The 72,089-nt window shown below is 43.8% G+C and overlaps 4 protein-coding genes across 10 annotated transcripts in view; 2 read left to right on the top strand and 2 right to left on the bottom strand.

Annotated features, from left to right (window-relative positions):
• Positions 1–5,773, top strand: part of LOC110519290 (anaphase-promoting complex subunit 16) — an 8,161-nt gene extending 2,388 nt beyond the window's left edge. For 2 of the 3 annotated variants that reach the window (XM_036988442.1, XM_036988448.1), the window contains exons 3-5: positions 4,853–4,927; positions 5,219–5,332; positions 5,371–5,773. In XM_036988442.1, coding sequence (XP_036844337.1) covers positions 4,853–4,927; positions 5,219–5,328 — 185 coding nt within the window. In that variant the 3' untranslated portion in view covers positions 5,329–5,332; positions 5,371–5,773. Of the gene's footprint in view, positions 1–4,852; positions 4,928–5,218 lie in introns of all 3 variants that reach the window. The other variant, XM_036988457.1, reaches the window with a different exon arrangement.
• A 9,779-nt stretch (positions 5,774–15,552) lies between these two features.
• Positions 15,553–17,733, top strand: LOC118966075 (DNA damage-inducible transcript 4 protein-like). 2 transcript variants are annotated; one of them, XM_036988401.1, is made up of 3 exons: positions 15,553–15,715; positions 15,981–16,252; positions 16,435–17,733. In XM_036988401.1, exons 2-3 carry the CDS (start codon positions 16,045–16,047, stop codon positions 16,938–16,940), a joined length of 714 nt encoding a protein of 237 aa, XP_036844296.1. In that variant the 5' UTR covers positions 15,553–15,715; positions 15,981–16,044; the 3' UTR covers positions 16,941–17,733. The 2 variants fall into 2 exon arrangements, with proteins under 2 accessions (XP_036844296.1, XP_036844302.1); XM_036988407.1 differs by having other exon boundaries at positions 15,567–15,834.
• Positions 17,734–18,620: 887 nt separating this feature from the next.
• On the bottom strand, positions 18,621–35,032 carry LOC110510825 (dnaJ homolog subfamily B member 12). 2 transcript variants are annotated; one of them, XM_036988386.1, is made up of 9 exons: positions 34,708–35,032; positions 34,051–34,225; positions 32,863–33,008; positions 32,469–32,642; positions 32,267–32,331; positions 29,987–30,096; positions 25,417–25,589; positions 21,835–21,991; positions 18,621–19,542 (listed from the first exon to the last, which is right to left on the bottom strand). In XM_036988386.1, the coding sequence occupies exons 1-8, from the start codon at positions 34,838–34,840 to the stop codon at positions 21,870–21,872; spliced, it is 1,098 nt and encodes a 365-aa protein (XP_036844281.1). In that variant the 5' UTR covers positions 34,841–35,032; the 3' UTR covers positions 18,621–19,542; positions 21,835–21,869. The 2 variants fall into 2 exon arrangements, with proteins under 2 accessions (XP_036844281.1, XP_036844285.1); XM_036988390.1 differs by lacking the exon at positions 18,621–19,542 and adding an exon at positions 23,231–23,312 and having other exon boundaries at positions 21,942–21,991.
• A 9,052-nt stretch (positions 35,033–44,084) lies between these two features.
• On the bottom strand, positions 44,085–70,445 carry LOC110531805 (acyl-CoA desaturase). 3 transcript variants are annotated; one of them, XM_036988362.1, is made up of 6 exons: positions 70,360–70,445; positions 57,310–57,570; positions 56,532–56,662; positions 53,248–53,453; positions 45,226–45,458; positions 44,085–44,314 (listed from the first exon to the last, which is right to left on the bottom strand). In XM_036988362.1, the coding sequence occupies exons 2-6, from the start codon at positions 57,539–57,541 to the stop codon at positions 44,109–44,111; spliced, it is 1,008 nt and encodes a 335-aa protein (XP_036844257.1). In that variant the 5' UTR covers positions 57,542–57,570; positions 70,360–70,445; the 3' UTR covers positions 44,085–44,108. The 3 variants fall into 3 exon arrangements, with proteins under 3 accessions (XP_036844257.1, XP_036844251.1, XP_036844266.1); XM_036988356.1 differs by lacking the exon at positions 70,360–70,445 and adding an exon at positions 57,848–58,036; XM_036988371.1 differs by lacking the exon at positions 70,360–70,445 and adding an exon at positions 57,848–58,013 and having other exon boundaries at positions 57,310–57,598.
• Between the last annotated feature and the right edge of the window lie 1,644 nt (positions 70,446–72,089).

Below are 72,089 nucleotides of genomic sequence, written 5' to 3'. Positions count from 1 at the left end.
GTAGTCCATTGTCTAGGGCCATGGTCAACAGTAGTGCACTGTCTAGGGCCATGGTCAATAGTAGTGCACTTTCTAGGCCCATGGTCAACATGTCTAGGGCCATGGTCAACAGTAGTACACTGTCTAGGGCCATGGTCAACAGTAGTGCACTGTCTAGGGCCATGGTCAACAGTAGTGCACTGTCTAGGGCCATGGTCAACAGTAGTGCACTGTCTAGGGCCATGGTCAACAGTAGTGCACTGTCTAGGGCCATGGTCAACAGTAGTCCATTGTCTAGGGCCATGGTTAACAGTAGTGCACTGTCTAGGGCTATGGTCAACAGTAGTGCACTGTCTAGGGCTATGGTCAACAGTAGTGCACTGTCTAGGGCCATGGTCAACAGTAGTGCACTGTCTAGGGCCATGGTCAACAGTAGTGCACTGTCTAGGGCCATGGTCACCAATAGTGCACTGTCTAGGGCCATGGTCAACGGTAGTGCACTGTCTAGGGCCATGGTCAACGGTAGTGCACTGTCTAGGGCCATGGTCAATAGTAGTGCACTGTCTAGGGCCATGGTCAACATGTCTAGGCCCATGGTCAACAGTAGTACACTGTCTAGGGCCATGGTCAACAGTAGTGCACTGTCTAGGGCCATGGTCAACAGTAGTGCACTGTCTAGGGCCATGGTCAACAGTAGTGCACTGTCTAGGGCCATGGTCAATAGTAGTGCACTGTCTAGGGCCATGGTCAACAGTAGTGCACTGTCTAGGGCCATGGTCAACAGTAGTGCACTGTCTAGGGCCATGGTCAACAGTAGTGCACTGTCTAGGGCCATGGTCAACAGTAGTGCACTGTCTAGGGCCATGATCAACAGTAGTCCATTGTCTAGGGCCATGGTCAACAGTAGTGCACTGTCTAGGGCCATGGTCATTAGTAGTGCACTGTCTAGGGCCATAGTCAACAGTAGTGCACTGTCTAGGGCCATGGTCAACAGTAGTGCACTGTCTAGGGCCATAGTCAACAGTAGTGCACTGTCTAGGGCCATGGTCAACAGTAGTGCACTGTCTAGGGCCATAGTCAACAGTAGTGCACTGTCTAGGGCCATGGTCAACATGTCTAGGCCCATGGTCAACAGTAGTGCACTGTCTAGGGCCATGGTCAACAGTAGTGCACTGTCTAGGGCCATGGTCAACAGTAGTGCACTGTCTAGGGCCATAGTCAACAGTAGTGCACTGTCTAGGGCCATGGTCAACATGTCTAGGCCCATGGTCAACAGTAGTGCACTGTCTAGGGCCATGGTCAACAGTAGTGCACTGTCTAGGGCCATGGTCAACAGTAGTGCACTGTCTAGGGCCATGGTCAACATGTCTGGGCCCATGGTCAACGGTAGTGCACTGTCTAGGGCCATGGTCAACAGTAGTGCACTGTCTAGGGCCATGGTCAACAGTAGTGCACTGTCTAGGGCCATGGTCAACAGTAGTGCACTGTCTAGGGCCATGGTCAACATGTCTGGGCCCATGGTCAACGGTAGTGCACTGTCTAGGGCCATGGTCAACAGTAGTGCACTGTCTAGGGCCATGGTCAACAGTAGTGCACTGTCTAGGGCCATGGTCAACATGTCTAGGCCCATGGTCAACAGTAGTACACTGTCTAGGGCCATGGTCAACAGTAGTGCACTGTCTAAGGACATGGTCAACAGTAGTGCACTGTCTAGGGCCATGGTCAACAGTAGTGCACTGTCTAGGGCCATGGTCAACATGTCTAGGGCCATGGTCAACAGTAGTCCATTGTCTAGGGCCATGGTTAACAGTAGTGCACTGTCTAGGGCCATGGTCAACAGTAGTGCACTGTCTAGGGCCATGGTCAATAGTAGTGCACTGTCTAGGGCCATGGTCAACAGTAGTGCACTGTCTAGGGCCATGGTCAACAGTAGTGCACTGTCTAGGGCCATGGTCAACAGTAGTGCACTGTCTAGGGCCATGGTCAATAGTAGTGCACTGTCTAGGGCCATGGTCAACAGTAGTGCACTGTCTAGGGCCATGGTCAACAGTAGTCCACTGTCTAGGGCCATGGTCAACAGTAGTGCACTGTCTAGGGCCATGGTCAACAGTAGTGCACTGTCTAGGGCCATGGTCAATAGTAGTGCACTGTCTAGGGCCATGGTCAACATGTCTAGGGCCATGGTCAACAGTAGTCCACTGTCCAAGGCCATGGTCAACAGTAGTGCACTGTCTAGGCCCATGGTCAACAGTAGTGCACTGTCTAGGGCCATGGTCAACATGTCTAGGGCCATGGTCAACAGTAGTGCACTGTCTAGGGCCATGGTCAACAGTAGTGCACTGTCTAGGGCCATGGTCAACAGTAGTGCACTGTCTAGGGCCATGGTCAACAGTAGTGCACTGTCTAGGGCCATGGTCAACAGTAGTGCACTGTCTAGGGCCATGGTCAACAGTAGTGCACTGTCTAGGGCCATGGTCAATAGTAGTGCACTGTCTAGGGCCATGGTCACCAATAGTGCACTGTCTAGGGCCATGGTCAACGGTAGTGCACTGTCTAGGGCCATGGTCAACGGTAGTGCACTGTCTAGGGCCATGGTCAATAGTAGTGCACTGTCTAGGGCCATGGTCAACATGTCTAGGCCCATGGTCAACAGTAGTACACTGTCTAGGGCCATGGTCAACAGTAGTGCACTGTCTAGGGCCATGGTCAACAGTAGTGCACTGTCTAGGGCCATGGTCAACAGTAGTGCACTGTCTAGGGCCATGGTCAATAGTAGTGCACTGTCTAGGGCCATGGTCAACAGTAGTGCACTGTCTAGGGCCATGGTCAACAGTAGTGCACTGTCTAGGGCCATGGTCAACAGTAGTGCACTGTCTAGGGCCATGGTCAACAGTAGTGCACTGTCTAGGGCCATGATCAACAGTAGTCCATTGTCTAGGGCCATGGTCAACAGTAGTGCACTGTCTAGGGCCATGGTCAATAGTAGTGCACTGTCTAGGGCCATAGTCAACAGTAGTGCACTGTCTAGGGCCATGGTCAACATGTCTAGGCCCATGGTCAACAGTAGTGCACTGTCTAGGGCCATGGTCAACAGTAGTGCACTGTCTAGGGCCATGGTCAACAGTAGTGCACTGTCTAGGGCCATAGTCAACAGTAGTGCACTGTCTAGGGCCATGGTCAACATGTCTAGGCCCATGGTCAACAGTAGTGCACTGTCTAGGGCCATGGTCAACAGTAGTGCACTGTCTAGGGCCATGGTCAACAGTAGTGCACTGTCTAGGGCCATGGTCAACAGTAGTGCACTGTCTAGGGCCATGGTCAACATGTCTGGGCCCATGGTCAACGGTAGTGCACTGTCTAGGGCCATGGTCAACAGTAGTGCACTGTCTAGGGCCATGGTCAACAGTAGTGCACTGTCTAGGGCCATGGTCAACATGTCTAGGCCCATGGTCAACAGTAGTACACTGTCTAGGGCCATGGTCAACAGTAGTGCACTGTCTAAGGACATGGTCAACAGTAGTGCACTGTCTAGGGCCATGGTCAACAGTAGTGCACTGTCTAGGGCCATGGTCAACATGTCTAGGGCCATGGTCAACAGTAGTCCATTGTCTAGGGCCATGGTTAACAGTAGTGCACTGTCTAGGGCCATGGTCAACAGTAGTGCACTGTCTAGGGCCATGGTCAATAGTAGTGCACTGTCTAGGGCCATGGTCAACAGTAGTGCACTGTCTAGGGCCATGGTCAACAGTAGTGCACTGTCTAGGGCCATGGTCAACAGTAGTGCACTGTCTAGGGCCATGGTCAATAGTAGTGCACTGTCTAGGGCCATGGTCAACAGTAGTGCACTGTCTAGGGCCATGGTCAACAGTAGTCCACTGTCTAGGGCCATGGTCAACAGTAGTGCACTGTCTAGGGCCATGGTCAATAGTAGTGCACTGTCTAGGGCCATGGTCAATAGTAGTGCACTGTCTAGGGCCATGGTCAACATGTCTAGGGCCATGGTCAACAGTAGTCCACTGTCCAAGGCCATGGTCAACAGTAGTGCACTGTCTAGGCCCATGGTCAACAGTAGTGCACTGTCTAGGGCCATGGTCAACATGTCTAGGGCCATGGTCAACAGTAGTGCACTGTCTAGGGCATGGTCAACAGTAGTGCACTGTCTAGGGCCATGGTCAACAGTAGTGCACTGTCTAGGGCCATGGTCAACAGTAGTGCACTGTCTAGGGCCATGGTCAACAGTAGTGCACTGTCTAGGGCCATGGTCAACAGTAGTGCACTGTCTAGGGCCATGGTCAATAGTAGTGCACTGTCTAGGGCCATGGTCAACATGTCTAGGCCCATGGTCAACAGTAGTGCACTGTCTAGGGCCATGGTCAACAGTAGTGCACTATCTAGGGAACAGAGTGCCATTTGTGACACATTGTGTGCTAGTTGATTATTTTGGCTAGTCTTTTTATTCTCCAGCAAACTGAACGGTGGCACATGTTGGCATAATGTGAGGAGTTATGTCATGTTTTAGCCAACTCCTCTACTTACTTACTCGGTAATTACTGAGGATTGTGCTCGCCCGGAGGATTGGGTATTAAATAGTTTGTACCACAAAACCATATACTATAATACGTTATGTTATATAATAGATCTATAGCCTAATAGTTTAGTGTGAGTGCGTGTGTGCGTGCGTGCGTGAGTGTGTGCGTGCGTGCGTGTGCTGGTTTGGGTTGTGATCCAGAAGGCACGTTTCCATTCTTGTTGTTTAAACTATTTCAGGGCTAAACTAACTTGTCTACCACTACAGTATTTTGTAACATGTGCTAGTTGAGGAAAGCGTAACAGTTATTGATGTGATAGTGAACATGAACTCTTGTGTCTTCAGACGGCTCAGACAGATTTCTGTGTGAGTCTGTGTTCAGCTACCAGGTGGCGTCAACACTGAAACAAGTGAAGCACGGTAAGTCCATCAGTCTCTTCATTCAGTTATTTTATTGCTGTTGTCTTTTAAAAAATACAAAAAAAATAATGCCTAAGAGTGCATCTCAAATGGCACCCTATTCCCTATATATAGTGGACTACCTTCAACCAGAGCCCTATGGCGCTGGTCAAAAGTAGCCCACTATATAGGGAATAGGGTGCTATTTAGGACACATTTGTTGTTTAGGGAAAAATAACTCTGGTAAGGGATACAAAGGAATGCAATGCTTTGATCTAACAGCACATTTCACTGATCTGTTTTTTTTTTTAGATCAACAGGTATCTAGAATGGAGAAACTGGCCAGTTTGGTTGAAGAGCTGGAAGCAGATGAGTGGCGTTACAAACCAATCGAACAGCTTTTGGGATTTACTCCGTCTTAGAGGTTCAAATAAAGACCTGCCCAGTAGCCCGCTAGCTGGTCACCACTGGAGGAACACGTTGACCACAGAACACGACTTTATTTCCAACACGTTTGCTTTATTGTCATTTGTTGTGTCATTCCCACAGGGAAGGATGTTCCTGCCTGTTATTGGCCAATGATTAGCTGTGGTCACTAACTGGAGGAAGGAACACCCTGATACGAGAGAGCTATTGTTGTGACCTAAAAAAAAAAAAAAACTTTATCACTGCAATGAATTATGAATTGAGTAATTAATCATGTTATAGTGGGGAAATTGATGCATTCGTGTTTTACTAGTGTTTTTTTTTTAAATAAACTAAATTATATTAAGGAATAAGGAATCCTCTTCCTATGTATTAAAATGAAAACATGACGTACTTGGATTATCATTTATTAAATATTGAAATAAAAATATACAGAATCAATTGTATTCGAGTTATTTACTGTTTTATAACATTATTACAATGGATTATTTGTTATCACACAGTTGAAAACAATTAGAACCAGGCTAATTGTATTACTGTAAATACCAAGGTCAAGGAGAATGTAGGGCAACACAATAACATCTGCAGCAACAGCCAGGCCTGTTATTCCCCACACATTCTGAAGGGAGGGGACTGAACAGGCTGATGTTCTGGATGACGGTGCTAGTACGTCCATGTGTCGATGCCCTCGGAGCTGCTCTCAATATGCAGATACACACACACACACAATAACATCAGGCAGTCAGTCATTAAAGGACAAGGGGAGAGAGAAGTAGGTTTTGTTAATAAATAACCACCATTCTGTCTACACTACCAGGGCTGTAGGTGTTCTGTCTACACTACCAGGGCTGTAGGTGTTCTGTCTACACTACCAGGCTGTAGGTGTTCTGTCTACACTACCAGGGCTGTAGGTGTTCTGTCTACACTACCAGGGCTGTATGTGTTCTGTCTACACTACCAGGGCTGTAGGTGTTCTGTCTACACTACCAGGCTGTAGGTGTTCTGTCTACACTACCAGGGCTGTAGGTGTTCTGTCTACACTACCAGGGCTGTAGGTGTTCTGTCTACACTACCAGGGCTGTAGGTGTTCTGTCTACACTACCAGGGCTGTAGGTGTTCTGTCTACACTACCAGGGCTGTAGGTGTTCTGTCTACACTACCAGGGCTGTATGTGTTCTGTCTACACTACCAGGGCTGTAGGTGTTCTGTCTACACTACCAGGGCTGTAGGTGTTCTGTCTACACTACCAGGGCTGTAGGTGTTCTGTCTACACTACCAGGGCTGTAGGTGTTCTGTCTACACTACCAGGGCTGTAGGTGTTCTGTCTACACTACCAGGGCTGTAGGTGTTCTGTCTACACTACCAGGACTGTAGGTGTTCTGTCTACACTACCAGGGCTGTAGGTGTTCTGTCTACACTACCAGGCTGTAGGTCTTCTGTCTACACTACCAGGGCTGTAGGTGTTCTGTCTACACTACCAGGGCTGTAGGTGTTCTGTCTACACTACCAGGGCTGTAGGTGTTCTGTCTACACTACCAGGGCTGTAGGTGTTCTGTCTACACTACCAGGGCTGTAGGTGTTCTGTCTACACTACCAGGGCTGTAGGTGTTCTGTCTACACTACCAGGGCTGTAGGTCTTCTGTCTACACTACCAGGGCTGTATGTGTTCTGTCTACACTACCAGGGCTGTAGGTGTTCTGTCTACACTACCAGGGCTGTAGGTGTTCTGTCTACACTACCAGGGCTGTAGGTGTTCTGTCTACACTACCAGGGCTGTAGGTGTTCTGTCTACACTACCAGGGCTGTAGGTGTTCTGTCTACACTACCAGGGCTGTAGGTGTTCTGTCTACACTACCAGGGCTGTAGGTGTTCTGTCTACACTACCAGGGCTGTATGTGTTCTGTCTACACTACCAGGGCTGTAGGTGTTCTGTCTACACTACCAGGCTGTAGGTGTTCTGTCTACACTACCAGGGCTGTAGGTGTTCTGTCTACACTACCAGGGCTGTAGGTGTTCTGTCTACACTACCAGGGCTGTAGGTGTTCTGTCTATACTACCAGGGCTGTAGGTGTTCTGTCTACACTACCAGGGCTGTAGGTGTTCTGTCTACACTACCAGGGCTGTAGGTGTTCTGTCTACACTACCAGGGCTGTAGGTGTTCTGTCTATACTACCAGGGCTGTAGGTGTTCTGTCTACACTATCATGTTCTGTCTACACTACCAGGGCTGTAGGTGTTCTGTCTACACTACCAGGGCTATAGGTGTTCTGTCTACACTACCAGGGCTGTAGGTGTTCTGCTAACACTACCAGGGCTGTAGGTGTTCTGTCTACACTACCAGGCTGTAGGTGTTCTGTCTACACTACCAGGGCTGTAGGTGTTCTGTCTACACTACCAGGGCTGTAGGTGTTGTCTACACTACCAGGGCTGTAGGTGTTCTGTCTACACTACCAGGGATGTAGGTGTTCTGTCTACACTACCAGGGCTGTAGGTGTTGTCTACACTACCAGGCTGTAGGTGTTCTGTCTACACTACCAGGGCTGTAGGTGTTCTGTCTACACTACCAGGCTGTAGGTGTTCTGTCTACACTACCAGGGCTGTAGGTGTTCTGTCTACACTACCAGGACTGTAGGTGTTCTGTCTACACTACCAGGGCTGTAGGTGTTGTCTACACTACCAGGGCTGTAGGTGTTCTGTCTACACTACCAGGCTGTAGGTGTTCTGTCTACACTACCAGGGCTGTAGGTGTTCTGTCTACACTACCAGGGCTGTAGGTGTTCTGTCTACACTACCAGGACTGTAGGTGTTCTGTCTACACTACCAGGGCTGTAGGTGTTCTGTCTACACTACCAGGGCTGTAGGTGTTGTCTACACTACCAGGGCTGTAGGTGTTCTGTCTACACTACCAGGCTGTAGGTGTTCTGTCTACACTACCAGGGCTGTAGGTGTTCTGTCTACACTACCAGGGCTGTAGGTGTTCTGTCTACACTACCAGGACTGTAGGTGTTCTGTCTACACTACCAGGGCTGTAGGTGTTCTGTCTACACTACCAAGCTGTAGGTGTTCTGTCTACACTACCAGGGCTGTAGGTGTTCTGTCTACACTACCAGGGCTGTAGTTGTTCTGTCTACACTACCAAGGACAGACTGTTTACCAGGAGTCTGATCAGTACAGTCCAGGGACAGACTGTTGTTTACCAGGAGTCTGATCAGTACAGTCCAGGTACAGACTGTTGTTTACCAGGAGTCTGATCAGCAGGGTGCAATGTTACAGGATATTGGGATAGAACTGTATTGTGGAACTTATATGTTGTCTGTAATGTCCAGTAGAATAGAGCATTTTAAAATGTCAGCTCTATTCTTATGGCATTTCTATCTGCGGTGTTCCTCCACAGTGTTTGTCTACTGAGCGTGGCCCTGGCAGAGATCCAGTCTCTTTCACCCTGGTGTTTGGTGGGTCTTATTGAATCAGAAGTCAGGAAATGTGCTGTACTTGGTGATCACACCAGTGAATGAATGTTTTTCAGTTGAATGAGCAGTGGGGAAGCTCAGTGGTTGGTTGACTGTACAGAATGTACTGTACTAGTTTACAAACTTTTTTTTTTTCAATAAAAGGGTGTGACTAACCGAGAGGAACACTTCTGGGTCCTAAAGTTAGTCCAGTTAAAACTTGTTTTTAACCAAGCTCCTGTTTCTCTACACTTTGTGTCTCTTGTTGTGTCCGTTGGTAGATTTGTATTTTTACAAAGTACACATAATAAAAGTTATTTCAAACAATCAACTTGCCTCTACTGATTTCGGTAACCTATCTATTTTCCTTGATCAGATAGAGACAAAGGTTGTTGAAGGTAAAAGTCATTTTATGACAGCACATTGTTTGTCTTGCTGCAGTTCACATTGTGTGCATTGTGCCTTGTCTAGCAGTTCAATCTCCTTGACTAGTACAGTCCGTCCATCTCTCGTCATGTGTTGTTTCACTGCATATGTGATACCTGGCTGCCATCCAAAAACTGTTATTTTCTTCCTCTGGCAGACCACAAAAGCCTGGTTGAGAATGTGTTCTCCTACTAGCAGCAAGGCCTGATACAGAACACACTAGTTTACCAGCCGATCACTTTATTCTGCCAATTTTGGGACAGTAAAAAGTGACTTTACTGAGCCGATGCAACACAACTTAAGTTAGTTCCTAATCAGTAGGTATTTTTGTGAGTCCGATATTTTATGATTACTCATATTTTCTTTTTCAAGTAGCATGTTTAGTGTACATGTGGAGGGTGTCAGAAGTATTTTAAACATATGACTAAGGCATACTGGGGTTTAGATAGCACCACTATGGCTACCATGCTGGTTGCAGTTGTCTTAGATGATAGAAGGAATAGTACTGCCATGTCTGTAGACTTGTCAAAAGCTTTTTATACTGTAGACCATGTTATTCTGTTGAATAAGCTGTCCTGATAGGGTAATATAGACCATGTTATTCTGTCCTGATAGGGTAATATAGACCATGTTATTCTGTCCTGATAGGGTAATATAGACCATGTTATTCTGTCCTGATAGGGTAATATAGACCATGTTATTCTGTCCTGATAGGGTAATATAGAACATGTTATTCTGTCCTGATAGGGTAATATAGACCATGTTATTCTGTCCTGATAGGGTAATATAGACCATGTTATTCTGTCCTGATAGGGTAATATAGACCATGTTATTCTGTCCTGATAGGGTAATATAGACCATGTTATTCTGTCCTGATAGGGTAATATAGACCATGTCATTCTGTTGAATAAGCTGTCCTGATAGGCTTGGGTACTGATGCTTGCTGATGATTTCGTAATTATCTCAATGACAGAACTCAGGCCATCAAGGTAGATGAGGTCAAATCCGAGATCCTTGAGTTACATACCTCGGCCTGCTAACGTTTACAATCTATATAGAAATGAAGAAGCATTAGTAATGCTGTAAACAACTGTAATATTCATTTTGTGTGCAGACGATAGTGTTGTATTCCATTACTGCTGTCACGTCCTGACCTTAGTTCCTTTTGATGTCTCTATTTTAGGTTGGGCAGGGCGTGAGTTGGGGTGGTACATTCTATGTTGTTTTTCTAGGTTTGCTTTTCTATGTGTTTGGCCTGGTAAGGTTCCCAATCAGAGGCAGCTGTCTATCGTTGTCTCTGATTGAGAACCATACTTAGGTTGCCTGTTTTCCCCGCTATGATTTGTGGGTAGTTGTTTTCACCATACAGAACTGTTTTGATTTTCATTTCTTTCCTTCACGTTGTTATTTGGTATTTTTTCGTGTTCTGATGTAATAAATTATCATGGACACTTACAACGCTGCATTTTGGTCCGATCCTTCCTACTCCTCATCAGACGAAGAAGTTCGTTACAACTGCATCAGTTGGCCAAGTCTTTTCACGTTTAAAATCTGATTTGCTAGCACTGCAGAGGTAGGTCACTGTTGGATCTACAGTTGGTGGTAATTACAAACAAAACCAAACGCATGCTTTTGTTCTAGGTCCTATAATCCAGATTTAAATGAATTTGTAATGACTAGTTTTAATGCTGCACAAATTGAGCGAGTTCCTTCCTACAAATATCTTGGTATCTGGCTTGATGACAAAATGTAATTTAAAAAAGAAGATAAGTTCAAGTTTGGTTTCTTTTACAGAAACAAAGCAAAACAAAGCATGTCTGACTTTCGATATCAGGAAGGATATTGTCCAGGCCACTTATGTCTGTTTTAAGATTCTGGGGATATTCTCTAAATGCCTGCAGCAGCAACTATACTTAAACCAGTAGATGCTGTTTTCCATTGGGCCCTTAGGTTTATTACTGGTTATGGTTCTAGAACTCAACGTTGTGCCATTAGGTTTATTACTGGTTATGGTTCTAGAACTCAACGTTGTGCCATTAGGTTTATTACTGGGGATGGTTCTAGAACTCAACGTTGTGCCATTAGGTTTATTACTGAGGATGGTTCTAGAACTCAACGTTGTGCCATTAGGTTTATTACTGAGGATGGTTCTAGAACTCAACGTTGTGCCATTAGGTTTATTACTGGTTATGGTTCTAGAACTCAACGTTGTGCCATTAGGTTTATTACTGAGGATGGTTCTAGAATTCAACGTTGCGCCATTAGGTTTATTAATGGTTATGGTTCTAGAACTCAACGTTGTGCTTTGTTTCAAAAAAGTGGGTAGGGCTTCTTTGTAGGTAAGGAGAGAGTAGCATTATCTTGTGTGAATTTACAAAGCACTCGTGCAGAAACCTCCTATGTATCTGTCGTCATTAATTACACTTAGACTTACAAATGACCAAACCCGGTTACAGGCTTGGATAACACTGGAGGCCCCTTCGGTCTCCACAGAGTTGGAGAAAGATGCTTTTGTTTTTTTTTCTGTGCCCTTTATGTGGAACAACTCAGAGCTCTCTGAAATGAGATGTTCTGGTCCCCCATTGGTCAGTTCAGAGTCATGATCAGAGCTCTCTGAAATGAGATGTTCTGGTCCCCCATTGGTCAGTTCAGAGTCATGATCAGAGCTCTCTGAAATGAGATGTTCTGGTCCCCCTTTGGTCAGTTCTCCTCTATGTTGATAAATGTGATACATTTTTCTTAATATATTTTGTATATTGTATATTGTGTATATACACTGCTCAAAAAAATAAAGGGAACACTTAAACAACACAATGTAACTCCAAGTCAATCACACTTCTGTGAAATCAAACTGTCCACTTAGGAAGCAACACTGATTGACAATAAATTTCACATGCTGTTGTGCAAATGGAATAGACAACAGGTGGAAATTATAGGCAATTAGCAAGACACCCCCAATAAAGGAGTGGTTCTGCAGGTGGTGACCACAGACCACTTCTCAGTTCCTATGCTTCCTGGCTGATGTTTTGGTCACTTTTTAATGCTGGCGGTGCTTTCACTCTAGCGGTAGCATGAGACGGACTCTACAACCCACAGAACTGGCTCAGGTAGTGCAGCTCATCCAGGACGGCACGTCAATGCGAGCTGTGGCAAGAAGGTTTGCTGTGTCTGTCAGCGTAGTGTCCAGAGCATGGAGGCGCTACCAGGAGACAGGCCAGTACACCAGGACACTTGGAGGAGGCCGTAGGAGGGCAACAACCCAGCAGCAGGACCGTTACCTCCGTCTTTGTGCAAGGAGGAGCAGGAGGAGCACTGCCAGAGCCCTGCAAAATGATCTCCAGCAGGCCACAAATGTGCATGTGTCTGCTCAAACAGTCAGAAACAGACTCCATGAGGGTGGTATGAGGGCCCGACGTCCACAGGTGGGGGTTGTGCTTACAGCCCAACACTGTGCAGGACGTTTGGCATTTGCCAGAGAACACCAAGATTGGCAAATTTGCCACTGGCGCCCTGTGCTCTTCACAGATGAAAGCAGGTTCACACTGAGCACATGTGACAGATGTGACAGTCAGGAGACGCCGTGGAGAACGTTCTGCTGCCTGCAACATCATCCAGCATGACCGGTTTGGCGGTGGGTCAGTCATGGTGTGGGGTGGCATTTCTTTGGGGGGGCCGCACAGCCCTCCATGTGCTCGCCAGAGGTAGCCTGACTGCCATTAGGTACCGAGATGAGATCCTCAGACCCCTTGTGAGACCATATGCTGGTGCGGTTGGCCCTGGGTTCCTCCTAATGCAAGACAATGCTAGACCTTATGTGGCTGGAGTGTATCAGCAGTTCCTGCAAGAGGAAGGCATTGATGCTATGGCCCGTTCCCCAGACCTGAATCAAATTGAGCAGATCTGGGACATCATGTCTCGCTCCATCCACCAACGCCACGTTGCACCACAGACTGTCCAGGAGTTGGCGGATGCTTTAGTCCAGGTCTGGGAGGAGATCCCTCAGGAGACCATCCGCCACCTCATCAGGAGCATGCCCAGGCGTTGTAGGGAGGTCATACAGGCACGTGGAGACCACACACACTACTGAGCCTCATGTTGACTTGTTTTAAGGACATTACATCAAAGTTGGATCAGCCTGTAGTGTGGTTTTCCACTTTCATTTTTGAGTGTGACTCCAAATCCAGACCTCCATGGGTTGATAAATTTGATTTCCATTGATAATTTTTGTGTGATTTTGTTGTCAGCACATTCAACTATGTAAATAAAAAAGTATTTAATAAGAATATTTCATTCATTCAGATCTAGGATGTGTTATTTTAGTGTTCCCTTTATTTGTTTGAGCAGTGTATGTTTGCTGTATTTATGCAGGGCTCATCTGAAAAAGAGGCCCTAGTCTCAGCATGACTTCCCTGACATAATAACTGTAATAATACTATGCAACATGACATGTAGCCTAGCGGTTAGAGCGTTGGTCCAGTAACCGAGAGGTTGCTGGTTCAAATACCCGAGCAGACAAGGTGCAAAATATGTCGATGTGCCCTTGAGCAAGGCACTTAACCCTAATTTGCATCAGGGGTGCTGTACTACTATGGCTGACCCTGTAAAACAACACCTATCATACTACTATGACTGACCCTGTAAAACAACACCTATCATACTACTATGACTGACCCTGTAAAACAACACCTATCATACTACTATGACTGACCCTGTAAAACAACACCTATCATACTACTATGACTGACCCTGTAAAACAACACCTATCATACTACAATGACTGACCCTGTAAAACAACACCTATCATACTACTATGACTGACCCTGCAAAACAACACCTATCATACTACTATGACTGACCCGGTAAAACAACACCTATCATACTACTATGGCTGACCCTGTAAAACAACACCTATCATACTACTATGACTGACCCTGTAAAACAACACCTATCATACTACTATGACTGACCCTGTAAAACAACACCTATCATACTACTATGGCTGACCCTGTAAAACAACACCTATCATACTACTATGACTGACAATGTAAAACAACACATTTCACTGCACCTAATCCGGTGTATGTGACAATGATTTTTTTTTTAAACCACAGAACAATGCAAAACGTGTCCCTGCATCCTCCAAACACAAAACCAACTAATTTGTTTATCTGCATTAAGAACATGATGTTCACGACATGAAGATAATGTTCCAACCCACTTCCTGAAAACAGTTCCTCACACTCAATAGTCACCATGTTATCCTTTTTATAGTGACATCAGCAACATGATCAACAGATAAGGTATTACAGACAGTTCAGCAATACGTCTGAGACTAATATAATGTCGTTTGTTGATAAAGGATCAGTATACCTGTAAATGCTCTCTGCCTTGCTGTACAAATGGTAACAGAGAATATTCTATCCTGTGGGGAGTGGAAGATGCAAAGTTACAATATACAGTATGTACTACAACAGCAGCTGAGCATAACATAGTAACATACCTGGACTGAATAACACAAAGAGCTGTTACTGTAACCAACTGATGAATTGACATAATGTAAAGACAACATGAAAACGTATAAAGTCGAGCTGTATTATAACCAGAAGTGTGTCCATTGTCTGCGGTTCTCTTGTTTATCTGCAGTGGACAGTTTCTATGCCTATTGCCTGTGGTTTGGGGGGTGGGGGGTACATGGGATGACAAAACAACATTTTCGACAGTTATTCTCGCAAGTAAAATCATAGCTATGCACCACCAAATGATGACAAAACATTTTCGACAGTTATTCTTGCAAGTAAAATCATAACTACGCACCACCAAATTGATGACACTGCTGTTGTAAGTTATTTTTAGGGTATCAGGTAAAATGCATGTTGTATCTAGAACTATGTGTAGTGTAGTAAGCAGTGGACTATGCCTACTCAGCTGGTACAATGTAATACGCTCAGTTTAAATCAGATACATGGTTCCAAACCCATGACGTAATGTTACACTTTCTGCTTAGTCAATGTATTGCGTCCTATTATTTTGGAAATGAACAAGTGCACGGAGTTTTAAGATGTCCTGGCTATGTCCGGGCTAGTACTACGTGCAACAAAGACTGTAGCTGGTGTTTTTCCTGATCAGAAAATACATTTTGAGGGTCCCACCCCCCCTTCACCATGTCTGTGTCCTTCCTTCTGCCCCCTCTGTGATTAACCGCATGTTACCAGGCAAGATAGAACACCGATGACGTGCCCCTGCTTCTGATTGGCTGAAGAGTGAGAGCTGGGCGCGCTGTCCTGCCTCTGATTGGCTGAAAAGTGAGAACTGGGCGTGCTGTTCTCCCGTCTGCATATTTAAACAGTTTCGTCGTTGCAGAATATCTGCAGAGCTGAGTAGCTGTGCGACGGGAGAGTTACATGTAAAGTCGGCTTGACTGGGAAGCCTTTGTCCTCAATCGCAGCAACAAAAATAAATAAACTGGATTAGCAACAGAAAGAACATTTCCACGTTAGCAACATATCTTTGTAAGTATCATTACTGTCGCTGGCTATTGTTTCAACCTATTGTCTCGACCGTCAACTTTGAACAAGGGAATGAAAGGACTAACGTTAGCTAGCTTAGTCAACTGCCTTTCCTCCACTCGGTAAACGTTTATTACAATAGATAACTAGCTGTATTGTTAGATTGTCTGATGTATAAATTCTAGCTAGTCAACGTTACTGTACCTAGCGAGCTACTCTTCATTTCAAATTCAGTGGTCTCATCTTTTGCCCTTATTTCTCTCCACAGAACCTGATCTATGATCCCTGAGACTTGGAAAGTTACAAGAAGTTGAACACTTGACCAGTTGGAAATGATGCATGCACTTCCTACAACCATGATGGTCCATGATTTAGATATCTTCAGCTCATCTCCTTCTCCAATGGACGCCACTGCCAAAAGGTCTTCATGGGGGAAACTGGTGCAGAAGTTAACGGACTTCAGTGGAGACGGCCAGAGCAGCCGTCACAGTTTAGACTCCGACTCAGACAATGGCAGCAGGACTGATCTCTCAGACTCCGGTAAATATTTAATAACTCGACCTAGCCTGGTGCCCGGACCTGTTTGTGCTGTCTTATTGAGGATAGGAGTTGGCTATTAATACAGAAACAAACAGATCTGAGACCAGGTTATTGCTAGTTTGACAAAAACAAAAGATCTACCTGATGTTCTGTATGACTAAAACTGCCCTCTGTCTTTTCAGGGTTTGACTTTCCCTCTATCTCCTCATCTGATGACTTCAGCAACGTGCTATATGAGGATCTCCTCTCAATGGAGGAGACCCTTCTGAAAGAACTTGTGCACCTAATTGCCAGTAGCTTAAGGGAAGCCAAAGACGGTGCCCTTAGATGTTCGAAACTACTCATCCCTGAGAAGCTTCTAGAACACATAGGCCAAGAGCTCCTTCACCTGGCGGCCAGCGAGCCCTGTGGCCTGAGGGGGGCTCTCATAGACCTCTGTGTGGAACAGGGGGAGGTGTGTCAGAGTATGGAACAGATCGCGGTGGATCCATATCTCGTCCCTACCTTCCAGCTCACACTGGTGCTGAGGCTCGATTCTGGAGGACTGTGGCCCAAAATCCAAGGGCTTTTCTCCACGAAGTCTCCATCCAGTCCCGTAAAGAGACAGGCGATTAGACTGAGCACGGGCTTCAGAGTGATCAAGAAGAAACTGTACAGCTCTGAAGAGTTGCTCATTGAAGAATGCTGAAAGAAACCAAAGAGACTTTCTTTAGATATTTTTCTAATAAACCTTGTACCAAGTGTCCTACCTACAACGCTCATCAGAGCCCTAGTGATCAACGTTTGGGATTCTAGTCAAATGTATGATTTTTCTAGGACATTTTCTTAACTGTTAAGATGAATCGCCGATTACTTTGCTATGTTCATTATTTGCCGATTGGCGTTCCTGTGTAGGGGAGCCACCGTAAATGGTACGTGGAAAGTTAATAAGAACAACTATTGTGCTTAAGAGAATGGAACAGGGAGCCACACAGTAAATGGTACGTGAGTAGTTTAGTGTGCTTAAGAGAATGGTGTTAACTCAAACACTGAAAAATGAAGTTTCTGGCACTTTTGCAAACCACTAATATCTATTTTTATACAAGATGGGTGGTTTGGTTTTCCATTTATTATTAAAAATGTTTACCTGTTTCTATTGAAACCAGACAATGGCAGCTAGCTGTGTGGTAATGTTTGTATGTAGCCATTTAGAAACTGTGGTAATATAATTTTTTTCTTCATGGCATTTCATTGTACACTATGGTGAGGGGACCAGATTGACATGTTTGGTTAGAGACCAACATTACTTAGCAGTACTGGCTTCTCCGTCCATTCTGTGAACCACAGGTCAGTTTACTTGATTCTTTATTTCCGGTTTCGACTGGATTGTCCTCCTGCATACTCATCTGTGCATCGTTTTATTTGATATTCAAATATCTGTACTGTCTTGATACTTTCCATTTTATGAACCTCGGACAATAAAATATTTTTTTTTTACAAAACTCATTGTTGCTTTGACCAAACCTTTCAGATTGTCTAATGAGACTCCACTTTTACCTCATTGACTCAAGAACCCCATATGTAGGTTGCACACAGTGGCTGCATTTTACACAGGCAACAAAATTCTGTCCCCCCCACCCCCCCCACTGATTGGGCTTGACTTTTGATCAGTTAGATCAGATCTTTATTCTTCTTTAGATCTTATATCTAATTGGGACAAATGATCCACATTTATCTGCCTGTGTATTGTGTAAAAGCAGCCAGAGTAGGAAAGGCTCATCATTAGATGAACTGGAACATGAATAGTTCTGAAGGATCATGAAGCAACACAGCATTAGATACTAGGATTCTTTGCAACACAGGCGCATTTTTTTTGTTTTTCTCCATTCATTGAAGGGCCTTTGTCTCCACTTGTTTTTCTCCTTGCGTTAGCGCCCTCTAGCGATACAGAGAGTGAACTACAGGTGTTGACCATAAACTGAGAAATATATTGCAGTATCCCAAGAACTGGCCTGTGTATATGAGACACATTTCCTTGGAAGACGTCTGTTCTAAAAAGGGCAGTCGAGTACTGAGAAGTATATAAAAACCGACCGGCCCCAGGGTAGATGTTCATTGTTATTACTTCTAGTTCCTCACCATTGATTTGCTTGTGGTTTTAAATACATATTGTAGATACTGAAGCGTTGTGGAATGAAGCCGTCCCTGGGAAACGTGCACAACAGCGGCCACCTGGTTTGGTAGAAAACGTGCACATCTTCACGTCTTTGCTACAGCTAGTCACTGTTGTACAAGCCAATTTTTTTGATGAGTAATGCACTCACTGGTCTGGGCACTTGTCCAGCTCCCAGCTCTCCCACACACACACACACAGAGAGGAAGAATGACAGATGGGGCACGTAGAATATTTATTTTCCCTGTTTGAGTAAAAACATAATATGGACGTGTCATCGTGAGCAAGACCTACTTTATTAGATAGCCGTTGTGTTCTAATGAAGAAAATCTTGATTAAAAACATTTTTTATATTTTAGAATTCCAACAATAAATAAAATTACTTTCTCAGTCACTGGGTTCACTCATTGTAAATACATAGGTCTGCAAAATTAAAATGGCTCAGTACATGTCTCCGAGAGGTGTATGTTTACCTTACTGACTCTGATAGGAGAATATATATAATCCCTGCATAGTGAAAATCATAATTTACGTATAAAGTATAAAATCAGGAAACCAACTGTCTTCGATGTTTTCACCAGATCGAAATAAAAGATGAATATCTCGGAAGTATCACTAGCTAAAAGGAGGACATCTATAACGAACCACTTCTGATCGGAGTATTTCCTGATTATAACACCGCCCTTACATCATCTGACTCGAGGGTGCATCCTAAATTAGCACCCTATTCTCTATATGCTGCACTACTTGTGACCAGAGCCCTATGGGCCCGGATTTAAAAAAAAAAAAAAAAGTAGTGCACTATATAGTAAATAGTGTGGCATTTAGGACGTAAGAGGGTAAAAGCAGGAGTCCCTAACAGTGCATTTGTAAAACAGTCAGCTTGTAACAGAGCACAGTCACTTCATGACACATCACCATGATCATCAACACAGAGGGCTTTCATTCTTCCTCAACAAGACTTTAGGTCATTCTCCTCTTCTTTTTCTTCTTCGCCATACGAGATCTCCAACTCAAGGAGAGAGAGAGTCTGTCCGAGTTTTGGTGTGCAGTGAAGTCACAGTCCCGAATGTTGAAAAGCGTACGTATTTACAGGCAATAAAATTGTTTTGTTTTTTTGCGGTTTCGATATAACTACCTAAAAAAGAGAGAGCAAAAAACAATTCAGTTTCGACATGTGCACTCTGTTCATGGGACTCATAAGTTACATAGTTAGGTAGACCTTCATAACATAGTTAGGTAGACCTTCATAACATAGTTAGGTAGACCTTCATAACATAGTTAGGTAGACCTTCATAACATACCGTGGTAAGAAGAAGTGTGTGAACCCTTTGAAATTACCTGGAATTTCTCAAACATTGGTCATCAAATTTGATCTGATCTTCATCTAAGTCACAACAATAGACAAACAGTCGGCTTAAACTAATAACACACATGGTATTTTTCTTGTCTATATTGAATACATCATTTAAATAATCACAGTGTAGGTTGGATAAAGTATTTGAACCCCCGTAGGCTAATGACTTTTCCAAAAGCTAAAACAGGAGTCAGCTAACCTGGAGTCCAATCAATGAGATGAGATTGGAGATGTTGGTTAGAGCTACCCTGCCCTATAAAAAAACACTCACAAAATGTGAGTTTGCTGTTCACAAGAAGCATTGCCTGATGTGAACCATGTCTCGAACAGAAGAGACCTCAGAAAACCTAAGATGAAGAATTGTTGACTTGCATAAAGCTGGAAAGTGTTACAAAAGTATCTCTAAAAGCCTTGATGATCATCAGTCCACAGTAAAACAAAATGTCTATAAATGGAGAAAGTTCAGCACTGTTGCTACTCTCCCTAGGAGTGGCCGTCCTGCAAAGATGACTGCAAGAGCACAGCGCAGAATGAGCAATGAGGTTAAGAAGAATCCTAGAGTGTCAGCTAAAGACTTACAGAAATCTCGAACATCTCTGTTCATGAGTCTACGTACGACACGTAAAACACTAAACAAGAACGGTGTTCATGGGAGGACACCACGGAAGAAGCCACTGCTGTCCAATAAAAACATTACTGCACATCTGAAATTTGCATAATTGCACCTGGATGTTCCACAGCGGTACTGGAAATATATTCTGTGGACAGATGAAACTACAGTTGAGTTGTTTGGAAGGAACACACAACACTATGTGTGGAGAAAAAAAAGGCACAGCACACCAACATCAAAACCTCATCCCAACTGTAAAGTCTGGTGGAGGGAGCATCATGGTTTGGAGCTGCTTTGCTGCCTCAGGCCCTGGACAGCTTGCTATCATCAGTGGAAAAATGAATTCCCAAGTTTATCAAGACATTTTGCAGGAGAATGTAAGGCTATCTGTCCGCCATTTGAAGCTCAACAGAAGTTGGGTGATGCAACAGGACAACGACCCAAAACACAGAAGTAAATCAACAGAATGGCTTCAACAGAAGAAAATACACCTTCTGGAGTGGCCCAGTCAGAGTCCTGACCTTCTGGAGTGGCCCAGTCAGAGTCCTGACCTTCTGGAGTGGCCCAGTCAGAGTCCTGACCTTCTGGAGTGGCCCAGTCAGAGTCCTGACCTTCTGGAGTGGCCCAGTCAGAGTCCTGACCTTCTGGAGTGGCCCAGTCAGAGTCCTGACCTTCTGGAGTGGCCCAGTCAGAGTCCTGACCTTCTGGAGTGGCCCAGTCAGAGTCCTGACCTTCTGGAGTGGCCCAGTCAGAGTCCTGACCTTCTGGAGTGGCCCAGTCAGAGTCCTGACCTTCTGGAGTGGCCCAGTCAGAGTCCTGACCTTCTGGAGTGGCCCAGTCAGAGTCCTGACCTCAACCCATTTGAGATGCTGTGGCATGACCTCAAGAGAGCAGTTCACACCAGACATCCCAAGAATATTGCTGAACTGAAACAATTTTGTAAAGAGGAATGGTCCAAAATTCCTCCTGACCGTTGTGCAGGTCTGATCCACAACTACAGAAAACGTTTGGTTGAGGTCATTGCTGCCAAAGGAGGGTCAACCAGTTATTAAATCCAAGGGTTCACATACTTTTCCCACCCTGCACTGTGAATGTTTACACGGTGTGTTCAATAAAGACATGAAAAAGTATAATTGTTTGTGTGTTATTACTTTCAGCAGACTGTGTTTGTCTGTTGTTGTGACCTAGAAGATCAGATCAAATTGTATGACTAATTTATGCAGAAATCCAGGTAATTCCAAAGGGTTCATATACTTCTTCTTGCCATTGTACATAGTTCAGTAGGACTTCATAACTAACCCAATGGGGACACTACAACAACAGAGCCTTATATAGAGACAGACTGTGCCTGAGTCCATAATGGCATCCTATTCCCTATAGTGTCCTATGGGCCCTGGTCAAAAGTAGTGCACTAGAAAGGGAATAGGGTGCCATTTTGGGTTGTTTTAGTGGTGAGCTCTTACCTATCAGTGTGGCGATCAACAGCCTTCCTTTATATTTAACCACCCAAGGAAACGGAGATGTCAGACAGCCTGGAGCAGCTCGGTGTACCCATCTTCTGAGCCCTCTGGTACAACTCATTGTCTCCAAAATAGCGAGCTCGATACAGCAGGCCCTCCTCTGGAACACAACAACAAAAGTACAACGGCTCAGTCCCCAATATTTCCCAGAAGTCTGCGCTCCCTGTCGTGGATTTAAAAGCATATGATTGTTGTAAGCATTGTCTGGAGTGAGTTTCCACTATCGTTAAATCCATGCAAGAAAGTGAGCAAGTGGACACCTTGGGAAAAGGGAGCAGAACTGTGATGTAGTCTAAGACAAACGCCTACTTGGGCGTCCAGTACAATACAAGTTAAATAAGATAACAGGAAGTACAATACAAGTTAAATAAGATAACAGGAAGTACAATACACGTTAAATAAGATAACAGGAAGTACAATACAAGTTAAATAAGATAACAGGAAGTACAATACACGTTAAATAAGATAACAGGAAGTACAATACAAGTTAAATAAGATAACAGGAAGTACAATACAAGTTAAATAAGATAACAGGAAGTACAATACACGTAAAATAAGATAACAGGAAGTACAATACAAGTTAAATAAGATAACAGGAAGTACAATACAAGTTAAATAAGATAACAGGAAGTACAATACACGTTAAATAAGATAACAGGAAGTACAATACAAGTTAAATAAGATAACAGGAAGTACAATAGAGAGGCTGAAAAGAGGATCCTAATTCCTTTGCATTTTACCCAGAAAACCAATAATCTGAATGATGTGTTGTAATGTAAAACTGCTGTGTGCCTTTCCCCCTGCCATGGAAACAGCGGTGGCTGGCACTTTAAAATAGGAGGACAGGCTCATAGTAATGTCTGGAACAGAATAAATGGAATTGTACCATTCCTAGGGTCCGAGAAAATCCGCAATGTTGAGAATGAGGACGGAATCACGGAATCCAGACATTAAAACGGAATCCAACAATGTACTGAACTTAGTAGGGAATCAAGTAAATTAATTGAAAATTAAGTTTATCATAAGACGTGAACAGAATGAATCAGTGATGGCTCTTCAGAAAGTTGCAGGAAATACCCAATGAGAATTCCCCGTCTGTATGTGTGGTGTGTCGCCGCTAGCGATGATCTTTCTGGACATGGGAAATCCTTTCCTTATCCAAAATCCTTCTCACATTAAATGTCATCTAGGAAGTAGGCTGTGCTGACCTGGCAGAACCATATGAGGATGATTATTGTGGCTATTTCGTTTTACAAAAACACCTCTAAAACAAACAGCCTCAGTACACTGGAATTAAAATGGTAACTAGACCCAAACATTTATCAACATAATCCCAGACCTTAAGTGTTCTCCTGATGTGGTTTAAGCAGTGTTGTGGACTTGATTGAGAGCAAAAACATGAAACTGTAGGAAATTGAAACCTGGGAAAACAACACGGAAAAAACAGAATCAGGCAACAAAAATATATATATGTTTTTTTTAGGTCCCTACATGCCAGTCACTGTATTTCAGCCATTATTATGAGCCGTCCTCCCATCACCAGCCTCCTCTGCATGTGAAGTAGTGCTATTTCTTCACAGAGGATATCACTTTCTGGTACTGTGTTATCCATCTTACGTTATAGCAAACGGGACACAACCGGTTAAGGTCGGATCAGAACACCTGAAGCCTCCAAACTAAATTATTAAAACACTCCTCCAGTACACATTAATTTTAAAAGTAGCCAGCCACGTGGAATTGACCGCAGGGCTCTCCAGAGGGTGGTGAGGTCTGCACAACACACCACGGGGGGCAAACTAAATGCCCTCCAGGACACCTACACCGCCCGATGTCACAGGAAGGCCATAAAGATCATCCAGGACAATAACCACCCGAGCCACTGCCTGTTCACCCCGCTACCATCCAGAAGGCGAGGTCAGTACAGGTGCATCATCACCACCCGAGCCACTGCCTGTTCACCCCGCTACCATCCAGAAGGCGAGGTCAGTACAGGTGCATCAAAGCAGGGACCGAGAGACTGAAAAACAGCTTCTATCTCAAGGCCATCAGACTGTTAAACAGCCACCACTAACACAGAGAGACTGAAAAACAGCTTCTATCTCAAGGCCATCAGACTGTTAAACAGCCACCACTAACACAGAGAGACTGAAAAACAGCTTCTATCTCAAGGCCATCAGACTGTTAAACAGCCACCACTAACACAGAGAGACTGAAAAACAGCTTCTATCTCAAGGCCATCAGACTGTTAAACAGCCACCACTAACACAGAGAGACTGAAAAACAGCTTCTATCTCAAGGCCATCAGACTGTTAAACAGCCACCACTAACACAGAGAGACTGAAAAACAGCTTCTATCTCAAGGCCATCAGACTGTTAAACAGCCGTCACTAACACAGAGAGGCTGCTGCCCTACTGTACATAGACTTGAAATCACTGGCCACTTTAATATTGGAACACTAGTCACTTTATGTTGACACATCTTGCATTACTCATCTCATATGTTTACACTATTCTATCCTATTCTAATGTATCTTAGTTTATGTCGCTCTGACATTGATCGTCTAAATATTTATATATTCTTAATTCCCTTCCTTTACTTTAGATGTGTGTGTATTGTTAGATATTACTGCACTGTTGGAGCTAGAAACACAAGCATTTCACTAAATCCGCAATAACATCTGCTAAACACGTGTACGTGACCAATAACATCTGCTAACCCTGTGTACGTGACCAATAACATCTGTTAACCATGTGTATGTGACCAATAACATCTGTTAACCATGTGTACGTGACCAATAACATCTGTTAACCATGTGTACGTGACCAATAACATCTGCTAACCATGTGTATGTGACCAATAACATCTGCTAACCATGTGTACGTGACCAATAACATCTGTTAACCATGTGTACGTGACCAATAACATCTGCTAACCATGTGTATGTGACCAATAACATCTGCTAACCATGTGAATGTGACCAATAACATCTGCTAAACACGTGTATGTGACCAATAACATCTGCTAACCATGTGAATGTGACCAATAACATCTGCTAAACACGTGTATGTGACCAATAACATCTGCTAACCATGTGTATGTGACCAATAACATCTGCTAACCATGTGTATGTGACCAATAACATCTGCTAAACACGTGTACGTGACCAATAACATCTGCTAAACACGTGTACATGACCAATAACATCTGTTAAACACGTGTACATGACCAATAACATCTGTTAAACACGTGTACATGACCAATAACATCTGATTTGGAGAATATTGATTCATCAATAGTACAACTTCATCATCCCAAAGACAGACAAAAAAGGTCAACGGAGAAGAAGCTTGTTAGAAAAATCAACCTACTTCTGCTTCCAGCAGCTGTAGTTCTAAGAGTATGGGGTTGTGGGTTCGATTCCCACACGGATCAACATACTGAATTAGGTGTCACTGTCCACGCTGACCGTTCTGGAAGTGTCTGCTAAATGACCATGTTATTCTCACACTACAATGTGAACGTACTCTGTTGTTTCTCCTTCCAGCAGTTGTTTCTGAGGTTGGAGATGTAGTCATCCTCCACACTCCTCTCCACAGTCTTCAGGTTCAGTCCGTTGTACTCCCTGGAGAAGTGGTCTCCCACATAGTACGGCACCCTCAAGGTCTCCGTGTACCTCTTGTGGGTGTGTCCAATAGACCTGAATTTGATGGAGATATAGACAGAGACAGCGAGACAGAGATACAGAGACAGCGAGACAGAGAGAGAGAGATACAGAGACAGCGAGACAGAGAGAGAGAGATACAGAGACAGCGAGACAGAGAGACAGAGACAGCGAGACAGAGAGAGACAGAAAGACAGAGAGAGAGATAGAGAGACAGAAAGACAGAGAAAGACAGAGAGAGAGATACAGAGACAGCGAGACAGAGAGAGATACAGAGACAGCGAGACAGAGAGAGACAGAAAGACAGAGAGAGATAGAGAGACAAAGACAGAGAGAAAGACAGAGAGAGAGATACAGAGAGACAGAGACAGAAAGACAGAGAGAGTAGTGAGTGAATTTTATAAATAATTTTTATTGAACTAGGCAAGTCAGTTAAGAACAAATTCTTATTTACAATGACGGCCTACCAGGGAACAGTGGGTTAACTGTCTTGTTCAGGGGCCGAACAACAGATTTTTTTTTTTTACCTTGTCAGCTCGGGGAATCGATCTTGCAACCTTTCAGTTACTGGACCAATGCTCTAACTACTAAGCTACCTGCTGGTTACTGGCCCAATGCTCTAACCACTAGGCTACCTGCTGGTTACTGGCCCAACGCTCTAACCACTAGGTTACCTGCTGGTTACTGGCCCAACTCTCTAACCACTAGGCTACCTGCTGGTTACTGGTCCAACACTCTAACCACTAGGCTACCTGCTGGTTACTGGCCCAACTCTCTAACCACTAGGCTACCTGCTGGTTACTGGCCCAATGCTCTAACCACTAGGCTACCTGCTGGTTACTGGCCCAATGCTCTAACCACTAGGCTACCTGCTAGTTACTGGCCCAACGCTCTAACCACTAGGCTACCTGCCATCCCAGTGAAGCAGCTTCACATGATCCAACCCACCAACACCAATCCCTTCAACTACTCTCTGACACAATCACTATAGTCTCCCACACGACAGTAACAGTGGTGATAACAGACAGACAGAGGAGTAGGGTATTGGTGGTGATAGCTTGTTGGTTAGGTGCGTAGGGCCAGTAACCAAAAGTTTGCTGGATCGAATCCCGGAGTTGACAGGGTAAAAATCTGTCGTCCTGCCCCTGAGCAAGACAGTTAACCCACTGTTCCCCTGAACAAGACAGTTAACCCACTGTTCCCCTGAACAAGGCAGTTAACCCACTGTTCCCCTGAGCAAGACAGTTAACCCACTGTTCCCCTGAGCAAGACAGTTAACCCACTGTTCCCCTGAGCAAGACAGTTAACCCACTGTTCCCCTGAACAAGACAGTTAACCCACTGTTCCCCTGAACAAGACAGTTAACCCACTGTTCCCCTGAACAAGACAGTTAACCCACTGTTCCCCTGAACAAGACAGTTAACCCACTGTTCCCCTGAACAAGACAGTTAACCCACTGTTCCCCTGAACAAGACAGTTAACCCACTGTTCCCCTGAACAAGACAGTTAACCCACTGTTCCCCTGAACAAGACAGTTAACCCACTGTTCCTAGACCAGTTAACCCACTGTTCCTAGACCAGTTAACCCACTGTTCCTAGACCAGTTAACCCACTGTTCCTAGACCAGTTAACACACTGTTCCTAGGCCAGTTAACCCACTGTTCCTAGACCAGTTAACCCACTGTTCCTAGACCAGTTAACCCACTGTTCCCCTGAACAAGGCAGTTAACCCACTGTTCCTAGACCAGTTAACCCACTGTTCCCCGGGCACCGATGACGTGGATGTTGATTAAGGTAGCTTCCCGCACCTCTCTGATTCAGAGGGGTTGGGTTAAATAAGGAAGACACATTTCAGTTGAAGGCATTCAGTTGTACAACTGACTAGGTATCACACTTTCCCTTATTGCACAAGTTGACTGCGGGTATTAATTTAAAAAGTAGCTACACATATTCACATTTATTGAGAAATTACAAATAAATCGTTTTAACGGTATTGAAAAACCATACCGTGGCTTTTTCCAAATACCCTGGTATACTGCTCAAGCCTACCAGCCATCACTGAGCCTTCACCACGGGCCAGCCTTCACCACGGGCCAGCCTTCACCACGGGCCAGCCTTCACCACGGGCCAGCCTTCACCACGGGCCAGCCTTCACCATGGGCCAGCCTTCACCATGGGCCAGCCTTAACCACGGGCCATTCATCACCGGGCCTTAAACACGGGCCATTCATCACCGCGCCTTAAACACGGGCCATTCATCACCGGGCCTTAAACACGGGCCATTCATCACCGCGCCTTAAACACGGGCCATTCATCACCGGGCCTTAAACACGGGCCATTCATCACCGGGCCTTAAACACGGGCCATTCATCACCGGGCCTTAAACACGGGACAAAGAGTCCATGCTGACGACTACTTTCCCCTAAAGTCAATCTATGACCTGTGACCTCCCTAAAGACTACCAGGCGGTGTTCCAAATGGCACCCTAGTCCCTATTTAGTGTCCTACCATTGAACAGAGCCCATAGGGATAATGCACTATATAGGGAATAGGGTGCCATCTCACCACCCAAGTCAAACTAATACAGCTAGCAAACACAAAAAAAAACTGCTGAAAACCAACCTTTCCAAAAAATTTCCAAATTGTGAAATCCATTGTCATAGCAGGATAACATAGCAACTGGAGGATAATCAAAGACAGTTCAGCATTTTGTAATACAAGGAAAGAAGACTCATCAAATGATTGCATTATTCTGGGGGAAGTTGTGTAATAATACAGCATAGTCAGATATCTGACTATAGGAGTTTAAGACAGCACAGCTAGGGTTGCAAAACTCCGGTAAATTTTCCAAAATTCCAGATGTCCATTAATCCTGGTTGGAACATTCCCAAAACCTCTCTCATCGTCACTCAATACCTAGGTTTACCTCCACTGTACTCACATCCTACCATGCCCTTGTCTGTACATTATGCCTTGAATCTATTCTTCCACGCCCAGAAATCTGCTCCTTTTACTCTGTTCCGAACGCACTAAACGACCAGTTCTAATAGCTTTTAGCCGTACCCTTATCCTACTCTGTTCCTCTGGGGATGTAGAGGTTAACCCAGGACCTGCAGCCCCCAGCACCACTCCCATTCCCCAGGCGCTCTCATTTGTTGACTTCTGTAACCGTAAAAGCCTTGGTTTCATGCATGTTAACATCAGAAGCCTCCTCCCTAAGTTTGTTTTATTCACTGCTTTAGCACAATCTGCCAATCCGGATGTCCTAGCCGTGTCTGAATCCTGGCTTAGGAAGACCACCAAAACCCCTGAAATTTCCATCCCTAACTATAACGCTTTCCGACAAGATAGAACTGCCAAAGGGGGCGGTGTTGCAATCTACTGCAGAGGTAGCCTGCAGAGTTCTGTCTTACTATCCAGGTCTGTGCCCAAACGAATCGAGCTTCTAAAAATCCACCTTTCCAGAAACAAGTCTCTCACCGTTGCCGCTTGTTATAGACCCCCCTCAGCCCCCAGCTGTGCCCTGGACACCATATGTGAATTGATTGCCCCCGTCTATCTTCTGAGTTCGTACTGTTAGGTGACCTAAACTGGGATATGCTTAACACCCCGGCCATCCTATAATCTAAACTAGATGCCCTCAATCTCACACAAATTATCAAGGAACCTACCAGGTACAACCCTAAATCCGTAATCATGGGCACCCTCTTAGATATCATCCTGACCAGCAGGTAACCTATGATGAAAATTACAGGCCTCTCTCATCTTTTTAAGTGGGAGAACTTGCACAATTGTTGGCCGACTAAATACTTTTTTGCCCCACTGTATATCTCACTGGTCACCCCCAAAAGCCAACACTTCCTTTGGCCACCTTTCCTTCCAGTTCTCTGCTACCAATGACTGGAACGAATTGCAAAAATGACTGAAGCTGGAGACTCTTACCTCCCTCACTAACTTTAAGCATCAGCTGTCAGAGCAGCTTACCGATCACTGCACCTGTACATAGCCCATCTGTAAATAGCACCCGCAACTACCTCACCCCCATATTGTTATTTATCTTCTTGCTCTTTTGCACCCCAGTATCTCTACTTGAACGTCATCTGCAAATCGATCACTCCAGTGTTGATGCTAAATTGTAATTATTTTGCCTCTATGGCCTACTTATTGCCTTACCTCTCTAATCTTCTACATTTGCACACACTGTATATAGATTTTTCTATTGTGTTGTTGACTGTACGTTTGTTTATCTCATGTGTAACTCTGTTGTTGTTTTTGTCGCACTGCTTTGCTTTATCTTGGGCAGGTCGCAGTTGTAAATGAGAACTTGTTATCAACTGACCTACCTGGTTATATAAAAGGTGAAATAAATAAAGACCAGGCTACTCCATGAGGTGATTATCCAGGTGTGGGGGGGGGTCAGGGGTTAGACTCACGGCCTGAAGCTGAGGCTGTAGGGGGCGGCGGAGACCATCATCTGACTGAGAGCTGACACAACCACTAGGATGACGATGGGCAGCAGCTGGACAAAGAGCGCAAAGCCTCCCTGAAAGTCACAACACACAGGTTAGTTAGACAACAACAACCTGACATGGTAAACTATACAGGTTAGTTAGACGACACAATGACAAACTGACATGGTAAACTATACAGGTTAGTTAGACAACAACAACAACAACAACCTGACATGGTAAACTATACAGGTTAGTTAGACGACAACAACAACAATGACAAACTGACATGGTAAACTATACAGGTTAGTTAGACAACAACAACCTGACATGGTAAACTATACAGGTTAGTTAGACAACAACAACAATCTGACATGGTAAACTATACAGGTTAGTTAGACAACAACAACAACAACGACAAACTGACATGGTAAACTATACAGGTTAGTTAGACAACAACAACAATCTGACATGGTAAACTATACAGGTTAGTTAGACAACAACAACAATGACAAACTGACATGGTAAACTATACAGGTTAGTTAGAGTTAACTGGTAACACTGCAAAACCAACTACTGACCTTAAGCCTAGCAATCCACTTTGCACAGGCTAATTTCACACACACTATATGTACAAAAGTACATGGACACACTTTCAAATTAGTGAATTCGGCTATTTCAGCCACACCCGTTGCTGACAGGTATACAAAACTGAGCACGCTGCCATGCAATCTCCACAGACAAACATTTGTAGTAGAACGGCCTTACTGAAGAGCTCAGTGACTTTCAACATGGCACTGTCATAAGATGCCACCTCTCCAACAAGTCAGTTCATCAAATGTCTACCCTGCTAGAGCCGCCCCGGGCAACTAAGTGTTGTTATATTGAAGTGGAAACGTCTAGGAGCAACAACGGCTCAGCCGTGAAGTAGTAGGACACACAAGCTCCCAGAACAGGACTGCCGAGCGATGTAGCCCATAGAGCATAACAATAGTCTGTCCTCGGTTGCAACACTCACTACAGAGTTCAAAACTGCCTCTGGAAGCAACGTCAGCACAAGAACTGTTTGTCAGGAGCTTCATGAAATAGACTTCCATGGCCGAGCAGCTACACACAAGCCTATGATCACCATGTGCAATGCCAAGTGTCGGCTGGAGTGGTGTAAAGCTCACCGCCATTGGGCTCTGGAGCAGTGGAAACACGTTCTCTGAAGTGATGAATCACACTTCACCTTCTGGCAGTCCGTCAGACGAATCTGGTGTTGGCAGATGCCAGGAGAACGCTACCTGCCCCAATGCATAGTTCCAACTGTAAAGTTTGGTGGAGGAGGAATAATGGTCTGGGGCTGTTTTTCATTGTTCGGGTTAGGCCCCTTAGTTCCAGTGAAGGGAAATCTTAACGCTACAGCATACAATGACATTTAAGACGATTCTGTGCTTCCAACTTTGTGGCAACAGTTTGGGGAAGGCCCTTTTCTGTTTCAGCATGACAATGACCCTGTGCACAAAGCGAGGTCCATACAGAAATTGTTTGTCGAGATCGGTGCGAAAGTGGAACTTGACTGGCCTGCACTGAGCCCTGACCTCAACTCCATCAAAAACCATTGGGATGAATTGGAACGCCGACTGCGAGCCAGACCTAATCACCCAACATCAGTGTCAGACCTCACTAATGCTGTTGTGGCTGAATGGAAGCATGCCCCCACAACAATGTTCCAACATCTAGTGGAAAGCCTTCCCAGAAGAGTGGAGGCTGTTATAGCAGCAGCGTTCCAACATCTAGTGGAAAGCCTTCCCAGAAGAGTGGAGGCTGTTATAGCAGCAATGTTCCAACATCTAGTGGAAAGCCTTCCCAGAAGAGTGGAGGCTGTTATAGCAGCAATGTTCCAACATCTAGTGGAAAGCCTTCCCAGAAGAGTGGAGGCTGTTATAGCAGCAATGTTCCAACATCTAGTGGAAAGCCTTCCCAGAAGAGTGGAGGCTGTTATAGCAGCAAAGGGGGGGGGGACCAACTCCATATTAATGCCCATGATTTTGGAATGAGATGTTGGACAAGCAGGTGTCCACATACTTTTGGTCACGTAGTGTAACAACACAGTTCTACCCAAGTAGATCATTCTCAGTTTGCAGTGCAAAAACAACAAGGACTCCCCCTGCTGTACAGCAGCAGTACATTAGAAAGCCATTAGAAAATGGCTAAATGTATCTACTTAAAGACCTGAACTGGAAAATGTGCAATCACGAAAAAAAAAAAACACTGGCATACCTCTCTCTGTTGTCCCCGTTGCCCCGCTGGCCTCTGATGCCCATTTCTGTATACATGAACGTTGCCTTGAGAAGCAAAACAGACGACCAATAAATAAAGCATTAGCAGTGGAGGTGGCAGTAAAATATGTAGATGTAATGGTCTCTAATGACTGTGTGTGTGTGTGTGTGTGTGTGTGTGTGTGTGTGTGTGTGTCACTCACTTGCTGGAAAACCCCCTCCGAAGAACATATTGAAGAGGTCCTCTGGTGAAATATCGGCCTGGAAGTCGCCGTTGGTCTGGCCCTGTCTTGACGGATGTCTCTTCTCCTCACCACACTGGTCATACTGTTTCCTCTTGTCAGCATTACTCAGGCAGGCATAGGCATTTCCAATAGCTGGGGGGAAACAAACACCTTTTTGGGTACCTTCAAATTACATTAAATGATATACAATTCATTGGACCGGTTTCCTGGATACAGATTAGCCTAGAAAGCATTCTCAGTTTAACACCTTTTAGTCCAGGACTAGGCTTAATCTGTGTCCGTCAAACCGGATCCTTTGACTGGTTATCACATTCTAATAATTAAGAAAATAAGTATGGTTTGAGGGGCGTACCTTTAAACGCCTCAGTGGCACCCGGTGCGTGGTTTTTGTCGGGATGGAATTTCAACGCTAATTTTCGATATGACTTCTTGAGATCATCTTCAGACGCATCTTTCTTCACTCCAAGAATCTCATAGAAGTCTTTACACTGTTTTATTCTGGAAACAAAGAAGAAAACTATAAAGACATCAAGATATTTTCATGTTCTGATAAGGAAGATTCATTGTGGAAAGTGGGAGTTAAAAAGATGTTTGATGTTAATGTTTTAGAAGCCTTGACGCAGTTTCAATATAACATGCCATTTAGCAGATGCTTTTATCAACAAATATATATATATATATATATATGGTCCCAGCTCAGCAGGAACGTTGGGCGGCAGGTAGCCTAACGGGTAAGAGTGTTGGATGAAAAATCCAGCGACCTTTCGCATTTAACCCCCAACAACTGTTCTCCGGGCAGGGATGACATGGATGTCGATTAAGGCAACCCCTCGCACCTCTCTGATTCAGAGGGGTTGGGTTAAAGCAACCCCCCTCACCTCTCTGATTCAGAGGGGTTGGGTTAAAGCAACCCTCCTCACCTCTCTGATTCAGAGGGGTTGGGTTAAAGCAACCCCTCGCACCTCTCTGATTCAGAGGGGTTGGGTTAAAGCAACCCCCCTCACCTCTCTGATTCAAAGGGGTTGGGTTAAAGCAACCCCTCGCACCTCTCTGATTCAAAGGGGTTGGGTTAAAGCAACCCTCCGCACCTCTCTGATTCAGAGGGGTTGGGTTAAAGCAACCCCTCGCACCTCTCTGATTCAGAGGGGTTGGGTTAAAGCAACCCCCCTCACCTCTCTGATTCAAAGGGGTTGGGTTAAAGCAACCCTCTGCACCTCTCTGATTCAGAGGGGTTGGGTTAAAGCAACCCCTCGCACCTCTCTGATTCAGAGGGGTTGGGTTAAAGCAACCCCTCGCACCTCTCTGATTCAGAGGGGTTGGGTTAAAGCAACCCCTCGCACCTCTCTGATTCAGAAGGGTTGGGTTAAAGCAACCCCTCGCACCTCTCTGATTCAGAGGGGTTGGGTTAGATGAGGGGAGACACATTTTGGTTGAATGTATTCAGTTGTGCAACTGACTAATTGTCCTTTCCCTTCACTTTCCTTGTAATTACATTATATATGATAATAATTGCAATGATACTAAATTCCATGCATCCTACTTCTTGACAGCATCCAGTTGATCTGAGGTGTAGGATTTGGCTGTCTGCGAGGCCTTCTCTCCTTGGTCCTCCTCCCCAGGTCTTCGCTGCCTCGGCCCAGTGCCATCACTGGTTCCTCCTGACTGGTTGTCGTGACCAGGGGTGAAACCATTTTTTGCAATCAAGTCCAGCAGTGCTGGAAATACAGATGGAGAGGAACATTAGAGTATCGTAGTATCCCCCCAGAAACGTCTCCACTGAGCAGGCCCATTGGGGCAAATCTCTGATGACATCTCCCTCTTGTACAGTCAGAAGCACACGGAGTGAGTTATTCGAAGTAACAGCGTCAAAGACCGCTAGCTATGCAGCTACACCGTTTGTATTTAACTAGCAACATGAGATTGGGTGCAACTGAATGTACTGACTACATAACTAGCGTTAGGTAGCTCGCTAATATAACCAGCAGAATTAAACGGACTGTGTATACTACAACAGTGACAATGCAACATCCAGACAGATTAGATGTTTTATATGAAAACTCGGCGCTAATAAGCTAGCTATAGCAGCGAGATGGGTAACGTATTTTCGTAACTATAGAGGGCCCTCAATTTCCCAAGAAAAAATATAGCCTGGATGCTAGCTGGCATTCATGTCGCTTCTCAAGCGGCCGTCTCTTACCTCTCGCCTTATCCGTCGGAAAAAGTTTCTGTGCCTTTTCTAGAAACCTAACAGCCTTCTCTGCTTGATTATTTGTTAATGCAGCAGTTGCAATGTCAATGCAACGCTCTGCTTCGTCCCTGTTTACTTCCATTGCGGGACGCAGCTTGAGGTAAATAAAAAAATAACGCTATAATAGCCGTTGTAGGGCGCTTTCTAATGACGCCACGCAGTGAGTAGGGACGAGGTGGTGGGGTCACGCTGGTATTGCCTACTAGATGGAGCCAAACTTTCCATAACAAAGCCATCACCTACAGAGAGATGAACCTGGAGAAGCAGGCTGGTCCTGTTGACAAACACAAACAGAGCCCCAGGACAGCAACACAATTGGACCCAACCAAATCATAAGATAACAAAAATATAATTACTTGACACATTGGAAAGAATTAACATAAAAACTGAGCAAACTTGAATGCTATTTGGCCCTAAACAGAGAGTACACAGTGGCAGCATACCTGTCCACTGTGACTGACCTAAACTTAAGCTTAAGCTTTGATTATGTACAGACTCAGTGAGCATAGCCTTGCTAGTGAGAAAGGCTGCCGTAGGCAGACATGGCTCTCAAGAGAAGACAGGCTATGTGCTCACTGCCCACAAAACGAGGTGGAAACTGAGCTGCACTTCCGAACCAACTGCCAAATGTATGACCATATTTTTTATTTTATTTCTTTACCTTTATTTAACTAGGCAAGTCAGTCACATATTACACAGACCCACAAAGAATTTGAAAACTCCCATATCTATTGGGTGAAATACCAGTTTACCATCCCAGCAGCAAGAAAAGGGCAACCAGTGAAGAACAAACACCATTGTAAATACAACCCATATTTATTTTTTATTCATTTTCCCTTTTGCATTCGTTGCAACACTTTATATAGACATAATATGACATTTGAAATGTCTTTATTTCCTTTGGAACTTTTTGCGAGTGTAATGTTTACTGTTCATTTTATATTATTTATTTCACTTTTGTTTATTATCTATTTCACTTGCTTTGACAATAAAGCCCTTTGAATTGAATTGCCCTCATGGGGCCCCATGATTGAGCCAGATGGTGTTTTAAGTGGAATCAAATCTCATTGAAGTACGGCTACGTACCGTTTTATCGCAGTTCCAGCAAAATGCTTATGTATCTAGTTCAAACAGTGCAGTAATATCTAGCAATACAAAATAACAATACGCACATAATCCAAAGGTTTAATAATAATAATAAAGAACAAGATATTAAGACGTCAGAATGAGCCAGAGGTGGCACCACGTGTGGAAAAATGAGTTAGTGTCTTTTTTCGGGCCTGGAGTTTTTCCTGATCTCATGACCTGGTCTCTCTGCTGTCTCCTGTAGTCCACGATCAGCTCCTTCCTTGTGTTGAAGTTGAGGGAGAGATAAGCAAACTGACCTGTATATTTGTCTATGGATTTCAACCGGAATCCCTTATTATTACTTTAATAAAATAATACGGGTTGCAGGTTTGAATCCCGGGTCCGATGAGAATTGTCTGGTTGGGATAGCTAACAGAGGCGTGTTATGAAATCCTAGATACCGTGGTTTAATGTTGGGCTGAAACAGGCAGGTATTCCCAAACTGGGGTACACGCGCAATGCCGTCGGGGGTACGCAAAATAAAAATGTGATTCACATTTAAAATAATAATTATAATATTTTCCAACGGGGCTAAACATTTGGGTGAGTTTTTTTCTCGCCTGAGTAGCCTCGTTTCACTGACCTTTGAAACAGAGGGGAACCACTACTTCAAGGTCTCAGAGCAAGTGGCGTCACCGATTGATTTAGCCCGCACCACCACTAGTTGGTGCGCGCTAAATAGCGTTTCACATCCGTTACACCCCCCCGATGATGGTGGAGCAAAAGCCATGACAGGGAGACATAGTGGAGTCGTAACGCGCGTGCCAGCAGTTGCTCCCGACGCCACTTGGGTACACTGCAGCATCCACGGAGAGGTTCTTGCTGGAAAAGGTGCATGCATCCTCATTCATTAGACAGACACACAAAATAGTTTGTTTGGCAGTAGGTCAATGGTTTGCAACATTCAGGTCATTAAAATCCAGACAGAAAATATTTACACAAGAAGCTATCTAATATCACACAGTCAAAACTCTCCGTCGTTTAGTTAAGTTCGATGAAAATGATTAAAATAAAACCTAATATAACTCAAACGGAAAGCATTTGCATTTTTTGCGCAGTCCAGGCAGTGCTGAGAGGGATAGAATACACGACTCAGTTAATTTCCCCTCGTCTTTGACGTGTTGATTGTGCTTTGGCTTATTATCAGGTCTGTTATTATTGTGATTATTATATAATATTTACAACTTTACTTACAGATTAGGCAAAAGGTACAATTGTATTTTTTATTTGACTGGGCATTTGAACAATATATTAATTCATATCAATGTGGCATTTAAATACAGGAACATACAGTATCTTCAACACAGTATATTTCCCACCCGTAGAAAATCTTCTATTTACAGTGCATTACAACATTCCTCGCAAAATGTGTCAAGACTGTTGCTAAGGCAAAATGTGTCAGACTGTTGCTAAGGCAAAATGTGTCAGACTGTTGCCAAGGCAAAATGTGTCAAGACTGTTGCTAAGGCAAAATGTGTCAGACTGTTGCCAAGGCAAAATGTGTCAGACTGTTGCCAAGGCAAAATGTGTCAGACTGTTGCTAAGGCAAAATGTGTCAGACTGTTGCCAAGGCAAAATGTGTCAAGACTGTTGCTAAGGCAAAATCTGTCAAGACTGTTGCTAAGGCAAAATGTGTCAAGACTGTTGCTAAGGCAAAATGTGTCAAGACTGTTGCTAAGGCAAAATATGTCAGACTGTTGCTAAGGCAAAATGTGTCAGACTGTTGCCAAGGCAAAATGTGTCAAGACTGTTGCTAAGGCAAAATGTGTCAAGACTGTTGCTAAGGCAAAATGTGTCAGACTGTTGCTAAGGCAAAATGTGTCAGACTGTTGCCAAGGCAAAATGTGTCAAGACTGTTGCTAAGGCAAAATGTGTCAAGACTGTTGCTAAGGCAAAATATGTCAGACTGTTGCTAAGGCAAAATGTGTCAGACTGTTGCCAAGGCAAAATGTGTCAAGACTGTTGCTAAGGCAAAATGTGTCAAGACTGTTGCTAAGGCAAAATGTGTCAGACTGTTGCTAAGGCAAAATGTGTCAGACTGTTGCCAAGGCAAAATGTGTCAAGACTGTTGCTAAGGCAAAATGTGTCAGACTGTTGCTAAGGCAAAATGTGTCAGACTGTTGCTAAGGCATTTCAAGAATACTGGAAAAAAATAACTGCACTGCAAAACAGTAGAGCAACAACAATTCATTTAATTATACATTTATTGAAAATATCTCTGAATTTTACTTCAGAATATATTTCACATTTTACATATACCAGAACATAAGAATGATAACAGTTTTGCTTCCCTCAACATGACAGAATTAACAATATTTATTTTTGGGATTGTTGAATAATACTGCAAGAGAAGTATTTGAATGACTCGTTGTAATAATTTGCAGTTCAGTAAAACTCTACAATTAGTTCTCAGTAGCATTTCACATTAAAGTATTCTGTCCCCAGATCAACGTGTGCTGTATATCCAACTCCTACAGCTGTTTCGATGTACAGCACAAACCCATCCGGAACTGAGACCAGGCTAACATGAAAGCCCCTTTTTTTGTTCAAAAGTTCCATGCAGATGTCATGTCCTGTCTCTGTACCTCCTTCAGGTTGGCACGTCTATCGGACTCAGCCATGGTCCACTAAAGTACATTAAATACAGTAAACCACCAATTCATTCATATCTGATGGAACTAAAACACTTAGATCTGCATTGTGGTACGTGTCATTTCTGCCTTTCACGGCCTTTGGCTGTTTTTAACCAGACTAAATGGGATGTGAACACAGAAAGGATCAGGAATGGATTAAAGTAATCATAAGGCATTGGGCAGTAGTAGAGTATCCTGACTCAGTCTTTTTAAGTACAGTCAACAATGTGATTTCCTGTGTTTTATATATATATATATATATATATATATATATATATATATATATATATATATATATATATATATATATATATATATATCCTTTTAGTGGTAAGAGCTGTTTGAAAAGACTGCCTGAAATTTCAGCCTGTTTTGGTGAGAGGGAGTTTTGGCCTCACATGGTGACATCACCATGTGGTAAATGAGTTAATATAGACCAATAAGAAAGAGAGTTCCAGACCTCTCTGCCAATAACAGCTCGTCTTCAGTTTCCCCCTTCTCACTCAGAACCACTTCCAGACACTTGCTTGAGAAATTGCTTTTTGCTACAAAGCTATTTTTCTTTTTGACCATATTAATTGAAAACAATCACACTAAGGTAGTTAAATTGTTACCCAGAAATGCTAGACATTGCGATAAAAATAGCTGCTTTCGACCTTTAAAATGGTTTAAAAAGGTGCTCAAATAATTCATTTTATTAAGGAAAAAAGTACTTAAAGCAATACATTTTCATGCCATTTTCTTTCAGTAAATGAAAACCACAAATGGCGAAAAAAATACACAATAAATGCTTACAGAACATTTTGTCAAGCTAACATACAAACAGAATCTTTCAAGTTGAATGAAAAGTAACTCCCCTATTGAACAAGGTCCTAAGTCACAATCTGTGCCTCTGTAGAACATCCAAACAGCCCCTGGATCTTCTATCGACCAAATAACACCTGGGCCTCACTGCATGGTGTTACTTCCTTACTGAGACAAACACATCACCGAGAATGCATCCGTGTCAATGTTATCGTTTGCATGCTATACGACTGTCTCAGGTAACAACTAATTGACTTTATGTAGCTAGTGTCAGGGAAATCAGGGCAGTTGTTTAGGTTATGACAAAGACCACACTTTTAAGCGTTGGCCCAGTAACCGAAAGGTCACTGGTTCGAATCCCAGAGCTGACTAGGTGAAAAAAAAAAAAAAAAATGCCGATGTGCCCTTGAGCAAGGCACTTAACCCTAATTGCTCCTGTAAGTTGCTCTGGATAAGAGCCGTCTGCTAAATGTCTGAAAAAGTTTTAAAATCTTGTACAATCTTATGACCTAAGTAGCTTGCTAAACAGCATTATCCAGCTACAAGCGGCTAATAACGTCTCTATGGTAAGGCTGCACTAACTAGACATGTCCAACCAATGGCACATTATGGGCACATAGAGGTAACTTGCAAAATAAAAACAACATCAATATCGTCTCAATAGAACGCTGGCCCACCACCAGCCAGAACAGCTTCACCGTGGCATAGATTCTACACGTGTCTGGAACTCTGTTGGGAGGGCTTGCGACACCATTATTCCAGGAGAAATTCCACCAGTTGGTGTTTTGGTGGCGGCGGTGTAAAACGCCGTCTCAGGGCGCCGCTTCAGAATCTCCCGTAAAGTGTTCAATTGGGTTGAGATCTGGTGACTGAGACGGCACATGGTTTACATCGTATTCATGCTTATCAAACCACTCGTGCCCTGTTGTGGGATGGGGGGCATTGTCATCTTATGGGGATGTAGCCATGGTAACCGTAATAAATGGCCTGCCCAGCCATTTGTATGCATGACCCTAAGCATTATGGGATGTTAATTGTTTAATTAACTCAGGAAACCACACCTGTGTGGAAGCACCTGCTTCAATACACTTTGTATCCCTCATTTACTCCAGTGGTATTATTTTAGATTTATTATCAAATATTACGAGAAAATCCACTAACATTTTCATGCTATGGCAGAGAGGAAGATATGGAAGAAATGTACCGTAAAGTAGTTGGTGAATGTTTTAAACTAAATGTGGATTAACTCCTTATTTAACTGTGTTCTCAATAAGTTAAATATTATGATACTGGGGATACTGGGGCAGGTAGCCTAGTGGTTATAGCAGGTAGCCTAGTGGTTAGAACGTTGGACCAGTAACTGAAAGGTTGCTAGATCAAATCCCCGAGCTGACAAGGTAAAAATCTATCGTTCTGCCCCTGAACAGGCAGTTAACCCACTGTTCCTAGACCAGTTAACCAACTGTTCCTAGACCAGTCAACCCACTGTTCCTAGACCAGTCAACCCACTGTTCCTAGACCAGTTAACCCACTGTTCCTAGACCAGTTAATCCACTGTTCCTAGACCAGTTAACCCACTGTTCCTAGACCAGTCAACCCACTGTTCCTAGACCAGTTAACCCACTGTTCCTAGACCAGTTAACCCACTGTTCCTAGACCAGTTAACCCACTGTTCCTAGACCAGTTAACCCACTGTTCCTAGACCAGTTAATCCACTGTTCCTAGACCAGGTTAACCCACTGTTCCTAGACCAGTTAACCCACTGTTCCTAGACCAGTTAACCCACTGTTCCTAGACCAGTTAACCCACTGTTCCTAGACCAGTTAATCCACTGTTCGGTTAAATAAAGGGAAAAATAAATACTGCAGGTCCCTCTTCAGGGATTCAGAAGTACATTTTATGGCCATAATCCTAACAACTACATTTTACATTCACCTTTTACTAGTTTACGTTTTATTAACAAATCATTTTTTATTGAGTTGTCTTTTTGTCAATGCAATTCAAAAGTGCTGTAGACTACAAATAGCTTGTGAAAAGAGTACACACAGCCTACAGTAGAATGGTCATGGCATAGACAGAGAACTGTTTCATATCCAAGGCCGGATTACCAACTGGGAAATTAGCTTTAAAACGGAACATTTTTTTATCTCTGCCCCATGGCAAAATGTGTACAATTGCAGGAAGTTAGCTTTTAAAAAATGTCTTGCTCCACTGCCATGAGGAGAGGGGAGGGGGGCTTCAAAATATTATTGCCTAGGGCCCCAGATGTGGTCTGTCAGCCCTGCTTCTATAAGAAACAGCACATAAAAAATATTTTTTTTACTATATGTTTTTTTTTGTATAGCTCTAACCTGGTTGACAATCTAGTGAGGGGGAGCATGTATTCTTCATTTGTTTTCTAAGATGTATAAAATCTCTTTTTGTGACAGTACCGCCATGCCTGTGCTTTACCCAGTTCCCCTGCGACCCCTCTCATTTATCCAGTTCCCCTGCGACCCCTCTCATTTATCCAGTTCCCCTGCGACCCCTCTCATTTATCCAGTTCCCCTGCGACCCCTCTCATTTATCCAGTTCCCCTGTGACCCCTCTCATTTATCCAGTTCCCCTGCGACCCCTCTCATTTATCCAGTTCCCCTGTGACCCCTCTCATTTATCCAGTTCCCCTGCGACCCCTCTCATTTATCCAGTTCCCCTGTGACCCCTCTCATTTATCCAGTTCCACTGTGACCTCTCTCATTTATCCAGTTCCCCTGCGACCCCTCTCATTTATCCAGTTCCCCTGCGACCCCTCTCATTTATCCAGTTCCCCTGCGACCCCTCTCATTTATCCAGTTCCACTGTGACCCCTCTCATTTATCCAGTTCCCCTGCGACCCCTCTCATTTATCCAGTTCCACTGCGACCCCTCTCATTTATCCAGTTCCCCTGCGACCCCTCTCATTTATCCAGTTCCCCTGTGACCCCTCTCATTTATCCAGTTCCCCTGTGACCCCTCTCATTTATCCAGTTCCACTGTGACCCCTCTCATTTATCCAGTTCCCCTGTGACCCCTCTCATTTATCCAGTTCCACTGTGACCCCTCTCATTTATCCAGTTCCCCTGCGACCCCTCTCATTTATCCAGTTCCCCTGCGACCCCTCTCATTTATCCAGTTCCCCTGTGACCCCTCTCATTTATCCAGTTCCCCTGTGACCCCTCTCATTTATCCAGTTCCACTGTGACCCCTCTCATTTATCCAGTTCCCCTGTGACCCCTCTCATTTATCCAGTTCCACTGTGACCCCTCTCATTTATCCAGTTCCACTGCGACCCCTCTCATTTATCCAGTTCCCCTGCGACCCCTCTCATTTATCCAGTTCCCCTGCGACCCCTCTCATTAAAGTAAGACTCCTTCCGTATCATTTAAACACTGTGCTGTAAACTGTAACAATGTTGAATAACAACCAAGTCAGTTGAAACCTAATAAATCTCATATACTCTACGAAATGGAACATGGTTTTCCACGTTTCAGGACTCTATTCCTTATTAATATCCAGTAAATCATTTAAGTATTAAAGTAACTTCCAGATTTTTATGAAATATGAAAAAGTTTTCCTTCCAATTTTTTAAAAAATGAAGCAGCTTTTCTGTGTTGGAATGGTGTGGGCGTATCTACCGGTCAGTAAAAATATTCATGTGAGTAAACCGCTGATTGGCCAGCACTTCATACTCTATCAGGAAATAGCAAGGCTTTTTTAAACCGTCTGTTTGAGATATAACTTTGAATTGGAGTTTTTGACATGTTTTTTTTTTCTTCTCTTCCTCCCAATTTATACTTTTGGCCACAAATACAAATAGAGGACGAGTCCGCAACATTCTTTGGGTTTGAGTAAACAGAACATGACCTTTTAAAAAGTGAGACTTTCACTGGACAGTTACTTTAAGAATAGAAAAGTATCTGTGTTGGTTGCACGACCCACATTACATGAAAGCTATGGACACAACTGACAGCTTCACTTCAAGACGGGAGATTTAAAAGGTGTCACAACAAACAAGTTTAAAATGTTTCTTTTTTTTTTAAAAAGCTTTCTTATTTTTCAAATCTCTCCTTTAATATTTGACAGTAATATTAAAGAGAAACTGTGGATTGATTGCCTTTGCAACATCAATGTAACATTACAGCAGAAGAAGCATTCACAGCTCATGGACACCTCCTCCAGCCTACTGAGGGAGGCTCGACCAATGGCAGCATGAGGGAGGCTCGACCAATGGCAGCATGAGGGAGGCTCGACCAATGGCAGCAGGAGGGAGGCTCGACCAATGGCAGCATGAGGGAGGCTCGACCAATGGCAGCATGAGGGAGGCTCGACCAATGGCAGCATGAGGGAGGCTCGACCAATGGCAGCAGGAGGGAGGCTCGACCAATGGCAGCATGAGGGAGGCTCGACCAATGGCAGCATGAGGGAGGCTCGACCAATGGCAGCATACCAGCTTTGGCAACAGACAGATTTGTACCATTTCACACAACAGACTATTTGCTGCAGCGAAGAAGAAATGAAACAGTATAACGTAAAGTTGATTAAAGTCCTTATTTTAAAAGCTAACATGAATCTTTAAGAACTCTTTAGGAAACCCGTAAAAAGCTCACAAAGGAGAAGAGTGAAGCTGTGACTGTAGCTACAAGATAGAGAAGCATCTCTCAAAATTACACTGCAAACTAAACTTCTGTCGGTTTTATATCTATGTATTTTTTTTTTTTTTTTACATTGGTTTTGTTTTGGAGCTTTTTTGAGATTGGGGAAAACCTCCTAGCCACTCCGGTTCCGGGTGCTTCCGTCCCCAGTGCGCTGAGCCCGGGCCAGCACTATTTCAGGGGACACTCTCTTGCGGTCCTTTGCCAGGCCGAGGAAACACATCAAGTCGATGAAACAGGTGGTCAGGTTCAGTTTGCAGCCAAACTCACTTGATGCGTAATCATATGGGAAGGTGTGGTGATAGTTATGGAACCCTTCACCTGAAAGTAACAGGAAACCACAGTCAGGGTAACCGTTGGCCGTTATTTACACACAATCATACATTCAAGATACCTTGTAAGATGTGAACACCCACACATGGTTTGATATAGAGCTACTATAAATATTATTTTCTGTCAACTCAAAAACCTAAAATTCATGGTCTGCATAACCTTGCTCTTCATCGACAATGAACAACCAATCCCCTTTGGATCTCTTTGACAAACAAGTTAAACACATATCACATGTTCAATATCACCCAGGAAGGTAATTACAAGCACAGAAGTCAACGCTCGTTCTGTTAGGCTACTGTTCTGCGATAATTGTGTAGTATAGAGTCAGTTATTTATTTATTTACCCCAGTTTTCTCCCCAATTTCATGGTATCCAATTGGTAGTTAACAGTCTTGTCTCATCGCTGCAACTCCTGTACGGACTCAGGAGAGACGAAGGTCGAGAGCCGTGCGTCCTCCGAAACACAACCCGGCCCCAAGCCGCACTGCTTCTTGACACAACGGCTACTTAACCCGGAAGCCAGTCGCACCAATGTGTCGGAGGAAACGCCGTACACCTGGTGACCGTGCCAGCGTGCACTGCGCCCGGTCCGGTCCGCCACAGGAGTCGCTAGTGCGTGACGGGACAAGGACATCTCTGCCGACCAAACCCTCCCCTAACCCAGACGACGCTGGGCCAATTGTGCACTGCCCCATGGGTCTCCCGGTCGCGACAGAGCCTGGACTCGAAACCAGAATCTCTAGCGGCACAGCTAGCAATGCGAGGCAGTGCCTTAGACCACTGCGCCACTCAGGAGACCCCAGTATAGAGTCATCTACGATATAACTACCATGTTATAAAGGAGCGACTTAATGAAAGATCTTAAGATCTTTTAAAATGGCAAGAGGTAGCTAACATACCTATGGCACTAAGGGTGACAAACTTGTTCTCTCTGGGGTTGATGTTGGTGTCGTAGGGCCGGTTTCCCCACATGTGGGCAGCACTGTTGACCAGCCAGGTAGCGTTCAGTACCAGGGTGTACCTCAGCAGACCCGGCACGAAGTAGCCCAGCCACAGGCTCTCTCCCCACAGGCACCAAGGAACAAACATGGGGATGGAGAAGCACATCAGCACCACTGACATCTTGTAATACCTGTGGAGAAGACCAGAGACATATCCTCTATGACATATTGTAATACCTGTGGAGAAGACCAGAGACATATCCTCTATGACATCTTGTAATACCTGTGGAGAGGACCAGAGAACAGAGACATATCCTCTATGACATCTTGTAATACCCGTGGAGAAGACCAGAGACATATCCTCTATGACATCTTGTAATACCTGTGGAGAGGACCAGAGAACAGAGACATATCCTCTATGACATCTTGTAATACCCGTGGAGAAGACCAGAGACATATCCTCTATGACATATTGTAATACCTGTGGAGAGGACCAGAGAACAGAGACATATCCTCTATGACATCTTGTAATACCCGTGGAGAAGACCAGAGACATATCCTCTATGACATCTTGTAATACCTGTGGAGAAGACCAGAGACATATCCTCTATGACATCTTGTAATACCTGTGGAGAAGACCAGAGACATATCCTCTATGACATCTTGTAATACCCGTGGAGAAGACCAGAGACATATCCTCTATGACATCTTGTAATACCTGTGGAGAAGACCAGAGACATATCCTCTATGACATCTTGTAATACCTGTGGAGAAGACCAGAGACATATCCTCTATGACATCTTGTAATACCCGTGGAGAAGACCAGAGACATATCCTCTATGACATCTTGTAATACCTGTGGAGAGGACCAGAGAACAGAGACATATCCTCTATGACATCTTGTAATACCTGTGGAGAAGACCAGAGACATATCCTCTATGACATCTTGTAATACCTGTGGAGAAGACCAGAGACATATCCTCTATGACATCTTGTAATACCCGTGGAGAAGACCAGAGACATATCCTCTATGACATCTTGTAATACCTGTGGAGAGGACCAGAGAACAGAGACATATCCTCTATGACATCTTGTAATACCTGTGGAGAAGACCAGAGACATATCCTCTATGACATCTTGTAATACCCGTGGAGAAGACCAGAGACATATCCTCTATGACATCTTGTAATACCCGTGGAGAAGACCAGAGACATATCCTCTATGACATCTTGTAATACCCGTGGAGAAGACCAGAGACATATCCTCTATGACATCTTGTAATACCTGTGGAGAGGACCAGAGAACAGAGACATATCCTCTATGACATCTTGTAATACCTGTGGAGAAGACCAGAGACATATCCTCTATGACATCTTGTAATACCCGTGGAGAAGACCAGAGAACAGAGACATATCCTCTATGACATCTTGTAATACCTGTGGAGAAGACCAGAGACATATCCTCTATGACATCTTGTAATACCTGTGGAGAAGACCAGAGACATATCCTCTATGACATCTTGTAATACCCGTGGAGAAGACCAGAGACATATCCTCTATGACATCTTGTAATACCCGTGGAGAAGACCAGAGACATATCCTCTATGACATCTTGTAATACCTGTGGAGAAGACCAGAGAACAGAGACATATCCTCTATGACATCTTGTAATACCTGTGGAGAAGACCAGAGAACAGAGACATATCCTCTATGACATCTTGTAATACCCGTGGAGAAGACCAGAGAACAGAGACATATCCTCTATGACATCTTGTAATACCCGTGGAGAAGACCAGAGACATATCCTCTATGACATCTCGCAATACCTGTGGAGAAGACCAGAGAACAGAGACATATCCTCTATGACATCTTGTAATACCCGTGGAGAAGACCAGAGACATATCCTCTATGACATCTTGTAATACCTGTGGAGAAGACCAGAGAACAGAGACATAATCTCTATGACATCTTGTAATACCTGTGGAGAAGACCAGAGAACAGAGACATAATCTCTATGACATCTTGTAATACCCGTGGAGAAGACCAGAGAACAGAGACATATCCTCTATGACATCTTGTAATACCTGTGGAGAAGACCAGAGAACAGAGACATATCCTCTATGACATCTTGTAATACCTGTGGAGAAGACCAGAGAACAGAGACATATCCTCTATGACATATTGTAATACCTGTGGAGAAGACCAGAGAACAGAGACATATCCTCTATGACATCTTGTAATACCCGTGGAGAAGACCAGAGAACAGAGACATATCCTCTATGACATCTTGTAATACCTGTGGAGAAGACCAGAGAACAGAGACATATCCTCTATGACATCTTGTAATACCCGTGGAGAAGACCAGAGAACAGAGACATAATCTCTATGACATCTTGTAATACCCGTGGAGAAGACCAGAGAACAGAGACATATCCTCTATGACATCTTGTAATACCCGTGGAGAAGACCAGAGACATATCCTCTATGACATCTTGTAATACCCGTGGAGAAGACCAGAGACATATCCTCTATGACATCTTGTAATACCCGTGGAGAAGACCAGAGAACAGAGACATATCCTCTATGACATCTTGTAATACCTGTGGAGAAGACCAGAGAACAGAGACATATCCTCTATGACATCTTGTAATACCCGTGGAGAAGACCAGAGAACAGAGACATATCCTCTATGACATCTTGTAATACCCGTGGAGAAGACCAGAGACATATCCTCTATGACATCTTGTAATACCTGTGGAGAAGACCAGAGAACAGAGACATATCCTCTATGACATCTTGTAATACCTGTGGAGAAGACCAGAGAACAGAGACATATCCTCTATGACATCTTGTAATACCCGTGGAGAAGACCAGAGACATATCCTCTATGACATCTTGTAATACCTGTGGAGAAGACCAGAGACATATCCTCTATGACATCTTGTAATACCCGTGGAGAAGACCAGAGACATATCCTCTATGACATCTTGTAATACCTGTGGTACGGAGGCAGCAACAGAAGATACATGTCTATTCAAACTGTCAGTGTAACAGCAGTTACTCTCCGTGGGGTCTGGCAACATGAAGGCAGTTATACAAAAAACATCACAATACAGTCATAACAGATTTCACAACACACTGAGTGTGTGCCCTCAGGCCCCTACTCCACTACCACATATCTACAACACACTGAGTGTGTGCCCTCAGGCCCCTACTCCACTACCACATATCTACAACACACTGAGTGTGTGCCCTCAGGCCCCTACTCCACTACCACATATCTACAACACACTGAGTGTGTGCCCTCAGGCCCCTACTCCACTACCACATATCTACAACACACTGAGTGTGTGTCCTCAGGCCCCTCCTCCACTACCACATATCTACAACACACTGAGTGTGTGCCCTCAGGCCCCTACTCCACTACCACATATCTACAACACACTGAGTGTGTGCCCTCAGGCCCCTACTCCACTACCACATATCTACAACACACTGAGTGTGTGCCCTCGGGCCCCTACTCCACTACCACATATCTACAACACACTGAGTGTGTGCCCTCAGGCCCCTACTCCACTACCACATATCTACAACACACTGAGTGTGTGCCCTCAGGCCCCTACTCCACTACCACATATCTACAATACAAAATCCATGTGTACGTGTGTATGTTATCATGGCGTGTATATATCCATGTATCTGTGAAGATAGACTGACAGTCTAACAGACTTCTCTGTACAGAACCCAACACAGCAGATAGACTATCAGTCTGGCAGACCTCTCTCTCTACAGGACCCAACACAGCAGATAGACTATCAGTCTAACAGACCTCTCTCTACAGAACCCAACACAGCAGATAGACCTCTCTCTACAAGGCCCAACACAGCAGATAGACTTTCAGTCTAACAGACCTCTCTATACAGAACCCAACACAGCAGATAGACTGATAGTCTAACAGACCTCTCTGTACAGAACCCAACACAGCAGATAGACTGATAGTCTAACAGACCTCTCTGTACAGAACCCAACACAGCAGATAGACTGATAGTCTAACAGACCTCTCTGTACAGAACCCAACACAGCAGATAGACTGATAGTCTAACAGACCTCTCTGTACAGAACCCAACACAGTAACACCGTCTCGGCTGGCAGCCTCTTCTTTGACAGATGATCACATTATTCCGTTACAAATACACAACATGCCATGAGGATATGGACGTTCCAGGTCTCCATTGTTAAGAGGCTTCTCCAACCTTCTGAGTCATACTGGTGATCTAACTATGAACAGGACAGGTTTAGTGGGGAGTCATACTGGTGATCTAACTATGAACAGGACAGGTTTAGTGGGGAGTCATACTGGTGATCTAACTATGAACAGGACAGGTTTAGTGGTGATCTAACTATGAACAGGACAGGTTTAGTGGGGAGTCATACTGGTGATCTAACTATGAACAGGACAGGTTTAGTGGGGAGTCATACTGGTGATCTAACTATGAACAGGACAGGTTTAGTGGTGATCTAACTATGAACAGGACAGGTTTAGTGGGGAGTCATACTGGTGATCTAAATATGAACAGGACAGGTTTAGTGGGGAGTCATACTGGTGATCTAACTATGAACAGGACAGGTTTAGTGGGGAGTCATACTGGTGATCTAAATATGAACAGGACAGGTTTAGTGGGGAGTCATACTGGTGATCTAACTATGAACAGGACAGGTTTAGTGGGGAGTCATACTGGTGATCTAACTATGAACAGGACAGGTTTAGTGGTGATCTAACTATGAACAGGACAGGTTTAGTGGTGATCTAACTATGAACAGGACAGGTTTAGTGGGGAGTCATACTGGTGATCTAACTATGAACAGGACAGGTTTAGTGGGGAGTCATACTGGTGATCTAACTATGAACAGGACAGGTTTAGTGGGGAGTTATACTGGTGATCTAACTATGAACAGGACAGGTTTAGTGGGGAGTCATACTGGTGATCTAACTATGAACAGGACAGGTTTAGTGGGGAGTCATACTGGTGATCTAACTATGAACAGGACAGGTTTAGTGGGGAGTCATACTGGTGATCTAACTATGAACAGGACAGGTTTAGTGGGGAGTCATACTGGTGATCTAACTATGAACAGGACAGGTTTAGTGGGGAGTCATACTGGTGATCTAAATATGAACAGGACAGGTTTAGTGGGGAGTCATACTGGTGATCTAACTATGAACAGGACAGGTTTAGTGGGGATCTAACTATGAACAGGACAGGTTTAGTGGTGATCTAACTATGAACAGGACAGGTTTAGTGGGGAGTCATACTGGTGATCTAACTATGAACAGGACAGGTTTAGTGGGGATCTAACTATGAACAGGACAGGTTTAGTGGTGATCTAACTATGAACAGGACAGGTTTAGTGGGGATCTAACTATGAACAGGACAGGTTTAGTGGTGATCTAACTATGAACAGGACAGGTTTAGTGGTGATCTAACTATGAACAGGACAGGTTTAGTGGGGAGTCATACTGGTGATCTAAATATGAACAGGACAGGTTTAGTGGGGATCTAACTATGAACAGGACAGGTTTAGTGGGGAGTCATACTGGTTATCTAAATATGAACAGGACAGGTTTAGTGGGGAGTCATACTGGTGATCTAACTATGAACAGGACAGGTTTAGTGGTGATCTAACTATGAACAGGACAGGTTTAGTGGGGAGTCATACTGGTGATCTAAATATGAACAGGACAGGTTTAGTGGGGAGTCATACTGGTGATCTAACTATGAACAGGACAGGTTTAGTGGTGATCTAACTATGAACAGGACAGGTTTAGTGGGGAGTCATACTGGTGATCTAACTATGAACAGGACAGGTTTAGTGGGGAGTCATACTGGTGATCTAAATATGAACAGGACAGGTTTAGTGGGGAGTCATACTGGTGATCTAACTATGAACAGGACAGGTTTAGTGGTGATCTAACTATGAACAGGACAGGTTTAGTGGGGATCTAACTATGAACAGGACAGGTTTAGTGGTGATCTAAATATGAACAGGACAGGTTTAGTGGGGAGTCATACTGGTGATCTAACTATGAACAGGACAGGTTTAGTGGTGATCTAACTATGAACAGGACAGGTTTAGTGGGGATCTAACTATGAACAGGACAGGTTTAGTGGGGAGTCATACTGGTGATCTAACTATGAACAGGACAGGTTTAGTGGGGAGTCATACTGGTGATCTAAATATGAACAGGACAGGTTTAGTGGGGAGTCATACTGGTGATCTAACTATGAACAGGACAGGTTTAGTGGGGAGTCATACTGGTGATCTAACTATGAACAGGACAGGTTTAGTGGGGAGTCATACTGGTGATCTAACTATGAACAGGGCAGGTTTAGTGGGGAGTCATACTGGTGATCTAACTATGAACAGGACAGGTTTAGTGGGGAGTTATACTGGTGATCTAACTATGAACAGGACAGGTTTAGTGGGGAGTCATACTGGTGATCTAACTATGAACAGGACAGGTTTAGTGGGGAGTCATACTGGTGATCTAACTATGAACAGGACAGGTTTAGTGGGGAGTCATACTGGTGATCTAACTATGAACAGGACAGGTTTAGTGGGGAGTCATACTGGTGATCTAACTATGAACAGGACAGGTTTAGTGGGGAGTCATACTGGTGATCTAACTATGAACAGGACAGGTTTAGTGGGGAGTCATACTGGTGATCTAACTATGAACAGGACAGGTTTAGTGGTGATCTAACTATGAACAGGACAGGTTTAGTGGTGATCTAACTATGAACAGGACAGGTTTAGTGGGGAGTCATACTGGTGATCTAACTATGAACAGGACAGGTTTAGTGGGGAGTCATACTGGTGATCTAACTATGAACAGGACAGGTTTAGTGGGGATCTAACTATGAACAGGACAGGTTTAGTGGTGATCTAACTATGAACAGGACAGGTTTAGTGGGGAGTCATACTGGTGATCTAACTATGAACAGGACAGGTTTAGTGGGGAGTCATACTGGTGATCTAACTATGAACAGGACAGGTTTAGTGGGGAGTCATACTGGTGATCTAACTATGAACAGGACAGGTTTAGTGGTGATCTAACTATGAACAGGACAGGTTTAGTGGGGATCTAACTATGAACAGGACAGGTTTAGTGGGGAGTCATACTGGTGATCTAACTATGAACAGGACAGGTTTAGTGGTGATCTAACTATGAACAGGACAGGTTTAGTGGTGATCTAACTATGAACAGGACAGGTTTAGTGGGGAGTCATACTGGTGATCTAACTATGAACAGGACAGGTTTAGTGGTGATCTAACTATGAACAGGACAGGTTTAGTGGGGAGTCATACTGGTAATCTAACTATGAACAGGACAGGTTTAGTGGGGAGTCATACTGTTGATCTAACTATGAACAGGACAGGTTTAGTGGGGAGTCATACTGGTAATCTAACTATGAACAGGACAGGTTTAGTGGGGAGTCATACTGGTGATCTAACTATGAACAGGACAGGTTTAGTGGGGAGTCATACTGGTGATCTAACTATGAACAGGACAGGTTTAGTGGGGATCTAACTATGAACAGGACAGGTTTAGTGGTGATCTAACTATGAACAGGACAGGTTTAGTGGTGATCTAACTATGAACAGGACAGGTTTAGTGGGGAGTCATACTGTTGATCTAACTATGAACAGGACAGGTTTAGTGGGGAGTCATACTGGTAATCTAACTATGAACAGGACAGGTTTAGTGGGGAGTCATACTGGTGATCTAACTATGAACAGGACAGGTTTAGTGGTAATCTAACTATGAACAGGACAGGTTTAGTGGGGAGTCATACTGGTGATCTAACTATGAACAGGACAGGTTTAGTGGTAATCTAACTATGAACAGGACAGGTTTAGTTATGGAAAAAGAGAATTCAAGGAATACGGTTGAAATGGATCGTCAGGAAGGAACACCTACTTCCTCTGGAACATGACGACCTTGTCAGCCTTCAAGTCACTGAGCTCCAGCTTCTTCCCCTTCTCAATGACGTCCGGGTGTTTACGCACCAGGAGCCAACCGATGTGGGCGAAGAAGAACCCTCGGACGGCGTTGTGCGGGTCGGCATCGGTCTCTGAAAACTTGTGGTGAACTCTGTGGTCCCGAGCCCATTCAAAGATATCATTCTGTAGTGGGGGGCACAAAGACAAATACATAGAATCCATAGAACGTGCCTGATGGCATAATGGGTGGACTTGGCAGCCATTTTGAGTGTACCCATGTCTAGGTCGTTAACATACTGGTTAAGACAGCGGAATAATTCCATGAACACGTGACCAGCGGTCGGGACATCAAGTAATAAAAGTGGATGTAGATCATTTGAAAAAACGATTTAAATGACCAGAACGACAGTTATTCTGTGTTTACTGAGTAGTTCGCTGAAATTAACTACGATTGTGTTTATTCTCCACTTTCATGGCGAACTTTCAGTACGGCTAAAATTCACTTCCCAGTCCTTTTTTTTTATATCGCTAATCCTGTAGAATCAGCGACGCGACACTGGTCCAATGAATTTGTTCATTTTCAAACGCTTCTGCATGGGATTATTACATTGGCCGAAACGTTGTTAGCTTCAAACTAGACCAATCCAGGAAATAAAAACAGGAAGTGTACCTTTCAATCTTTGCTGTGTTGTCAACTCAAATTACATGACAAAAATCCATTCCATTGCATGTGACATACACAGGACCTTGGGCAAGTTTTCAGACCCATTCACTTCTTCCAAACGTTTGTTAGGTTAGTTACAGCCTTAATCTAAAATTGATTTGAAAAATAATTCTAATCAATCTACACACAATACCCCATAATGACAAAGCAAAAATATATATACGTAGTGTATAGATTAAAAAAAAAAAAAACATTTTTGCTAATGTATGAAAAAAACAACAACGGAAATATCACATTTACATAAGTATTCAGACCCTTTACTCTGTACTTTATTGAAGCACCTTTGGCAGTGATTACAGCCTTGAGTCTTCTTGGGTGTGACGCTACAAGCTTGGCACACCTGTATTTGGGGGGTTTCTCCCATTCTTCTCTGCAGATCTTCTCAAGCTCTGTTAGGTTGGATAGGGAGTGTCGCTGCACAGTTATTTTCAGGTCTCTCCAGAGATGTTCGATCGGGTCCAAGTCTGGGCTCTGGCTGGGCCACTCAAGGACATTCAGAGACTTGTCCCGAAGCCACTCCTGCGTTGTCTTGGCTGTGCTTAGGGTCATTGTCCTGTTGGAAGGTGAACGTTCGCCCCAGTCTGAGGTCCTGAGCGCTCTGGAGCAGATTTTCATCAAGGACCTCTCTGTACTTTGCTCCGTTCATCTCTGCCTCGATCCTGACTATTCTCCCAGTCCCTGCCGCTGAAAAACATCCCAACAACATGATGCTGCCACCACCATGCTTCACAGTAGGAATGGTTACAGGTTTCCTCCAGACATGATGCTGCCACCACCATGCTTCACCGTAGGGATGGTTCCAGGTTTCCTCCAGACATGATGCTGCCACCACCATGCTTCACCGTAGGGATGGTTCAAGGTTTCCTCCAGACATGATGCTGCCACCACCATGCTTCACCGTAGGGATGGTTCCAGGTTTCCTCCAGACATGATGCTGCCACCACCATGCTTCACTGTCGGGATGGTTCCAGGTTTCCTCCAGACGTTATTCAGGCCAAAGAGTTTAATCTTGGTTTCATCATAGATTCTTGTTTCTCATGGTCTTTCGGTTCCTTTTGGCAAACTCCAAGCAGGCTGTTTTAATGTATTTGTTTAGTATTGAACCTTTATTTAACTAGGCAAGTCAGTTAAGAACAAATTCTTATTTAAAATGACGGCCTACCAAAAGGACACAACACTACATAAAGAGAGACCTAAGACAACAACATAGCAAGGCAGCAACACATGACAAAACAACATGGTAGCAACACAACATGGTAGCAACACAACATGGTAGCAGCAGAAAACATGGTAGCAGCACAACATGGTAGCAGCACAACATGGTAGCAACACAACATGGTAGCAACACAACATGGTAGCAACACAACATGGTAGCAACACAACATGGTAGCAACACAACATGGTAGCAACACAACATGGTAGCAGCACAACATGGTAGCAGCACAACATGGTAGCAACACAACATGGTAGCAGCACAAAACATGGTACAAACATTATTGGGCACAGACAACAGCACAAAGGGCTGTCATGTCTCTTTTACTGAAGAGTGGCTTCCATCTGGCCACTCTACCATAAAGGCCTGATTGGTGGAGTGCTGCAGAGATGGTTGTCCTTCTGGAAGGTTCTCCCATCTTCACAGAGGAACTCTGTCAGTGTGACCATCGGGTTCGTCGTCACAGCCCTGATCAAGGCCCTTCTCCCCCGATCGCTCAGTTTGCTGTGAGGCCAGCTACAACTAGAGTCTTGTTGGTTCCAAACTTCTTCCATTTAAGAATGATGGTGGCCACTGTGTTTAAGGGGACCTTCAATGCTGCAGAGATGTTTTGGTACCCTTCCCCAGATCGGAGCCTCAACACAATCCTGTCTCGGAGCTCTAAGGACAATTCCTTCTACCTCATGGCTTGGTTTTTGCTCTGACATGCACTGTCACCTGTGGGACCTTTATATAGACAGGTGTGTGTCTTTCAAAATCATGTTCAATCAATTGAATTTACCACAGGTTGATTCCAATCAAGTTGTAGAAATGTCTCAATGATGATCAATGGAAACAGGATGCACCTGAGCTCAATTTTGAGTCTCATAGCAAAAGGTCTGAATACTTATGTAAATAAGTATATATATATATATATATATATATATAGAATAATTATTTTTTATACATTAGCAAAAATATCCCAAAACCTGTTTTCGCTTTGTCATTATGGGGTATCGTGTATACTAGTATATTTAATCTAATTTAGATTAAGGCTGTAACGTAACAAAATGTGGATAAAGTCAAGGGGTCTGAATCCTTTCCAAAGGCCCTGTAAATTAGCACAATTTGAATGAACATTCTACATTACAGCCTGATCTCGCGACAGCTCACATTCTGAGTGCATGCAGTCGTCTGCTTGACCAGGCTAACAGACCGATACTTCGGGAAAGTTTGTTCATCATAACAATGGAAGAGGTTTTTGTGTGTGTGTACCGCTTATCGTCTGTCTTCTGATGTTCAACCCGGTTCAATAAAGGTGAGGTGGGAAAGACCCATGTTGTACCTGAAAGGCCATGGAGTTGGCAGTGGCAAGGAAGATTCTGAGAGGTAACGAGGCTTTGTAGGACCTGTGGCTCCATAGCCGGTGAGCCCCCGCAGTCACTCCTAAAGCACTTGTTAAAAAGCAAAACACAACTGTGTGGAAAGAGAGAGAACAAGGAAGATAGAGAAACAAAATATATTGAAATGGTCATATGACAACAGCTCCTCGCGCGCAGAATCATTTGCATGATAAACAGAGAAAACACAACCATAATCATGAATAGCATCAGGTGGCAAAGAATGGGTCCTGTACTCTGTTTTTCCTAAAAACATTCATTCATTTGTTTGCCATCTAATCCAGAAAAAGGGTCTGCTATTCCATAACAGAGTATAAACGAGCGATAGTGAATAATAATAGACACGTCAAACGGAGTGGAAGGTTTCACAGATTAGAATGTCTCTTTTCCATAGAATCATTCATTTGGAGTTTATCTCCGGGATACAATAATCATATTTGGTTAAGAGTTTTTTTTAATGAATGCATAATAACAATTGTTTCTAGAACTTTCTACATGTCTGGTTATTATAGTATTACATTTGCAGAGAAATGACAACCATCCGTGTTCACCAGCAGGGGAGAGAGAAAGAGGCAGGGGAGCTTGCGCTACGCAGCACTGAAGACTGGCGAATCCAGCTGTGCTGTGTGCCCAATCCGAGGTGAAAATTAACTACGCCATAAAAAACAATATGAAAACTCAGTTCATTTGAAATAACAAGTGGGTTAGCTTTATCATACTTACACCAAGCCCAGGTCAAAACGTGAGCAGATGGGACGAGGGTGATGCCGTACACGGCTCCAATGTGCAATAAAGTCATCAATATGATATTTCTCCACACGATTATCATGGAAGGTTTAGGACCTTCTTTCTCTTTGTACGTTTCATCAAACACATCATCTCTTTTTGTCGCCGATTCTGCGAGCACATCACCGTTCCTGTGTCTCCCCGGACCCTCGATCTCCGTGTCAGTCATCCTCGCCGTGATTTTGTTGATGAATGAAACTGGCAACGAAAGCAGACATTTTGTTACCTTCAAAATAACGAGACAACACAACAGTCATAAAATAGTGGCGTGAATGTGAATTAAATGTAATGTTTCTGCAGAAATGACATTTGTAACTAATGTCACTCGAAATTGTGGTTAAACGTTGCACGATGGTGACAAAACCTGTCTGTTGCTGGGTGATGCTGAACACTGGCATCAAGACACCGCGTACGTTAGTTAACTAATGTTGGATGAAACATCCCCGTATTATATTCAATTAAATATCAAACGTACCTTATGAAGACTACTTCGGTTAATTGATGCGAACAAATATGACAGAATCCAGTTTCAAATGGTGGTAAACGGCACTGAATTGAAAATAATATAATAACACTGTGATGACCTAAGTTCCAGTGTTGCTGAAGCCGTTTACCTTGCTAGGTGCTCCGGGGTTTGGAGAAGATATTTGCGAGACTGTAATTGGACAAGCTGGGTTTAATACCACCTTTCTCGCCTCGTTTCATTGGTTGCCCTGTTATCTGATGTTCACGTTGTTACAATAACTTGTTAATAGAATATTCTCATCATTTACATAATAATATACTACAGTCTGGTTTTCATGTCTATGCATAGTCACATGTACGAATTACCTCGACTAATCTGTACCCCCGCACATTTACTCGGTACCGGTACCCCCTGTTTATAGCCTCGTTATTGTTATTTTATTGTGTTACTTTTGATTTTTTTTTGTAAATATTTTCTTAACTATTTCTTGAACTGCACTGTTGGTTAAAATAGCTTGTAAATACGCATTTCACGGTAAGGTCTAAACATGTATTCGACGCATGTGACAAATAAAGTTGGATTTGATTTATGACTACAGTACAAAGATGAAAGATGAAAGATTGGATATTGGATGGAGAAAGTGTAGGCCTACTTTAGTCACATCTCATTAATACGATATTGATCAATAATAATCTATTGTACAGGTTTACACAAACAGTTTAGATGTTTTATTGGATTGGCACTCTAGAAATTGAGTGCAATACTGACAATACCAGTAGTCCATGCTAAAAACATCAAACGGTTGGTTTGGATCATCAGTGATCGCGACACTGTCAGCATGATGGGACTATCTTCAGCCATTAGATAGTAGATAGGCTACAGTCGTTCCTGCGCTCTCTGCTTCAGTTTTGCCATGTGATGTTACCACGTCTAGTGCTGTGCTTCCCACACCTATATGATGAATTCAACAGGAAGCCTCAATGTCACACCATATTTCAGTGGTTTCGGTGGTTCATGCGCTTTGTGAAAATAGGCATGTCTTTAATGTGCTTGATTCATTCATCATATCTTTTTTTTAATATCACCACTTTCATTCAAACACTGAAGAAAGAGGAGAAGAATACTTTGTCCATTGATACAGCCACACCCACACCCACACGGTTGCCCTGCAATGATGGGAATGCAGTGAGAGATGATGTCTAAGATTGCTTGACTTGGGCCGGAGCTGTCCCGACGAGCTCCATACCCAGACTTCACATTTTTTGGTAATTGCAAACCAGCTCCTCTGTAAAACAAAGTAGCATGTCGCCGGCGCAGATTCACACACCGAGGCAGAACACGGTGATCAAAACGGAATGGAAGGCGGGATCTGCATTGAATAGCAATGAAAATTGGGCATTCATTTCCTGATTCCGCTTTGTTGAAATTGATTTGCCGCTATTCTGTGAAACTATGCATGACTGTAGGCTGTTCCAGATTGTGCAGATTGAAAATGCGCCAGCCTGAATGGCATGGTGTCAAATTAGGGTTTTTAAGGTCATGAAAGGTAATTGAAATGAGTTGAATAATTTTAGTTAATATAATTAATTAATGAAGGCACACTTTTAAATATGATCAATCACTTAAAAATCGACATATCAGCCATTACCGGAAGGACCATTCAGTGCGTGACTGTTGTACACTGCAAGTGTGCCAGTATGAGTGGTCTGTTGCCCGAGGAGAGACAGCGCGGCAATTCAGCAGCAGGTATAACATAATGACAGACAACAGACCAACTACCCTGAACTAAAATATAAACGCAACATGCAACAATTTAAAAGATTTTTACTGAGTTTACAGTTCATATAAGAAAATCAGTCAATTGAAATACATTCATTAGGCCCGAATCTATAGATTTCACATGACTGGGAATACAAATATGCAACTGTTGGTCACAGATACCGTGTGGATCAGAAAACCAGTATCTGGCAGCGGCGCAACAAGTCCCCACCACATTCCCCTATTTTATCATTGGAATGTGATACAAACCTAGGAAAAGGTGTGCTTTAGGACCATGCAGACGTTTGGAGTGTTTATCTGTCTGGATTTTACAAATAAATATAAATATATATATATATATATATTTAATATATATTTGTGCTCAGAAGTTTTCATACACTTAGGTTGGAGTCATTAAAACTCATTTTTCAACCACTCCAAAAATTTCTTGTTAACAAACTATAGTTTTGGCAAGTCGGTTAGGACATCTACTTTGTTCATGACACAAGTAATTTTTCCAACAATTGTTTACAGACAAATTATTTCACTTATAATTCACTGTATCACAATTCCAGTGGGTCAGAAGTTTACATACACTAAGTTGACTGTGCCTTTAAACAGCTTGGAAAATTCCAGAAAACGATGTCATGGCTTTAGAAGCTTCTGATAGGCTAATTGACATAATTTGAGTCAATTGGAGGTGTACCTGTCAATGTATTTTAAGGCCTACCTTCAAACCCAGTGCCTCTTTGCTTGACATCATGGGAAAATCAAAAGAAATCAGCCAAGACCTCAGAAAAAAAATTGTAGACCTCCACAAGTCGGGTTCATCTTTGGGAGCATTTTCCAAACGCCTGAAGATACCACGTTCATCTGTACAAACAATAGTACGCAAGTATAAACACCATGGACCACGCAGCCGTCATACCGCTCAGGAAGGAGACACGGTCTGTCTCCTAGAGATGAATGAACTTTGCTGCGAAAAGGTACAAAAGTATCTATATCCACAGTAAATCGAGTCCTATATCGACATAACCTGAAAGGCCGCTCAGCAAGGAAGAAGCCACTGCTCCAAAACCGCCATAAAAAAGCCAGACTACGGTTTGCAACTCCACATGGGGACAAAGATCGTACTTTTTGGAGAAATGTCCTCTTGTCTGATGAAATAAAAATAGAACTGTTTGGCCATAATGACCATTGTTATGTTTGGAGGAAAAAGGGGGAGGCTTGCAAGCCGAAGAACACCATCCCAATCGTGAAGCACGGGGGTGGCAGCATCATGTTGTGGGGGTGCTTTGCTGCAGGAGGGACTGGTGAACTTCACAAAATAGATGGCATCACGAGGCAGGAAAATTATGGGGATATATTGAAGTAACATCTCAAGACAATAGTCAGGAAGTTAAAGCTTGGTCGCAAATGGATCTTCCAAATGGACAATGACCCCCAAGCATACTTCCAAAGTTGTGGCAAAATGGCTTAAGGACAACAAAGTCAAGGTATTGGAGTGGCCATCACAAAGCCCTGACCTCAAGCCTATAGAACATTTGTGGGCAGACCTGAAAAAGTGTGTGCGAGCAAGGAGGCCTACAAACCTGACTCCCTTACACAAGCTCTGTGAGGAGGAATGGGCCAAAATTCTCCCAACTTATTGTGGGAAGCTTGTGGAAGGCTACCTGAAACATTTGACCCAAGTTAAACAATTTAAAGGCAATGCTACCAAATACTAATTGAGTGTATGAAAACTTCTGACCCACTGGGAATGTGACGAAATAAATAAAAGCTGAAATAAATAATTCTCTCTTCTATGATTCTGACATTTCACGTTCTTAAAATAAAGTGGTGATCCTAACTGACCTAAGACAGGGAATTGTTACTAGGATAAAATGCCAGGAATTGTGAAAAACTGAGTTGAAATGTATTTGGCTGAGGTGTATGTAAACTTCCGACTTAAACTGTATGTCCCCCCCACTTCTAAAACCAAAGTTGTGCCCCTTGTATCTGGTGTGACCACCATTTACCTAATGCAGCAAGACACATCTCATTCTCATTGAGTTGATCAGGCTGTTGATTGTGGCCTGTGGAATGCTGTCCCACTCCTCTTCAATGGCTGTGCAAAGTTGCTGGATATTGGCGGGACCTGGAACACGCTGTCGTACACATAGATCCACAGCATCCCAAACATGCTCAATGGGTGACAAGTCTGGTGAGAATGCAGGCTATGGAAGAACAAACACAGTTTCAGCTTCTAGGAATTGTGTACAGATCCATGTGACATGGGGCCGTGCATTATCATGCTGAAACATGAGGTAATGGCGGCGGATGAATGGCACGACAATAGACCTCAGGATCACGTCACGGTATCTGTGTTGATTCAAATAGCCATCGATAAAATGCAATTGTGTGCGTTGTCCACAGTTTATGCCTGCCCATACCATAACCCCACTGCAACTATTGGGCACTGTGTTCACAACGTTGACATCAACAAACGGCTCGCCCACACGACGCCATACACGTTGTCTGACATCTGCCTGGTACAGTTGAAACCGGGATTCAAGGTCAAGGCCCTGGTGAGGACGACGAGCACACAAATGAGCTTCCCTGAGACGGTTTCTGACAGTCAACTGTCCAGGTGGCTGGTCTCAGATGATCCCGCAGGCTGGTGGCTGGTCTCAGACGGTCCCGCAGGTGAGGAAGCCGAATGTGGAGGTCCTGGGTTGGCGTGGTTACACGTGGTCTGCGGTTGTGAAGCCAGTTGGACGTACTGCCAAATTCTGGATGCAGCTTATCGTAGAGAACATTAGATTCTCTGGCAACAGCTCTGGTGAACATTCCTGCAGTCAGCATGCCAATTGGACACTCCCTCAAAACCTGAGACATCTGTGACATTGCGTTGTGTGACAAAACTGCACATTTTAGAGTGGCCTTTTATTGTCCCTAGCACAAGGTTCACCTGTGCAATGATCATACTGTTTAATCAGCTTCTTGATATACCAGACCTGTCATGTGGATAGATTATCTTGGCAATGGTTAAATGCTCACTAACGGGGATGTAAACAAATTTGTGCACAAAATTTGAGAGAAATAATATTTTTGTGCGTATGGAACATTTCAGGGATCTTTTATTTCAGCTCATGAAACATGGGACCAACACTTTACATGTTGTGTTTATATTTTTGTTCAGTGTAGATAGCCAATTCAAAACAACGTGTAGCAGTTCTTGCTAGTTAATTATAACTAATGTCGTTGTCGCCTTTCCACCCGCACTAAGCCTAAATAAATCTGCACCGTTGGAAAACTGGGATTACCCTCTATTAAACCGTAGCCGTGTAATTGCGGCAACAAAAATGGTAAGAATTGACAAATGACTTGCTGTGCATCACAGGAGGTTGGAGGTACCCTAACTGGGGAGAACAGGCTCATGGTAATGACTGGAGTGGAATCAATGGAATGGTATCAAACACAACAAACACCTGGTTTCCATAGTTTCCAGGTGTTTGATGCCATTCCATTTGCTCCGTTCCTGTCATTATTATGGGCCGTTCTCCCCTCAGTGGCCGGCCTCCTGTGCTGTGCATAGATATCTTCTGAAATATGAATATTTGAGCCATATATATAAACAGTTAAGCCGTGTTCACATTGGCAGTTTGAAGTGACTCAAATCCTATTTATTTGCATAATCTTAGCTTGCTACATAACTTCTGAGTGATAGGAAGCACAAGCACCACCACTAATCAGCCTACACCACTATGGCATACACCTGTTGTTACTATGACGACTAGGGTAGCCTTGTCTGCAAATGACTGCTGTCTGAACACACACAAATCCGATTTGGCCACGCTGTTTGGACAGTCAGTAGTCCGAAACGGATTTGGCCACGCTGTTTGGACAAGTCAGTAGTCCGAAACGGATTTGGCCGCGCTGTTTGGACAGTCAGTAGTCCAAAACGGATTTGGCCACGCTGTTTGGACAGTCAGTAGTCCGAAACGGATTTGGCCGTGCTGTTTGGACAAGTCAGTAGTCCGAAACGGATTTGGCCACGCTGTTTGGACAAGTCAGTAGTCCGAAACGGATTTGGCCACGCTGTTTGGACAAGTCAGTAGTCCAAAACGGATTTGGCCACGCTGTTTGGACAAGTCAGTAGTCCAAAACGGATTTGGCCGCGCTGTTTGGACAGTCAGTAGTCCGAAACGGATTTGGCCACGCTGTTTGGACAGTCTGTAGTCCGAAACGGATTTGGCCACGCTGTTTGGACAGTCTGTAGTCCGAAACGGATTTGGCCACGCAGTTTGGACAAGTCAGTAGTCCGAAACGGATTTGGCCACGCTGATTGGACAAGTCAGTAGTCCAAAACGGATTTGGCCGCGCTGTTTGGACAGTCAGTAGTCCGAAACGGATTTGGCCACGCTGTTTGGACAGTCAGTAGTCCGAAACGGATTTGGCCGCGCTGTTTGGACAGTCAGTAGTCCGAAACGGATTTGGCCACGCTGTTTGGACAGTCAGTAGTCCGAAACGGATTTGGCCACGCTGTTTGGACAGTCAGTAGTCCAAAACGGATTTGGCCGCGCTGTTTGGACAGTCAGTAGTCCAAAACGGATTTGGCCGCGCTGTTTGGACAGTCAGTAGTCCAAAACGGATTTGACCGCGCTGTTGGACAGTCAGTAGTCCAAAACGGATTTGGCCGAGCTGTTTGGACAGTCAGTAGTCCGAAACTGATTTGGCCACACTGTTCGGACAGTCAGTAGTCCGAAACGGATTTGGCCACGCTGTTTGGACAGTCAGTAGTCCGAAACGGATTTGGCCACGCTGTTAGGACAGTCAGTAGTCCAAAACGGATTTTGCCACGCTGTTTGGACAGTCAGTAGTCCGAAACGGATTTGGCCACGCTGTTTGGACAGTCAGTAGTCCGAAACGGATTTGGCCACGCTGTTTGGACAGTCAGTAGTCCAAAACGGATTTGGCCACGCTGTTTGGACAGTCAGTAGTCCGAAACGGATTTGGCCGCGCTGTTCGGACAGTCAGTAGTCCAAAACGGATTTGAAAAACAAAACTGATTTGAGCATCAAGGCTTTAGATACCTTGCTTTGAAGTATCCTACCTTATCCATCTGATCAATATATCCATCTGATCAATATATCCATCTGATCAATATATCCATCTGATCAATATATCCATCTGATCAATATATCCATCTGATCAATATATCCATCTGATCAATATATCCATCTGCAATATTTTATATGAAGGGTGGCAACCATCCTCCAGGATAGCAGTGATGAAAAAAGTATTAAATTCTCATACTGGAGTAAAAGTAAAGATACCTTAAAAGAAAATGACTCAAGTAAAAGTCACCCAGTAAAACACTACTTGAGTAAAAGTCTAAAAGTATTTTTAAATATACTTAAGTATCAATAATACAAAATTCCTTATATAAATTATTTATATACAGCCAGGGTCACACGCCAACACTCAGACATAATTTAAAACAAAGCATTTGTGTTTAGTGAGTCCACCAGATCAGAGGCTGTAGGGATGACCAGGGATGTTCTCTGTTTAGTGAGTCCTCCAGATCAGAGGCAGTAGGGATAACCAGGGATGTTCTCTGTTTAGTGAGTCCACCAGATCAGAGGCAGTAGGGATGGACCAGGGATGTTCTCTGTTTAGTGAGTCCACCAGATCAGAGGCAGTAGGGATAACCAGGGATGTTCTCTGTTTAGTGAGTCCTCCAGATCAGAGGCAGTAGGGATGGACCAGGGATGTTGTCTGTTTAGTGAGTCCTCCAGATCAGAGGCAGTAGGGATGACCAGGGATGTTCTCTGTTTAGTGAGTCCTCCAGATCAGAGGCAGTAGGGATGACCAGGGATGTTCTCTGTTTAGTGAGTCCTCCAGATCAGAGGCAGTAGGGATGACCAGGGATGTTCTCTGTTTAGTGAGTCCTCCAGATCAGAGGCAGTATGGATGACCAGGGATGTTCTCTGTTTAGTGAGTCCTTCAGATCAGAGGCAGTAGGGAGGACCAGGGATGTTCTCTGTTTAGTGAGTCCTCCAGATCAGAGACAGTAGGGATGACCAGGGATGTTCTCTGTTTAGTGAGTCCACCAGATCAGAGGCAGTAGGGACGACCAGGGATGTTCTCTGTTTAGTGAGTCCACCAGATCAGAGGCAGTAGGGACGACCAGGGATGTTCTCTGTTTAGTGAGTCCACCAGATCAGAGGCAGTAGGGACGACCAGGGATGTTCTCTGTTTAGTGAGTCCACCAGATCAGAGACAGTAGGGACGACCAGGGATGTTCTCTGTTTAGTGAGTCCACCAGATCAGAGGCAGTAGGGACGACCAGGGATGTTCTCTGTTTAGTGAGTCCTCCAGATCAGAGGCAGTAGGGACGACCAGGGATGTTCTCTGTTTAGTGAGTCCACCAGATCAGAGGCAGTAGGGATGACCAGGGATGTTCTCTGTTTAGTGAGTCCACCAGATCAGAGGCAGTAGGGACGACCAGGGATGTTCTCTGTTTAGTGAGTCCTCCAGATCAGAGGCAGTAGAGATGAACAGGGATGTTCTCTGTTTAGTGAATCCTCCAGATCAGAGGCAGTAGAGATGAACAGGGATGTTCTCTGTTTAGTGAATCCTCCAGATCAGAGGCAGCAGGGATGACCAGGGATGTTCTCTGTTTAGTGAGTCCTCCAGATCAGAGGCAGTAGGGACGACCAGGGATGTTCTCTGTTTAGTGAGTCCTCCAGATCAGAGGCAGTATGGATGACCAGGGATGTTCTCTTGATAAGTGTGTGAATTGGACCATTTTCCTGTCCTGCTAAGCATTTAAAATGTAACGAGTACTTTTAGGTGTCAGGGAAAATGTATGGAGTAAAAAATACATTAGGAATTTAGTGAAGTAAAAGTAAAAGTTGTTAAAAATATAAATAATAAAGTACCCCAATAAACAACTGAAGTAGTACTTTAAAGTATTTTTTTACTTAAGTACTTTTCACCACTGCAGGAGAGCTACTGGGTGTGCAGGCTTTTGTTCAAGCCCTGCTCTAACCACATTGTAGCCTAAACATCAGTTGCTCAACAGGACCTTGATAAGCAGACTTGGGTGTTTCAGGGATAGATCAAAAGTCAAGCCTGAACACCCAGAAGGTCTCCAGATGGAGGGTTGACCACGTGTTGACAACATGCGACCAAGAGTGCAGGTCTACTTTGTGGAGGTTAAGTGCCTTGATCAATGGCACAACGGCCTACAGGGGATCAGACACCGTGTCAAACACCGTGACATCAGCTCAGGGATTCGATACAGCAACCTTTTGGTTACTAACACAATGCTCTAACCACTGGGCTAGTTGCTAAGGGCTTGTAAGTAAGCATTTCACGGTAAGGTCTACCTACACCTGTTGTATTCAGCATTTCACTGTAAGGTCTACCTACACCTGTTGTATTCAGCATTTCACTGTAAGGTCTACTACACCTGTTGTATTCAGCATTTCACTGTGAGGTCTACCTACACCTGTTGTATTCAGCATTTCACTGTAAGGTCTACTACACCTGTTGTATTCAGCATTTCACTGTAAGGTCTACTACACCTGTTGTATTCATCATTTCACTGTAAGGTCTACCTACACCTGTTGTATTCAGCATTTCACTGTAAGGTCTACTACACCTGTTGTATTCATCATTTCACTGTAAGGTCTACCTACACCTGTTGTATTCAGCATTTCACTGTAAGGTCTACTACACCTGTTGTATTCAGCATTTCACTGTGAGGTCTACCTACACCTGTTGTATTCAGCATTTCACTGTAAGGTCTACTACACCTGTTGTATTCAGCATTTCACTGTAAGGTCTACTACACCTGTTGTATTCATCATTTCACTGTGAGGTCTACCTACACCTGTTGTATTCAGCATTTCACTGTAAGGTCTACTACACCTGTTGTATTCAGCATTTCACTGTGAGGTCTACCTACACCTGTTGTATTCAGCATTTCACTGTAAGGTCTACTACATCTGTTGTATTCAGCATTTCACTGTGAGGTCTACTACACCTCTTGTATTCAGCATTTCACTGTAAGGTCTACTACACCTGTTGTATTCAACATTTCACTGTAAGGTCTACTACACCTGTTGTATTCAGCATTTCACTGTAAGGTCTACCTACACCTGTTGTATTCAGCATTTCACTGTAAGGTCTACCTACACCTGTTGTATTCAGCATTTCACTGTAAGGTCTACCTACACCTGTTGTATTCAACATTTCACTGTAAGGTCTACTACACCTGTTGTATTCAGTATTTCACTGTAAGGTCTACTACACCTGTTGTATTCAGCATTTCACTGTAAGGTCTACTACACCTGTTGTATTCAGCATTTCACTGTGAGGTCTACTACACCTGTTGTATTCAGCATTTCACTGTACGGTCTACTACACCTGTTGTATTCAGCATTTCACTGTAAGGACTACCTACACCTGTTGTATTCAGCATTTCACTGTAAGGTCTACTACACCTGTTGTATTCAACATTTCACTGTAAGGTCTACTACACCTGTTGTATTCAGCATTTCACTGTAAGGTCTGTTGTATTCAGCATTTCACTGTAAGGTCTACCTACACCTGTTGTATTCAGCATTTCACTGTAAGGTCTACTACACCTGTTGTATTCAACATTTCACTGTAAGGTCTACTACACCTGTTGTATTCAGCATTTCACTGTAAGGTCTACCTACACCTGTTGTATTCATCATTTCACTGTAAGGTCTACCTACACCTGTTGTATTCAGCATTTCACTGTAAGGTATACTACACCTGTTGTATTCAGCATTTCACTGTAAGGTCTACCTACACCTGTTGTATTCAGCATTTCACTGTAAGGTCTACTACACCTGTTCTATTCAGCATTTCACTGTAAGGTCTACCTACACCTGTTGTATTCAGCATTTCACTGTAAGGTCTACTACACCTGTTGTATTCAGCATTTCACTGTAAGGTCTACCTACACCTGTTGTATTCAGCATTTCACTGTAAGGTCTACTACACCTGTTGTATTCAACATTTCACTGTAAGGTCTACTACACCTGTTGTATTCAGCATTTCACTGTAAGGTCTACCTACACCTGTTGTATTCATCATTTCACTGTAAGGTCTACCTACACCTGTTGTATTCAGCATTTCACTGTAAGGTCTACTACACCTGTTGTATTCAGCATTTCACTGTAAGGTCTACCTACACCTGTTGTATTCAGCATTTCACTGTAAGGTCTACTACACCTGTTGTATTCAGCATTTCACTGTAAGGTCTACTACACCTGTTGTATTCAGCATTTCACTGTAAGGTCTACTACACCTGTTGTATTCAGTATTTCACTGTACGGTCTACTACACCTGTTGTATTCAGCATTCCACTGTAAGGTCTACTACACCTGTTGTATTCAGTATTTCACTGTACGGTCTACTACACCTGTTGTATTCAGTATTTCACTGTAAGGTCTACCTACACCTGTTGTATTCATCATTTCACTGTAAGGTCTACTACACCTGTTGTATTCAGCATTTCACTGTGAGGTCTACTACACCTGTTGTATTCAGTATTTCACGGTAAGGTCTACTACACCTGTTGTATTCAGTATTTCACGGTAAGGTCTACTACACCTGTTGTATTCAGCATTTCACTGTGAGGTCTACTACACCTGTTGTATTCAGCATTTCACTGTCAGGTCTACTACACCTGTTGTATTCAGCATTTCACTGTAAGGTCTACTACACCTGTTGTATTCAGCATTTCACTGTAAGGACTACCTACACCTGTTGTATTCAGCATTTCACTGTAAGGACTACCTACACCTGTTGTATTCAGCATTTCACTGTAAGGACTACCTACACCTGTTGTATTCAGCATTTCACTGTGAGGTCTACAACACCTGTTGTATTCAGCATTTCACTGTAAGGACTACCTACACCTGTTGTATTCAGCATTTCACTGTAAGGACTACCTACACCTGTTGTATTCAGCATTTCACTGTAAGGACTACCTACACCTGTTGTATTCAGCATTTCACTGTAAGGACTACCTACACCTGTTGTATTCAGCATGTCACTGTAAGGACTACCTACACCTGTTGTATTCAGCATTTCACTGTAAGGTCTGTTGTATTCAGCATTTCACTGTAAGGTCTGTTGTATTCAGCATTTCACTGTAAGGTCTACTACACCTGTTGTATTCAGCATTTCACTGTAAGGTCTACCTACACCTGTTGTATTCAGCATTTCACTGTAAGGTCTGTTGTATTCAGCATTTCACTGTAAGGTCTACCTACACCTGTTGTATTCGGAGCAAATACATTTTTATTTGATTTACTTAACAGATCCATGGCTAGATAGATAGAACATCTTTGTCTTTGAGGCCAAAGCTCTCAGTAAATTGCAAGTCGAGGGTTCCCCTAAAATTCAAAGCTGGCTAGAGCTCCAGGAATCATGTCTGGGTAGGACTATGAATGTAGATATTATCTGCTCCCCAAATGGCACCCTATTGCCAATATAGTGCTTAACTTGACCAGGGCCCTCTTTTCAAAAGTAGTGCACTATATAGGGAATATGGAGCCATTTGGGATATATCCCATATGACTCTGACACACCCCGCCAACACAATAAGACTGTGTTCATTTCCCATTGGTGAATGTAGGATAATTACATATGCATTGTGTTTGATGGAGGTTATGGTTACATCACCTTGTCAAGAAGAGGTTACTTTAGGTCATAATGGCACTAGGGCGGTTCACCTGGTAAAATCACCCGCACAACAGCTTACGTCGTCTGATTCAACACAACCAATCAGCAGCAGTTCTTCAACATGTGTTCCCCTCTGACCAATCCTACGACATGCCTGCAAAGTGAGTGAAAACCTTAGCAAGACATCACGTCTGAAGTAAATGAAAAAAAAGAATCCAACCTATAAATTACAGTCATTCCTATATGAGCTCATTGGGACGTCCCTACCCTAAACCCGAACCTTACCTATAATTTACATTCCCCTTAGATGATAGTGGCACAGATGGAACAATGAGCCAGATCTTTCACTGGCTGTATAAATGTGAAGAAACCGGTTGGCGTTTCCACTCACTACCTAATATGGTGATAAGAGGAACCCCAATAGCCGGCTGTGGGAGAAGATGGAGCCAGATGGATTTTGGCCTACAATCTGCAAAATTTTCTCATCGATGAAACATTTGATCTCCATACGGTTTTCTGTTTCCAAAACTAGAGTCTGTAACAAACATAGTAGATGTTTTGTAGATTTTACGCTTTGCCAAATGTTTAAAAAAAATGCGTTGTTTAGGAGTGCAAGAGCGAATTTGGTTATTGTACACGTACTCTTCAGAGTAGGCGTTCCCTTAACAGAAATATGCAAATAAACTCTAGAACACGCCAATAGGATCTCACTAGCTCGTGCTTGGCTCTGCCCACCTCCTTCCTTGTTCTGCCCACTATGATTCATTTGCTCTCATTGGAAAGGACAGGCTCTGGTATATCTTGGGTTAGTTATAGAAATCTTTGATAGTGGGGTGACGTGTTCCCACCTTAAAACCTCCAGCTTTGTTGTATGGCTATAGCTGAGTTTTGGCGCCACTTACCTGTCAAGACACAACATGACAAGGCAGAACATTCGTAGTATCACGGTCTCGTAATTGGGTGATTCTGCAACTACGGGCATTTCCATGTCAGGTCAATTTTGGGGATTTTATATATAAAAAAAAGAAGAATATATATATTATATTTTAAGTTGACACTACAAGCGGTTCCATACTAGTTGGTTCCATGCTGTTGGTCCGCTCCATACTCACCACTCAGTTCAGCCTGACCTGCTGTTATTAAGTCTCTCGCGCCATTCATTCATTCATTCGCCTTCTCTCCTGTAGACCCACATGTACATCAGCCTACTCTGCGGAGGAATCAACCTTACACAATCATAAATCCCTTGATACACTTTCTGCACTAAACATGGACACTTCCTTATTTATACAAGTCTGAATTATTATTTTATTTCAAAACAAAAATATATACAGCAAAGGATGGCAAAGTAAGCATCAATGGATTGGATAAATATTTATGTGCATCAAATAATGAGCACTGGGTGAGGTGCTTCAATGCCTTCTGTTGCCACATGATGTTCTCTGTTTGCTCTCTCTGGCCAACCTGTTTAACTGACTGACATCTCTTCAACCAACCTATAGTACAGAACTAAACCAATACACAACAGGGTGTAACATAGCACATCAGATAGTCAATTACATGACCAAAAGTATGTGGACACCCGCTTGTTGAACATCTCATTCCAAAATAATGGGCATTAATATGGAGTTGGTCCCTCCTTTGCTGCTATAACAGCCTCCACTCTTCTGGGAAGGCTTATCCACTAGATGTTGGAATATCAATACGGGGACATGCTTCCATTCAGCCACAAAAGCATTAGTGAGGTCGGGTACTGATGTTGGGCGATTAGGCCTGGCTC

Source organism: Oncorhynchus mykiss, chromosome 1, assembly GCF_013265735.2.
Source record: "Oncorhynchus mykiss isolate Arlee chromosome 1, USDA_OmykA_1.1, whole genome shotgun sequence".
NCBI lineage: Eukaryota > Metazoa > Chordata > Actinopteri > Salmoniformes > Salmonidae > Oncorhynchus > Oncorhynchus mykiss.
Note: the sequence above shows the minus strand (reverse complement) of the source record. Positions and strands in the feature narration are given on the sequence as shown.

Excerpts from the sequence above, each read along its gene's own strand:
- LOC110531805 (XM_036988362.1), bottom strand. The coding sequence starts at position 57,541 with ATGACTGACACGGAGATCGAGGGTCCGGGGAGACACAGGAACGGTGAT. Across the intron at positions 56,663-57,309 it reads CGTTTTGACCTGGGCTTGGT|TTGTGTTTTGCTTTTTAACA; the intron begins GTAAGTATGATA and ends CTTTCCACACAG. Across the intron at positions 44,315-45,225 it reads TGTCACCCTTAGTGCCATAG|GTGAAGGGTTCCATAACTAT; the intron begins GTATGTTAGCTA and ends TGTTACTTTCAG.
- LOC110510825 (XM_036988386.1), bottom strand. The coding sequence starts at position 34,840 with ATGGAAGTAAACAGGGACGAAGCAGAGCGTTGCATTGACATTGCAACT. Across the intron at positions 33,009-34,050 it reads CAACTGGATGCTGTCAAGAA|AATAAAACAGTGTAAAGACT; the intron begins GTAGGATGCATG and ends CTTTGTTTCCAG. Across the intron at positions 32,643-32,862 it reads TGCCACTGAGGCGTTTAAAG|CTATTGGAAATGCCTATGCC; the intron begins GTACGCCCCTCA and ends GTTTCCCCCCAG.
- LOC118966075 (XM_036988401.1), top strand. The coding sequence starts at position 16,045 with ATGATGCATGCACTTCCTACAACCATGATGGTCCATGATTTAGATATC. Across the intron at positions 16,253-16,434 it reads GACTGATCTCTCAGACTCCG|GGTTTGACTTTCCCTCTATC; the intron begins GTAAATATTTAA and ends CTGTCTTTTCAG.